Genomic DNA, 72089 nt, shown 5'->3' on the forward strand with positions numbered 1-72089 from the left:
AGAATTTAAGTGGGGCCTTCAGATGAGACCTGTTCTCTGTGATGTTGCCTGTGTACCTGCAATACTGTAAGCACTTTTTTAATGAGGGAAAAACAGCCTCTGAACACCAACTCTGTTGATTGCCAAGTTGACAGCGCTTACAGAGGGATCAAAGTACAGTACCTGCTGCTTCTTCTAGGCCTGATTCTGAACTGCCATCCAGAAATTAGTGCCAAAAAAAAGTAATACAGCAGCAGCCATAGCAAGAAACATCACATTGTGGGGAAAATAAACCCCAATAAACACATCCTTTACTTGTTGTTTCTCATGTTTCATGTGCTAATTTTCTAAACTATCACCTAACGACACTGGTAAGTATATTCCTTACAAATTGCTCTGATTTAATATGAACTTTTACTGTCATATTACCAGGTCACTCTTTTTGGAATTTTGTATTATTTCCTTTTAAGCAAAAGATCACTATTGCCTGATTTAGCAGATACAGCCTTATCTCTGACTCTCTTCCTAAGAGTCACCATGGTATTTCTAAGTAGGAGTGGAGTTCCTTTGCTAGCAAGCCTGAAGTTAACACACATTATGTCAAACAACATATTGTAACCTCAGCTTTGCACGCTTGCACTTCCATTTGATACTGCTGGCCCCAATTAGGTGATGTGTCTCAGGAAAGGGATGCCAACGTATTTCCTACCAGATCCTCTTTTCTGTTACTCCATAGACCCTTCTCTAACTTCTTTTAAAGAAAAGCAGAACTGCAACTGTCTGCACTGTCCAGGGAAGGAGAGTGTAACTCCTGAAAGGACTGACCTGCTCCCAGCCCTAATTATTTCTTTCTACCATCCTCTAGTAAAAACAGTCCTCCAATATGTGTTGAAACCAGCAAGAAGCATAGTTTTTCACAAGTGCTTTGTCTTATTGTCCTACTTTCAATTTTAAGGAGGTTCACAGGATTAGAAATGTGGAAGATGGCCCAGTTCTGAAAGACACAGCCAAGAAAGTGTTAGTGTTTCTCTGTTACTTGAGAAATAGTAAACCCTCTATCATAAAGAGGGGAAAAAAAAAAAGGCTCTGCTAGTACTTTTATGGTTAAATAGAAAACAAAGTATCAAGGTGGTTGCTGTACCTTCAAGACACACTTCTGTGTTAGAGGCAGCATTAGCAATGGATGGATTATTCAAATGGGGCTGATCTGTTTGCTTGGCAACAAGATGAGCTGCTTGGAACTTCTTTGCCCACATCATTCACTCTGCTCTGAGTCACCTGCCTTGAACTTTCAACCGCAGCTGTTTGTGGTGGTTTTCTATACACACTTTTCTCGTAGGAAAAAGACATTTAAAAAGCAGCAAGGCATTCAAAATGTAAATGCTATTGAGTTATCAGACAACTAAAAAAAAAGTTGAAAGGCCAAAGGACTTTTCTCCTTTCCCACTTGTGTTTATTTAGTGATCCCTGGACTGGTTTATGGTTTACTGGTTCTTTCTAGGGAAAGCCATTTAATCTTTTGGCCACTAGACCAAACTTTGGGGCTTACAGAGGACCTGGCTGTAACACCAAGGCAGATGCATTGTTTTGTTTATTGCTCTCTGGAACTGACTGGCTCTAGATGCTGCTTTCCACTGCAGCTACAAGTCTAAATAAGAACCACTTCCCCTTCCAACATCCGGACATCACAGGGCAGGGGAGAAAAGCACTAACAGAAAGCAAAAAAATCCTACCCCCAGTGTCACTGGCACTCAGATTACTTTGGCTACAAAAATACTGATGAAAACCAGCTGCTGAATTCACATTATCTTGTACATTTTTCTACCTGAAAAGTAATCTCTGTGAAGGAGGACAGTGTATTTACTTGGCTTATAAAGAGAGAACCTTTTGGATCATACTATAGCTAAAATTTTCCAATAAAGGACAAATTTTAAAAAAGCCCCACATATTCCAGAAGAGCTTAATGCAGCACAGTGAAATAGTGGCAAAGTATCCGTTGGTATCAAATTATACACTTTGTGGCCCTACACTCTTGCTTCCAAACTCACTGAACTTTATCAATTTTGAGCCTGGTGTCAGCTTAGCAGACACCTAACAATAATAACCTCATGTTCCTCAAAAATCCTTACCAGCTGTGTTCTCAAGCTGAAAAACAGCTTATGGTGCAGGAGCCCATGACTGTGAGCTGTGAGGTAAGACTGTGAGCTGTAGAAACAGTTTCTTCCTTTCAGAGAGTTACCCTCTTCTTTCTGCTTTACCATAACTTAGTCAATGGCAGAGGAGGAGAGGAATCCTCCTCCACCAACAGGGCTTGAGGTACTGGTGCTCATGGAATATGCAACTCAGTGACTTCCAGCACCTTGTAATGAGCAGACTGTAGTTAAGAGCAGTATCCCTGTTGATGAAGGCTACTTCAGTATGTTCTTACAGACTTAAAAAATTAAATACTTGCCTGAAAAGGGATGGACAGAACATAAACCCCACCTTACCTGAAAACTCAAGACATGCAGTGCAACAAATAGGTATCTTTATTCTTAATTCTTTTTTTTTTTTTTTTTTTTTTTAATAACAGTGGCAGGATAATGGCAAATGTTTTTTTTGTATGTGCTTTTGCTTAGTGATTTTGCATCCAGGGTGATCTACAGCTACAGTCTCTTCTTTTTTGTGGTTCTTAGGGTTTTTTGTTTTGTTTTTGTGTTTTTGTTTTTTTTTTCATCAGGCTCTTCCTATAATAAATAGAGTGACTAAGTATTCAGAGCTACCACAAACTTAATAGTTGTGTAACACAGTGAACTACTTCACAGTCATAAAGATAATCCATAAAGCAAACATATAGGGAGATTGTTTTGTTCACAGCAGTAGTTGAGAAGAAGCCTCATCTTTTTTCCTGTTTGGCATCTTACTATTTCAGTCAAAGTGGATTGTGTTCTTCCTTTCAAAAAAAAAAAGCAATTATAGAAATGACCTCATAAAAACATACTTTCAGATTTCAAAATAGTTTGTATGCCAGGTTTTCAAAGACTATTCTAGAAAAGTCAGTTCAACCTACTATAAGAAGAAGGTCAACTATGGAAAATTATAGTAACAAAACAGTAGCGTAAAAATGTCTGTAGCATGTAGTAGTTAGCTGTAAATAGAAAGAATAAAACCTCCCTAAAATTTATAAAATAGTCCAAGCTACATAGCTACTATATTTTTCTAGCAGGTGTGTCTTCTTCCACAGCCTTGATCTTTATTACTTTATATTTTTTAAATAACTTAGAATAATAATGAGTTTGCCTGCCAGCAGAAAACTCAAAAACATAATAATAATAATAATAAAAAAAAAACCAACAAAACAAAACCAACAAAGAAACATAGCCACCATTACAGTGGCAGGGAGAAACTCTCCCCAGCAGCTCATTTGTTGTGTCCAGTCCTTTCCCTTCTTAGCAGTCTCAATCAGACGAAGTTCCTGGCTATATTCAGCTTATTAAGAACCCAAGTTCTTCAACGCAGACTTAGGTTTCACTGAAAGGATTGGTGATTTTTTTCCCCTCTGTAATATACTGCCAACTCTGCAGAATCCTTGTAGCAGCAAGCTGCAGCATAAGGAAGGGAAAAAATATTCCATCCAGGTGTGAAATGATTCATAGACGGCATCTGAGCTCTTCAAAGGATTCTGTCAGCGCTGTCATCAATCGATACTTAAGCCTAAATCACAGCCAAGTGGGCTGTGATTTAATCTCATCTGTCAGATGTGAGAAGCTGCCTGTTTGTTCTTGAGTTAATGTGTTTCATCTTTGCTGACACAGTATCTCGACTGTCTGCACAGTTTTCATCACTTTGAATGCCATCATCCGATGTACAGAAAAACAAGCCATGCCCCTTGGTAATCCACATAACATAACAACAGCAGAAACAGCCACTGTCTCATGTGCTAGACTCTGCCCAGAAGCGTTGACCTGAAAGGGAGAGGGAAATGTGAATAAGTAAAGACAATCACTAGAATGATGTAAATCTTCTCAGACAGGTTCAGAGTGCCTCAGATAAGGATCTGGTGAAACTGAGATTTGTGTCATCACAGATTTTGAAGCCCAGAGTATTTGTTTGTCTTGCCACCCTAACGTGTAGTGTCTGTGGGCTGATGTGAGCAACTCCTCACTTTCCCTCTGCAAATTAACTATGACTAATCAGCTGAAATTGTTACATCCCCTTGTGATATCCTAGGAAAAAACACCACAGCCTGAGGAGAATCATTTGGGTTGTGGTGTAGGGTTGTCTCTCTGTGGTGCTGCAGAGTGGCTCAGAAGAGTTGGGATGTTCTATCCATGGGTACACCTCTAAGTGTTAATGTACCAGCTGCCTGAAACAGTGACAAGAATGCTTGACTAACGGTCAGTTCCTTAGGATACTGGTAGTTTTAAGGCTAAAGCAGAAGTGTGGCTTAGGGGTGAAAACGCAGACTTTTCATATACCTATTTAATTCTGCGTCTCTACCTTTGCACCCGATTAGTTTTCACTGCCATAATGGTTCATGTATTCTTTCACAATTAGTAAAATGAAAGAGTTGACAAGTCTATGTTCAGCCAGCAGCAGAAAAGTCAAAAATAGGATTTTGCTTAAAGTTGGTTTACCCAGCCTGGACTGTTTTCATGAATAAATTTGCCTCAGAATGATGTTTGTGCAAACCTCATCCCTGTCTGAAAGGGATGCAATAGCTCCAGAAATGTGAGGAAGTACAGATTTCTTTGAAGTTTAACGAGTATTTTTTCCTACACTGAATAACACAAGAAATTAAGATACGAAATTACTTATTCTAATTCCATGCCCTAATGTAGAGAAGGCTTGAGAGGGTTTAAGATAAAGGCTGTTTTCATTTTTTCCAAGAGTCCCAGACTGGAGGGGAGGTATTTACACCAATGCTGTGCCCCATCTGTTGTAACATGTAGCATGCCATTTGGTTTTTAACTATTTGATGCTTGCTCTGTATCCCATTCTCTTTATTTACTGATGCGGGTAACCTCTGACACAAACCTCAGTGTCTTCCATCTGTCCTTTTCAATGTGATTCTCGGGACTTTCGCTCTCATAGGAAGCCAAGTAAAGTGCTGCAATCAGAAGCAAATACAATGTGTTAAGGCCTACTGGCATTTTACAATTTGCTCTCCCTGGAAAGTGGACTGAAGCTAAATGAAGCAGACTTGTATTATCCATCCCTCAGATTAGGGGTCCAGAATCCCATTAGGAAGTACAGCATTGCTTATAATTACATCCAGACAATACTAACAAACAGTGCATGGGAACAAAGACTGCCCTGAGGGATAAAAATAAAACTAGTGAAAACTCAAAAGCACAAGAGCAGAAGAAAACACTCAAAAGAAGAAACTGAGCCCAGGGGCATAGTGCTTTGTAAGTAACCAGGGAAGTCCCCATTTTCTTTCTCAGATGGCACCCTATAGTGTAAAGCATCCTGAAAGCCCATCTGAATACACTTCAGATATTTATGGGGACCACATATTCAATCTTTTTTTTTTTTTTAAATTCAATTTCAGAGAAAAGGATAACATCAATTCTCACAGAACATCTGTGCATCAGAAGATAAATCCTATTTTCTCTCTCATTTGTAAGGGAGAAGCATTTTTCCCTTGCCAGACAGAGATGTCTCAGGACAAATTCTTTTTTTACTGTGAGGACGCAATGACTTAATATGGAGAGACTAAGCCATATCCAGTGACACACCTAACCCAGAGGAAGCCCAGAACTACTTACCATCATCACTGAAGACCGGGACAGTGAGCAAGTACTGCAAAATCTTCCGATCCCTTTCAAACGGACACTCCACTTGCTTCCACGTCATAAATTCACTGACTTGTTTTGCCAATTCCCAAAATTTCTGTCAGAACAGAAAAGAGGTGCTGTAATAGTACTATCTATTTTGCATTTTTTTTAAAAAAAGAGAGAGGGGGATATCTCAGTTTCAAGTCCAAGGCTTGGATTCTCCTTGTTTTTTAAGCTAGAATTGAATGTGACCTGACTCAACAAATCAGCTTCTCACTTATGCATTTCTGTTTCAAACTGGGATAACTTCCTGCTCCTCCACCCCGGTAAAACTGATGTTATTTAAGAATATAAATAATAGATCATAATCCACACTCAGTTTCTTTTCAAGGAGTTCATAATGCTCCTTATGGCCATCTTTTCACTTTTATGATGCTCATGCTTGCTTGTTTCACAGTGAAATATTTAGTAATTTTCACACAAAAAAATCTCTAGATGCTTACCACTGACAGTTCAAAATCCGCATGTTCCATTTTAGTTAGCTTATTGGAAATGCTCAGTGTTCTTGCTGGAAATTTATGCCAAAAATAAACATTTCCCGTGTAATGTGTTTATGTCATTCATTGATAAACTCTTTTAACTAAAGTTTAACATGCCTCAAGTGCACATGTATTCCTTGAGTAAAATGATATTCCAGATCATCACGTAGTCTAGCTTTAGAACCAGGCTAATTCAAGACAATGACTACAAGCGAAATTTACTGTAATTTTGCACAAGTGACCCCAGCTTCTTGAAAACTGAAAGCATCAGAAAACAAATCATTGGGTAATCCACACTGTCAGATAACAAGTGTGAAATTGGAGGCAGAAGAACTACCAAAAGACAAGGGTTCAAAACTCCTTAGTTGCTGCTGTATCACATGCTTCTTCAGAGACACTGTGTGACTTTCAGGCATGAAAATACTGTATATATACCTTGTCAAAGGATGAACTCAACTTTTACCTTCAGAATTCAAAGAGAATGTCTAAAAATATTAATTTCAAGGGTTTTGTAGTTAACTATAATAAACCTGTGAGCTGAAATGTCTAGATGAATTTGAGCACTGGGAAAAAGTCAAAACTTTTCCCCCACTAAAAAATTGTGAATATTGAAAGGATTTCTATAAAAACTCCATCTCCAGCAAAACTGCATTTTTCTGACTGCTTCCCAGCTCCTCTGAGAAGTAACAGATACACTCAAATTCCAGTCTGATTTTGGTCTCCCAGAATCCAGCAGAAACTGAACCATGATCTGCCTTCAGTTTTCTGTCTCAATGCCACACTCAGTGTTCTACTTACTTCAAAATTCACATGACCATTTGGAAGACGACTGGCACAACCCTCATTGAGGAAGTAAATATCTTTGATCAGGAGGCTGAAGAAAGGTATCACAATCTAAGGAAAGAACAACATTATTCTCAGTCTAGTCCTGAATCAAAATATAATGCTCTACAGAGAAAAATAAAATGAAGAAAGGTGGTACAAAAGGTAAGGAATATACCAAAGGACTAAGATCTCTGTGATATCTCTCTCTCTCCTTACACAAAGATTTTGTATTCATTGTATTTTAAAATACATGATGTTTCTCTGTAAAGAAAGTCCTCCCTTGGATGGGAAGGTATTCCCTACAGCTTTGTTTTCAGCTTTGTGCCAAGCTGTTTCCAATTCTTTGAACTCTTCTTGGCATGTAACTTCTTCAAGGTCCCAATTAAAATACCTGTTGGCACTCCACTGCTTGTCAATTGTGGCTATGAGGTGTGTTTAGAACAACAACATGCTGAACTAATTTCATGTATGTCATGTCCCTCTTGTTTAGACTTTCTCATTTTCCCTTGCAGATTTCACAATAGAAGAACTCAGAGGTGCCTAGTTCTTACATGGAATTCCTGCAGCATATCTCTTAGTACAGCTCTACCTCTTGACAGGGCCTTGCTTGGTAAATGAGGAGAGATGCATGTTAAAGCACAGCATGGAAAATTTGGGGCCAGCACCACAAATGGCTTTTGAACTACAACTCTCTGAGCTCATGCAAGAAATTGAACCTTGGCACTGACTGTATCAAAATGAAGCATTTCCTGCCAGCTAAACAAATCAAAGTGTTTTTCTTTGGAGAATGATGGAACATTCTTATATTCTTAGAATGGCTGCATTTTAATTTGCATCCTACAAAAATTTTCACAACTGCAGATCCTTGTTGCAACCGGGGATAAAACACTTATCACTATTTCCATGGGAGACTTTGCTTCATCATTTTAATATCTGCAAGTTCTTTCTTTGATGTCTCAAACCTCACTTTTCTCTGAAGAGAAGCAAGCATCTTCCATTTAAACTTCTGGTGCTTTGAACCATCTGTGGACAGACCTTTAGGGTGCAGAAAAAATCCCTGCTTTTATTTACACGTGCATAACAACAATATAGACAAGCAGACTGCACATGCTTCATCCTGCCTGGGAGTTTAAATTGTTCTATGAGCACCAAGATGAGGTTTATTAAACACAGCACGAAGCCCTAATATTATAAGCAATTGATGAGCAACTGCTAAGTGGTAGCAGCTAGGAAGCTATTTGGCTCCTTTCCACAAGAACTACAACCAAGATTATGCATTAATGTGTGATCAAATTAATTTTATTTCTCAAAAGCTAATTTATTTTAAAGAATAAAGAAAGATGCCATCTCTATTAGTGCATAGTTCACAGCCACTCTTGAATCTGGTAGGGGATTTTAACACACTGTGTTACCCAAACACCTGATTCACCTCACCATTTCCACTAAAAACCTCCAGAGTATATTTAAAGCACATGTAAAGACCGTATACAGGAAGGGGGCTCCAATCAATCTAGATAGAAGCTGTGTCTAGGTTTGAGTTTTAGAATACTTTTTCTGAGTTGACTTTAAAGCATTTCCACTGAAAACCATAAACCACTTAAAATGGAGCACAAGTAGCAGGTGTAAGAACAAACTACCAGCAACCTCTTTCCAGTTCTTAGACCTTTCCATCTGTATTACTGGTTTGTGAGATAAAGTTCTCTGTCAAATAAGAAATTAGATGAGGCAATGTACTTATTTTATATAAATAATCAAAGCAATCACTTAATGTTTGCCGCTTTCAGTCAGTACCAAACTGGCAGCCTAAGATGAACGGTCATTTTCATTGAGCCACGTGGCTTCCGCAAATATTCAATTTACTTTCTTGGTAGCGTATATGTAACATTCAGACATCCCGAGTAAAGAGGGATTCAGTTTTGAGCCTTTTTATTCTTTTTAAAAGGCCAGCAGGGGCAAAGCTGCTGAGAAACAGAATCCCAAGACAAAAGCTTCCTATGCAACTTAAGAAGTACATTTCATTTCTGCCCACTGGCAAGTCATTTGTACACATACCTTCTCTCTGCTACTATGAGCTGTCAAGGACCTTTGAGCAGCACCACGCAGAGCAGTTCGGTAATTATAAAAATTGCTAGAAGGATCCATCTGATGCTACAAGGTATAAAAAAATGTAAATAATGAGCTTTGGAGAGCAAGTGTTATAACCACACGCAATTGTTTTTCACTTGAGCAACTATTTAAAAAGCAAGAGGTCTGCTGAATAGCACCACAAACACAGCCTTTTAGAGGACTGCAGCATGTCTTTATCTGTTCTTTCAATCAGACAGAAATGTTCACTCAGCACAAAGGATTCAATACAAGTCAATGGCAGGAAAGCAAAGGCAGTTTTCTCTTCACAAAGAAGGTAGTTCAGTTTTAATTCAAAAGCCAAAATAATGAAACTAAGACAATAGTGGGTCTTGGCACTAATATTCTGTTCTTCCTAGGTATCCAGGTTTCTCAGAGCTGGTTCAGCTGCAATGGCAAAGATCAGACACCTAAATCTGTTAGTGCTCCCACCTCAGTGCTCCAAGACTGACTGCAGCATCTCAACAACTAGGATTGACTGCATGGCTCACAAAGCTCATCCTTAACCAGCCAACTCCAGCCTGCATAATAAGGTCAAACAAAATAGGGCTGTAATGCTAAGAGCAGCTCTCTGAGCTCTGCAGCCACCCTTGGCACAAGGAAACCTACCTCCAGCTCAAGGGAGTGTGAGGTGGCGACAGCCATCCAGTTTTAATCCGTTGTCGTAACACAAGTCAAATCTCCCAATGAACACTAATAAATATTTTGTCCTTGCATCAGGCCCAAAATAATGAAATTTTATTTATCCTACTAATAAAGCAGCTGAATTAACTGACTGCCATTTACAGCAGGATAATTTACTTGATGGTAAATAATCTCTTGGGAAAATCACAAATTCATACACTTCTGCACCTACAGGATCTTTTACAAAGGTCTCTGCTACCTGAAGGTAACTGGCAATCAATTAATTCAAGATAAATTTCTCTGAAAGGTCAAGGCAGCCACCTTACAGCTCAAATTTTATTTTCAAAAGCAGAACTGCATTAGGTCAGTCCCTCTCACACACATCTCCCTTTCAAGAGTTTATCTACTTTTTCTTTTTCATTTTGTTTTTTGTTTTTTGGTGGGGGTTTTTGGTAATTCTTAGGAGATGGGGTTTGGAATTAAAACAAACTAACTAACTAACTAACAGCTTCTATGTCTTTCAAATTGAAAGAGCAAAAGTCAGCTGAAAGATATGACAACTTCTGGAATTTCATGATGAGCACAAACATACTAAATTAAACCTGCCATAATGAAGCCAAACTCTCATTTTAGAGAGGTTAAAAGTAAAACGCTAATAACAGCCCTGTGTCCAAATATTGGCCAAACTTACCTCAAGAATATCAAATTTGGCTGTTTTCACTTTTGCCCAAGTTTTCTTTAATCGAGACACAGAACTCATGTTCATTCCAGCTTGACATAAGAGAAAGAAATCATTTTAGCATTAAAACAAAAAATATTTCAAGTAGCTAAGGCTAGTAAGTATTTCTGAAGCAACGGAGCTATTAACAATAACAAATAATTTCAACAGAGCTACTCAGAAGTCAGACTTGTCGTTTTATTGAAATTCCAATGTTAAAAAATCTTTTGGAAACAAAAATCAACATCTCTTACAGAATGAAAGCCGTAAAAAAACCACTAAGGCATTATTTAATGTGGTTTTGATAAAACATTAATATACAGTAGAAAAGCACAAATCAGTGTTCTGAACACTGTCTCTTAAATATTTCATTGCATAGTACACACACATCCATGAAGTTTTCATATTTCAAATTTTAAAAATATCCCCAATATTTTCCTATCAGATATAAAAAGGTGTGGAATTTTTAAACCACTATAATACTTAGGATGCAACAGAAACAATGGAAGACATCAATCCTCCATATGACATGAAGAATTTCTATTTCAATTTAGCACTGAGGTTGGTTTCAAAAAGCTGGGATTTAGATCTCTGAGCAGTTGCAATGAAAACTTATTCTGTAATTTACACTATGGCAATAAATCACTTCTTACATACATAACACTACAATAAAGTTGAGCAATTCTCCACCACTTCCCCTCTGAACATCGCAGTGCAGAGCATGCCAAGCAGCAGACTTTTGTATAAAGTTTACCTAGATTCAAATGGTGACAAAACATCTTGGGACACATACTTACAAATAATAGCCATTAAGGAGTTAAAGTTGCCAATGTTAAAACATTCCCGAGCCACATCAATGAAATATTCTATCACTTTTGCTCGGTGCTTCTTCTTCACAGGCTGCAAGAGATGCCATTGGAGTGTTACTTAGGCTTAGCAGGAAACAGAGCAATCTGACCTACTCCCAAAAGAAACAACACCCCTGTTAAAAGTATTTTCCACATGTTTTCCACACTTCGCAGGTAGAGAGCAAGGGTGACAAGTACAGCAGCTCTGCCAAGAAGAGTACAAAGAGGAGCAGAGAAGGGGTCAGCACAGAGGAGAGAAAAGATGCCTTCTGTTGACAAGGGGCTGCAGGCGGGAAGGGCAGGCCAGATACGCTCTTGTGCCAAGGACAACAGCACAACATCCCCACCACATCACGTGAATGGGGCCAAGGCATGAGTACAATGCTGAAAACTTATTTCCTCTTCAGCCCTGAGCTGGCTTCATTCACACATGAAAAAGTGCAGAGCTGGGAGAATGCAAAGTGAAAGGGGAACCAAACCTGAAAAGGCTTCACAGTTTAAGACAACTAGACTAAACAAAACCTTTCAGCAGAAAAAGTCCTCACTCACCATACAGATTTCTGTTGCAACCAAGTAACTGAGCCTGTTAAACCATTCCACATAGGCCTCCAGATGACGGGTCTTCTTTCGATCTCCGTAGCAGCTCTGCAGACAGAAGAAAAATAGCAACTTTTAGTGTAATCTTCACCTTTTTCCTGAGAGACAACTTTTGGCTTTCTGCCTTGCCATCCCTAAACGCTGTAAAGTACACAGGAATAACTCAATTACCCAAAGTGACAAAAAGCTTAGAGCAAAAGCAGCAGTGACAGTATTTGAGCATACAGAACTTCCTCCCCAGCTGTTGGCTCAGTGAAGTACTCAAGCAGGCGTGCAGAACCCGTTGCCTGCTGTAAAGTCCTACTGGGATGCTTTGAATACTTAGGACACATTACATTTGGTTGTTTAGGCTACACTAACATACTGGATCTTAACTTTTGGAGATCAGCTCTACGATTGTGATTGGATTCTCCCTTTCCTAACCATTTCTATTTGTTCTGTAGTGCCTTGGAACGATTCCCACACTGCATCTCAGAGCTGCCTAAAAAGGAGTAGATACAAGTTTTAATTCTATCTACAAAATATTTTTCAGAAACTGTATAACTGAACATCAAAATGTAAACTTGAGTCACTCCATTCTGTTTGTTGGTTTTAGGGAGAACAGTAATTCAACTTTTAACTGCCTAACTTTGGCACACTTAAATTTACAGAGTGTAAGTCATCTTGAAAGCAGCACTCAAGGGGATGACGAGCTCTTGCATGGTTAGCTGAAAACACTATGTCTTTGCCCTTCACCTTACAGGGATCTAGAGCTTGCTACCCACTTGCTGTGATGCGTGCTCTGCCTGCAAATTGCCCCACTTGCCAGTTTGCTGCAAAGAGTTCAGTTTACTAAAAGGAAGAACAGATGTTGAAAATGAGTAATGTGAAAATCCAACTTAAAACTAGCTTCGTCCAGCTGTAGACCACATAGGTGGCTCAGAGAAAATATCCACAGGATGAAGTTCTCCCTTAGCTTAAATCAGAAAAAACAGCAAATGCATTAATTTAAGTCAATTTGTTGGCTGAGTTCTGGAGCTCCAGGAGTTAAGAGGAATACTAAAGCATTTTCAGTCTGAAGCTCATTTCTGCTTGTCCTTATTTGTTGCTAGAACTCACTTCTAGCTCATGGGGCCCCTGAGCTCCAGGATATTAAATATCACATTTCAGAGCTGCTCCAGATCTGCTCCAATTACCTTGTCATTATCCAAAGGATCCTTTTGCACAAATGCTTGGACAAACTCTTCTGGTCCAATATAATTGAGTCTCTCCTAAATAAAGCACACAAACAGCCAAGTCATATCCTATGTTAAGCTGCATTTCAAAAAGAGGGGAAGGATGAAATCATATTTGAAGTGTAACAACAACTCACAAGCTCTATGTGTGTCAGCTGCTGAGCCAACATGTAGGGATCATTGCAGACTGCGATTATGTCCCTCTGAATGGACTGGGGCTTGGTCTTGAGAACCGTGAAGCGATCCGTGGATGTGGCATTAATTTTTGCAAGTACTTCCTCATACTGGCTAACAGTGGCGAGCTTTCGAATCAGGTTCTGGAGGAGCTGCTGTACGTTCTTCCAATACATCTGTCATGACATGAAAAAAATTGGGAGACATTTTCAAAATGTGAGAAGTCTGCGTGACACCAAAACAGACTGATGCTGATACCTTGTCATGGTTTAAACCCCAGCTAGCCACTAAGACCATGATAGCAGCTCAACTCACTCCCCCCAACCTTAGTGTGATAGAGAACTGAAAAGGGAGAAACTCGTGGGCAGAGGCAAAAACAGTTTAATAAGACAACATACCTGAATTTGTTGCTGATTTAAGATATGCTCTTCTATGTGAGTTTCTAATGTTAGCATTTCATCAGACCAAAAAGAATCCAGATGAGCATTTGAACACTGATTGTCTCACGGATTAGGTAGTGACCTGGTGTCCTGGTTTTGTCCTGGTTTTAGCCCAGTAGCAGCAGAAAAGACATGCACAATCTACTTCATGAAAGTACCACCTATCACTGGCCAAAATACAAGAAATGAAAATGCTCCATCTTCTGCCTGAGACTACACAAAAAACAATGTGTGGTCACTCCCTGATGAAAAAAGTGCCTGCATCTCTGGAGTAAATCAAGATCAGTTTCACTGAAGTCAGAGTTAAAACTTGCAGTAAATCTGAGAAAAAGGAGAAGATAATAAAGCCATCTCTCTTTTCTTCCACCCTGCAGGCCTTTCTGTATGGCATTTTAAATTAGCGGTAGTGACAAATTTAAGTAGGAGCAGAACTTGACAAAGATCTGTGTAACAGCCCCTAAGGCAGTTTCTCTCGCGAATTCCAGACACCAATATCCTAAAGCCACTACAGCAAAACATAACTGGCTGAAAACAGGAGCATCAAAACCTACTGGCAGCACAGTACAGTGTGATAGTCCTAGGCAGGAATGTCTCCTGTATTCTAAGGAATTCATCATTCCCTCCAAAGCTGCCATTAATATGAATTTCCAAGTTTACTAAAATACAACAGCACTATCTAGGGTCAGGTGAAGTCAGCCGTGTTCAACCAAGGCTGAATTTGTCTTGTTACTTGGCAAACAATTGCTTTCTGCTTTGATGTATTTTTTTTTCCTAGTCAAATACACAAAGCATAATTTTTTACCAGGTTGGGTAGGGAGGTAATAGGGGGATCCCAAGCTTTTAAAGAAAATAAACTACATTTTCCTCAGGAAGACACTTCAAGTGCTGTGCTTCCATAAACATGTGTTAGGTGACAAACACAGACTTGCTTCACTGACTCATTGCTTTCCAAATTATCTGAAATTTCACGTAAGAGAACTTTATGAAGCATTTTCTTGCCTAGCTGATAATCAACTAAGAATAAAAAGTGTCTAAAATACTCACGCTGAATTCTGGCTATTGATGGAAATCACGTAATAATCAGTAGGTTAATCTTCAAAGCTAAAAAAGAAACCTTGCCTGAATTTGTGGTTCATGTTAACCCAGAACTGACAACAAAATCAGGGAGAAAATGGGTGAAGACACAAAGCTGAACCACCTAATTCTGGTCAATCTGCTTCTGTAGCTAGAAAACCCAGGAGAAAAGTCAAAGTGGCACAGATACTGTCCAAACCAGAACAAGAAATCAGGGTAATCAGCCCACATGTGATCTAATGGGAGTTCAACACAAAAAATATCCCTCTATCCAGTGATGAGGTAAAACCCTGATGGGACAAAGGCAGCAGGAAACACCAGTTTCCTCTCACACCTCACAGGTGTACCTGAGTCCACAAAAACAATGTCTCTCTGTTCTTCTGAGCCTCAGTCTCCTCTCTGGCAGAGGCAGTGACCTCAGAGCATTCTGTGCAAGGACAAGTACATACTGTGCACACATAACAGGTATTTGCTGCTGGACCATTACATGCATATTTTTTTGATATCACATATATATTTATTAAGACACCAACAAACTCAAAGAATATGTATTTTCTCAATTAGATATTGATTGTAATATGGCTACTGGTCAGTCTAGACATATTGGTCTTCCTCTAAATTTAGCTTTATCTTTTCCCACTTACTTGTCCTATAGTCTCATTTTTGAGCCTATATTCACACTGATATTTTCTCATAATGCACATATGGGTCTATCTAGTTTTATATAAACCAGCATGATCACATAGAAACAAGGCACCTTGGACTTCTAGGCTGAAGCACCCTGTTCCCAACTCTTATTCGAACTTCAAAAAATTACACACACCCCTTTCCTTGTAGATGATATTTAAACGGGTTTACATTTCAGTTTGTTAGAAAGCCTTACAACTTTTCTGTTAGCTCCTGTATGTATGCAGCAACATGAGCTGCAAAATCAAGATTGATATATCATCTTTACATATTCCTAAGCTCTGCTATTCTTTTTTTATTTCTCTAATTTTCAAGGGCCTTTTAAAAATATACTGCTTGATATTTATGCTATTTCTAGTTAGACTTGCAGATAGCCATGAATAAAGGGAACAATGCTGATATTTATTTATATTTTAAAACCTCTGAGGACTGGACAGCACCAGAAAAAGTGATGAGACACTTCATCTAAAGGTACCCGCCACTTTGTGTCTGTCCTGTACAGGTAGTGACTGGAAGTACCATTACCACCTGCTAGATATGGAATATCGCATATTAAATGAGTTTCTCCAGTCAATCTTACTATATGATATAATTGTGGAAAGAAAAGGGAAAAAAAAAAAAAAAAAAAGAGGTCAGTGCAATGTTAGGCTGCACATGAAAAGACATCAGGATACAGGATGTGGATTTGATGTGACTGCATACACTAATCAACTGTTTCACAGAAAAAAGCACTGATAAATGTTTATATAGAATTCATCAAGAAATGCAAGAAAATGGCTGTCTGGCAAGGTTTCAAAGGCTATTCCTTGAAATTATGGTAGTTAAGTGGTAAAAGGAACCAGAACAATCCAGAAATCTCATGAGCATGACGACCCCTCAGGACACAAAGAGGGAAAATGTGAAAGGAATGGAATCAAACTCAGGGAGAAGCAGGGGCGTGTGAGGAAACCATCAAGGTTTTTCCAAAGATGCTGTTTTGATGGAACAATATGTTAACATGGTGAATGGTTTTAGTTGGAATCTTACTGGTAGCTCTTTACAGTACTGGAGCACAATAATTTGGGAAATGGAATAAGAAGCTACAAGGAGAGGAGCTGTAGTGAACAGGAACAGGAAACACTGCTTCATTCATTATCCTTCAAGGTAATGACCCACACAAAACCAAGCAATCTGCAGAAAAGCTAGGTCAAGGAAGTTGCCATTCACTGTTCCAAGCAGTTCACAATAATGCAAGTCAATTTACTGCAGTGCTTGCTTTCCCGTTTTCTTTCTAAAGGAAACCTCAAAGTCAACAAAAGCTCAAAGCTAGAGCTAGAAAAGACCTGCAGGTCACTGCCAGAACATCATTCCCTGTTGCTCATTTTCTAGCAGTTTGTACATCTGCCGTTTCCTTCAATAGATTATTTCAATATTTTAATTGTCTGTACTGTCAGAAACTTCACTGTAGACAACCTTCCCTCTTGCCGCTTTACTCTTGCATCCACCCACTCAACTTTCCCCAGGCTTGCACACTCTTGTGCCAGCGGATATTTTTCAAGTGGGTGCGAGGCCTCAATCTTACCACTTTTCCTTGAACTGAACTTCAGTTCCCTATCTTCCTATTAAGAATATCCAGAAACAAAGCAACAGTGCAGGAGCACTGTCCAGGGAAACATGCCTCATGACACCCCTACAGTTAAGGCAAACCTATTCTTTTCTCATCACAGTCCAAAGCCCGCTGTGGCTATCTTGCAACAACTCTAAGCCTTCCCATCAAATCTGGCATCCTTTCCATTTATATTCTGTACTGCATATCACTCCCTTATCCCATCTTCTTTTATCCCTCCCCATTTTCACAACATCAAAATGTATTTCAGCTTCTAAATTCAGTTTAGGTTTGTTTTCTTCCAGCCTTGTTTTTAGTCTCTCAAGGTCTTTCCAGGACTTTGGCAGCACTCACAACTCCTTCCAGTAAAGCTTACCTACGGAAGCCTGTTAACATGCTGTTTGAGGCTTCATCCGTATGACTATTCAAAAGCTTATATATGGAACATCAGGCCCTGGGGAACACTAGAAACATGATGCCATTCAGCAATTGCTCTTTGCGTTTATAGCTCTTCCAAATGCCACTCCAGTGCCTTTTGTAATCTTATTATTACATTATGTAAGCTCACATGATCTGCTTATCAAAACCTTGTTAATTACCTTTCCACTAAGTGAATGTAAGTCGTGGCTTTTGGCTGAGTTTATTTCTGTACTTACAAAATAGGCATCAGTTAAGCATCAAAATATTTCCTAAGACCTCAGTGAAACTTAACTTCCATCTGACAACTGGGATTTAAAAAAAGGCCAAGTGATTTCCTCATGTGGTGCATATCTAGAGGAAGGAATACAAGAGACTTCCTCCACATCCTTATCCAATGCTTTAAGGTCAAGACAATTCTTTCTGGTCCAGTTTTCCTTTAGAAACTTTTCCCTAAACCTGTTATAACACTTCCATTGAGCTAAAGGTCAGAGGCCCAATTCCAACACACCTTACACAAATTGAAGAAATCACCAACATCGGTTGCAGTTTCTCAGATATGCAAGTCTTCCCAGTGCCTTATCTAGCTTCTTCTAAGCAGAATCACCAAAATGAAAAATATTAACAGCCACCAAAGTTGTGCCTGTTGGCACAAGATGCAATTATATTATGGGTTTAAGGATGGAGTGAACCCTGTCTGTGCTATGAAAAGGATCTGTTTATGCTGTGTGGTTTCTTCCTAGGCCTGGAAACCAGACAGAACTTTTTCCCTACAAGCACCTTCATAACAAGTTAACTTAGCCACCCAGAGCCGTGCCATGTTATTAACAGCAACAAACTGAAATATCAAAGTATTGAAGTAATTCCTTTTTATCCAATAATAATTGTGCACAGACAACTTACTTCATCACCACTGGCTATTCTTTGTGCCAGCTCCTTTAGGTTTCTCATCATTCTTTCATCTCGGAAATCATAAGGAAATGTCTCTGTCCATTCAGTCAACAACTGTAGAACTTTGGGTGCTATTTTTCGTATCCGGTTCTATTTGAAAATGGTAAGGAGGAACATTATATGTAACAGAAATACAGCACATAGCTAACCCCATAAAAAAAGAAATCCCCTCTGTAGCATACTGTGAAGCAGAAGGGTATGAAGGTCAGTTAAATTTTTAAGCTTAATTTAATTAAGCATTGGATTACAGGCCAGAGCCGATACCCAATGAAGCCAATGAAAAGACTCTCATTGTCTTAACTGACCTGTACATTAAGCCCCGGGTAGGTGGAAAATGTTAGAATAATATCTATGCTTTCCCCTCAGTATCAGGAGCATCTCAGTGCAAGACATTTGTTAGTGTTTCCATAACTTGTGGCTAACTATCAACAATGAAAGCGATAAGCTCCAGTTCTGCTAAGACTTAAGCACGCACTTTACCTTATAGGGAGAAAATTTGAATTATTCAAGTCTCTTAATCGAATTTGTGTTATGAGGCAGAGGTTCTATTCAAATATCCACATCCTGCTCCCTTTCAACTCCAGACCTGACACACAAACACTCATTCCCATGCAAAGGGGCCAGCAATCTAAGCCACTCCACAAAGACTGAAGCAAGACTGTAGCTTAAGCAAGCAAGACAGGTCAGTCTAATTCCCATTCATGAGTTTAATTCATTATTACATCTTTCCAACATTTTGGCATTATATAGCAAGATGTCTGGAACCCTGAAACAAAAGTAACCAGTGCAGGATACATACCAAATAGCAAGGACTTTTGTTTCTGGCCCATGTACTGGTAAAACAGTGCAGGAGCAGCACCTGTCTTCATGGAGGACAGGCTGAGCAGTGTGGAAATTTCCAATTGTTGTTGTTTGTATCAAGTTTTCATTCTGTTTAGTCCTATCGAGGGCTCTCTTGAACAGGAATATTTTGACGTGGGCAGGGTAGAGACATTTGACTGGAACTAGCAGGAGTCCCTGAGGGTGAGGGATCTTACCTTGTCCAGGCCAGGCTCAGTTAGTCTCTGCTGCTCGGTACAGAGATGGCAGACTTTGGCCATGACCTCATATGGATGCATAAACAGACGTGAACTGAGAAGGAAAGTGAAGATGTATGTCCTCTGCAAACAAGAGGAAGACAGAAAAAGGAATAAATCACCACCAGTTTTATATTTTCTCAAAACACACTACTGACAAATCATTTCCTTATACTTTACTATCTGCAGCAGAGAATTGTGCATGTGGCTGTGCCAAGAGCTATTAGTGCAGCAGCAAGCATTGGATTTAACACTTGTCATTGCTCCAGAACCAGCTTTATAAATACATGCTTAAGCCAAGTTATGCAAGATTAAACCAAAACAAGGCAGGGCTGGTTTAGGTCTCCTATTGTACACAGCATTATTACAAGATCAGACAAGGGTGCATTTAATCCATCAAACAGCAAGCCACACTAGGTATTTACTTTATAAATGAGTCACCAGGGTTGCACACCTCACAACAGGAATAATAAAGAACTAGACTTCTAAGGTCAGGTGAGTTACTGCAAGCTGCATTCATATGAAGCACATCTTTGTATTGTTGCTGAACAGGTATTTGAACCCCTTTCCTTAGCAATTTGATGTGACACACTCTGCTTTTGCTGCAGATGTGGAAGTTTCCATTTAGGAGATGCATCAGGCCTAGACATATAGCTAGCTGGGTGTATAGACTTACGTCAGGATAGTAATCTACGTTGGGTACCAAGTGCTGGATCAGAGCTTCCAGAGACCCCGACAGGAGGTTGTTGTCATGGTAATAGAGCCCTCCACAGTCATCCTCTTTTGTCTGATATAGGTTCCTGTTGTAGCCACTGCTGTCAAACATAGCTGCAAAGGGAGGTGTCTGGGGCATCCTTTCCTGAGGAGACACACAAAAGAGAGATGTCACAATTACAGAAGATGCAATGTAAAAGGCTTTAAGAAACCCCAAATACTGTTAGTTTCTCTTAGTATTGCTTGTGAAAGTGGAGGAAAGCACATAGGTTAATTTTACAGAATAAAAATGAATAACTCATTCTGAAGTTAAAAGAAGAGACTCCTTATTTTGCTTAAGTTTTCCATATATCATGATTTGAACTCATTGTGAGATGGATATTCAAAATATCCACTCCACTCCTCACATTACCAGTAGTTAAGTACCTATATTCTAGGGACTTGGAATAAATTAACATATTTGACCAATTGGTCAATCTCAAGAGACAGTCCTGCACTAGGAGAAAAAACAAGCATCACACCCTGGATGGCTTGCCTGTGCAGATTTTTTTGAAAAGGTCCAACATGGGCTCTCATCACTGCCTGTCCATCACAATTGCCAGGTGCTTCTTCCACATCTTGCTGTTTCTTCATTAAATGACAGGTAAGAGATCCAGGTTAAGAGTTAGGAGAAGTGTATGAGAATCCCAACAGGTTTGGGGAACTCAGAATTTCTGTAAAGCTGACATGGCCCCAGCCAGTGCAGAGGGAGAGAAGGTAAAGCCCTGAAGAAGTTATGTGTGAGAACAGTCTCCTTGTGTGACACGACAGCCATGTAACTGCAATCAAAAGCTCCCATTCCCAATTGCACTCTGGTAAATGAGCACTGTGTTTTTCCAATAACACTGTGACAGGTGTGACCCAGGCTAAAGCCTGACACTTGAGTGCATCTGTCTCCACCTACTCTCTCTGAGCGGCTCCACAGAATTTTGGAAAAACACTCCTGCATATAGTTGCTTAGTAATGAGCAGATTTGGAGAGCTGTTAAACTCTCTCTCTCCAAATTCGGTGACAATGAGAAAAATCCCAACCCTGTGTTTTCCAGCTTCAGATTTTCTTAATCCTTAAGGAAAAATAAAGCCTTTACTCATCAGTCAGCATCTCAGTGCCTGTGGAATAAAAGTGTCTTACTGAGGAAAAGATCAGTCAGTGCTGCAGGCTGTTCAATCATCCAGAGTAGTGGGTGGGCGGCAAAGAGGCTATGACCACCCAAGAGCCCTTTTGGTGATGCAGTATGTGAAACGGCCAAAAGATAAAATCTCTGATTACTTGAGACTTGCGTTTTATCCTCCTTCCCTCACCTCCCCACTCCCTTCCCTTCTGGGAGAAGCAGGTCTTGTCAGTTTAAGGAACCTGAGGTTTATAGCTTTGATTGCAAGCTATGTTTGTGTCCAGTTTTAACCACAAATATATGCTGGCTTTTACTCTACCACAGCAGCTACTGGGCAGTGAGTACTAATGGACCAGCTGCATCTAGGGAGCAGACAGATCAAATGCAAAAAGGTATGATGTGCTGCTTCCAATCCTTCCCATAACTGGGAGGTAAGGGAGATCAAATAGAGAATATCCACAGGCTGCCACGCTTGTGTGTTGACAGAGCATGTGTGTGTGCCTGGGAAAAGCATTAATGCCTCTGAGCCATCATTGTAAGTGCAGATGCTGCTGCTTTTCATTCCATTGTATCAAATCCTATTTGGGAAAAGGCTCTTTTAAAGCCACAGACCTCAGTGAACACCAGCCTGTGAAGGCACTCCATTTTGAGAGCAACCAGTGATGTGACAGCCTGGAGATAAGTAGCACGCTGCCATCTGTGTGCACCACTGCTCACAAGAAAGCACTTTTCAGAGTGAGCTCAGCAGAGATGAGAAGCTATTAGATTATTAACTAGATTCCTGGGGACCTGAGGCACCACACAGACAGACGCAGGCTCACTGCTGCTGGCAGCGTGTCTGGACAATGGACGCATTCAAACCAGCACAAGACCAAGGGATTCAGTAAGTACACAGTAAGAGAAAGCCAAACTCGGTTGCAAAGACAGAGAGGGATGGTGAAGAAAGCCTCCTGGCCTACATGACCTGTGCTAATCCCGCCTGTGCGACATGCCAAAAGATATCTGCATCAAAATGGGAAAGAGTGAGGAGTCTCCATGCCTGAAAAGTAACATTAGTCACTCTGTGCAGCTGTTCAGCTAGCAATTCAATTCCATCCAGCCCAATGAATTGGCAGAAGCATAAAGTAAATACACGTGCCACAGCATAAGAGCACAAAGTGCAGGACTGAACAAAACAAGGTTCCCATACAAGAGGGTTAAAATCACCAGGCAGGTGAGGCGCCGTTCAGCCCTGGTCTCACTCTGCAATGATACATTCTGATGCATAAAGACTCTTGGTCTTTCACACTCTTTGTGAGGCTAGCAAAGCTTAAGAAATAAAATATTACCAAGGAGCTGACAAGAACCTTCTGCAGTATTTCGTAGATTTTCATACTGTGTAAAGTTCACCATGTTTTAATCAGAAACCACAGAGCTGAACGAATCCTAAATATTCTGCAGTCCACTGGCATTGAAAGATGTCTTGTTTGCCCCAGAATTCAGAAGCCTTTTCAGCTACTGTAGCAAAGTTTATTCAACAAAATGCAAGTGGTAGTGGACAGTTTGTAAACACCAAATATTTGTAGCCCTGTGGCTCCAAGGCAATACTCTGCAGGGAAGCGAGAAACGTTAGTTTGTGTCTGCAAAACCTGACATAGATATTGGCAACATAAAAATCCACAGAAAGTAGCTGGTCACAGTCCAGATCTCTTATTAAGCAAAACAATGCAATTTAGGGTGAGACTGGAATCTGCAGAGGTTTCAGCCAGCCTAGCCAGCAATTACTTGTGATTTTATAAAACCCTCACCACCTAAAGCAGTCAGGCAGTATTCCATTTCATTGGTGATACAGTGTTTTGGAAAAGCCTCTGCTCCTACCATACCACTAACTTCTGGTATGACAGGAACAGAAACAGGGATGAATCACAGAAGGGTTTTTCTCCAACCTACCTTACACATCCACACTATATACTACTGCCCATTAAAAATACAAGGCTTTTTAGAAGGTCAGGAGGCAGTGCTTAAATTCTAATAACTAACTCCCAAAGGGAATGAGACCTTTTTGAAGCTTGCAGTCCCCAGAACAACAATTACTTCCAGGATTACGTGTATCTTTTGTCAGACAAAACTAAATTTGAGATGCACAGAGCCTCCTAGTGCCTTCTCAAGAGGAAGGAAAAAAGCCATCAGGATATTGAAACTGATTCAGAACAAGAAAAAAATAAAAAAAAAAATCAAAAACGCCTGGCCCTGAGAGGTGCACATTGGCTCACTTGTTTGCTGTCTGTTTCTGGAAGCTACTTGATAGAGACGGTTCTGTCCTGCTTCAATGACACATCAAGTTGTAGTAGGTAAGAGATGTTCTGTAGGTTCCATGTTTGGACACAGAGGATTTCATTTGTAAGTGAACAAGACACAGGACATGTTCTCCACATGATGAAAAGGGATGATATCAAAGTGTGACAGAGCACGGCCAAGAGGATGATTCATATAACACGTGTTTTTCCTGCAGGGCTCCTTTATTACCTTGACTCTTCTGTTGCATTTTTATACGGAGGTGGAGACACAAAGCAGCATGCTTAGTTCTAATTAGCTCAGGAATCAAATACATAACACCAAAGCCTGCCTTCAGAAGAACTTGAGTGGAATTGAAATCTGGTCACATGGCAGAATCTGGTCCACAAAGCCTTGGCATGTAGAGGAGAGGCATCTTGGAACATAAAAATATTGATAAACCACAGCACTACAACATCTCACAAGCACAAATTAGAAAAAAAGACAGGAAAGATGACTCCAGTGAGTAACATCCTGAGAGTTCAAACTGGAACTTTTTAACTGGACTTTGGAAACATTTGGCTATTGTTAACATTTTGAAAACATTATGAAAACATTTTTCTCTTTTCTCTCTTAAGAAGGAGAAGAGAGGTTTTTTTGTTTTGTTTTGTTTTTTTTTTTGGTTGGAGATTCAACTTGAAGGAAAGCGCAATTAAATAATTCCTGGCTCCACCAGTGATGTTCTCCTATGATGGAGAGAAGTCGGTAACTCTCTGCATTGTGGAAAGAGGAATAAAACTTTTTTTTTTTTTTTTCTGCATTTAGCATCGCTATGGAAAATGTAAGATCTTAGGCATTAGGGTCCAAATTCTGACTTTGAGTAGCCTCTGACAAGAAAGAAGTCTCAACTTTCCCTGTAACAGTTGTGTAAATAGAAAGACAGAGACAAAGATGATGTGCTCAAAATGCCACCTGCCACTCCTGCAGGAGCTCCAGTTTGGCAAAACTAAAGAAATCAGAAATAGCTGCCAGGCTGCAAAGTGCTTTTCCAAACCGCCATGTTCAGCAACAGAAAAAAAAATGTTTTTACTCACAACAGTGAAAGTTTGTGTTGGTTTGTTTTCATTTACATGAAAGAGCTCAGTCTGCAGGTCAGGTGTATAAAACAAAACCAACAATATGGATGGCTCATGTCATTTACAGACGCACCTGCTGAGGGGTTCAGTAGTAGCCATGGAAGTTGTCTTTAAAGCCACTGCGAAACATTTTCAGCTCCTCTGTTATGTATGTGCATTTCCCATATTACAACAGCGGAGCTCCCTCAATGGTGACTGATGAGTCCCAAGGCGCACCTCCTCATATAAGATGCAAACCTCAGCTGCACAATTACATCCCCTCAGAGCTGTATTACCATACAGTCAGGAAACTCACATCACATTTAGCAGGTGATTACCATTCCCCATCATTCTTAAGGAAGCTAATAAAAAAATCGAGGTATGGCAAAACAAAAAACTGCTGGAGTAAGGATTATGAATTGTAACAGCTTGCATCAAGCCAGGAAAGTCTGAGCAAGTCAGAATGAGCCTCGGCTTTAACGTACAGAAAGGAAGTAATCCAGCAACATCCAGATTTATCTTAAGTGTTTCTGAAAAGTATGGAGCATTTTAGACAATGATCCAGGCTACCCAGAACAAAAGCATACCAGACACAAAGGTCACCCATTGCATTCCATACAGCTGGATGTGTTTGCTTTGCTTACAAAGCATTTGTTTTTTTGCACTGAAAGGTGAAGTGCAATTCTACAGCTCAAACTATTGAGAAAGTAAGAAACCTGAAAAACTCCTAGATGGCTGTTTCATATGCTTTACTTGCAGAAACTAAGATTGCAGAACAGTCCTAGCTTAATTTGCCTTGCTTCCATTCTTCCACAATATGTCTTCAATCTGTCATATAATTCTGGCAGTGCGACTTCACCACCAACTTTAACTTACAGTTACTTCCTAAAAATAGTTACAACTGTATCTTGTAAGAGGCAGAGTACAGAATGGTATTTCATACTCACATAGGACTAAAACTATCCATAGGTGATACTGCTGAACAGTAACATAACAGCAGAAATACATCTTGCACACAGCAGACACCATTGAATTGCAGTCTCTAGTAGGGCAAGCAAAGACAGGTGTAACAAACCTGACTGAGCCTTGAGACACTTCTTAATTTTCACTGAAACAGCAGAGGATAAACAATTCTGTAAAGTTCTCAAAAAATTACCCAAGCAACAACAGGCTTCAAAGGAAAAAGGAAAAACCCAGCAGTAAGCAAAGAACAGACCAGGAACTGAATTTTAAAGAAAGGCTTTTTCCTTGTGATTGTGCAAAGGAGCTCTTTCTTGGATCTATTAATAGATTCAGCTGATGATGTGGGAAGGTCAGATGCAGCACTGCTGACTGATCACTCACATATGAGAACTTTGGCACAGTAATTAAGCAGATCCTGAATCACTCAAAACTAAAGTCCTTGGATACTGAACTGCAAAAGCATGATGGAAATGAACGCATATGCATGTATGCTTGGGAGCTTTTAGGAGAAGTGCAGGGGGCTTAAGAATGCCTTGAATTTCTCAAAATCTGCAAGGATGGAAAGAGGAAAGAAAACAAACAAGTTCCTTTTGATGCTGATGTGCTGTAAATCTGTGTCACCTGCCTAAGCCCCAAAAGCCAACCCCCCTGCTACCTTATCCCCATAGCAGGAAGAGCGACATGAACCTAGTGATGCTGAGGGTGGCCACGCCACAGCAGCGCTGCAGAGCCAGACAGGCACAGGCAGGCTGATTACAGAGCCGTAAAAACAGTAAGAAAATTACCCAGGCCAAGGGAGAGGACAGGACTGATATTATTCCTAACCAAAACACATGAAGCAAATTATCTGCATTGCTGGACACACAAAACCAGCAGCCTTGAAACATAAAACATGAAAAGAAGACCATGTGTACAACATATCAGCTTTCTTAACATACTTGCATCTTACCATGATCACAATGCAGTTGAGATTTCTATCTGTAGGCTAAAACTCAGGCGGCCACAGTTATTATAAAGGACACCATATGAAGTGTGCTCCCTCACTGACTGATTGGTCTTTTAAAGTTCATTTGCAAGTTATTTTTTAACTTATGGACAATTTATTCATCTCTATAATGTCCCTTGAATATTTTAATTAAATATTTTGCCCAAAATAAGACTGTTCTCCCATAAGTGTTTTTTACCTTTTAAATCTCATTAGTAATCCCACATTGGAGTTTAAAACATGAGCCATACAGTGCAAGTATTTATTATCAGTGAAATGAAGGATCAGCACAGCAGTAATTACATGTCACAAGCCAGAGATTCCAAAAAAGTTCAGCCCATTGCATGCTCCATAGTGACTACTGTAAAGCTCAAGCGATTTACAGAATGAATGAAATTGAAAAGGATGCTGTCATGGTTTAACCCAAGCTAGCAATACAACCATGATAGCCACTCGCTCACTCATCCCCACCCATCATCCCCCAATAGGGGAGAGAATCAAAAGGGAAGGGGGAAACTTGGATTGAGATAAACACAGTTTAATAAAATAACAAAATACTAATATACTAGTAGTAAATATATGTATAAAATAGAAATAAAAGATACTCAAGGCAATTCCTCGTGAACACACTGAGCAGCCAGTCCCAAGAAACAGCAGCCAGTCCCACAGCTGATCCAAGAGTGAGAAAAGGGAGGAAAAAAGGCAGAAAGGCTCAGAGGCCTCTGCAAAATGGCAAAACGCTGGACTAAACATCTCGCACCAAAAATACCCCCAGCTGCACCCCAGAGAGAGAGCAAGATAGCAAAAGAGCCAATCCTCCTTATATCTGGAGCATTATGCTAACGGAATGGAATACTCACATTGATCAGTCTGGATGTCAGTCAAGCTCTGCCCCATCCATGCCCCCTTCCTTGGTACCTCACACCTGTGGGCAGAGCACTCGAATGTCTTTGGCTCTCAGACCAGAGCAATTAAAAACATCAGCTCTGTGCTGGAGTGTTATCTCTTCTTCTCAAAATAAGTCCAAATAATGAGCGTGCTAGCTATGAAAAAGAACGGTTTTTAACTGCATGAAGAAAATTAACCCATTTTCAGTCAAGCCAGAACAGATGCACAAAGGCCTTGGACCAGCCAAAGCATGCAACGAAATACCACCTGCCTTAAGCAACAGAGAATGCACGAAGCTACTCTTTCCTGACAAAATTTATGAGCAGACAGCTGGACTGAGGGCAAAGAAGTGTTGATAAACAACCAATACGGGGATCATATTAAGGATCAACTTCTCCATCCCCCAGATTTATTTCCTTTAGAAAAATTCTTAAATGGACTGTTCTCCAAGCACTTTGTTTAACGCCAAACCAATGCACAAGCTGAGTAATGATCTCCTCAGTCCTAAGTGTTAAATTTCATTCAAAAATCAAATACCATCAGGAAAGACAGACAGCAGACTGGCTGGCCAGCATGAAGGGTGAAGAAATCAGCTGGAACTGCTGATGGCAAAATTCAGAGCTTTGAATTAAGATTACAAGTATATTAAATGCAAAGAAAACATGCATGCTACTAAAGCCTTCTGCTTTTTCCACTTACTGAAGCAGGGTGGGGTTTTTAGAAGCACACAGCATTCCCTTAATGGCAACCAGTGAAGTACAGAAGAATTTTGCCATTTTTCTCTGAAATATGACGGTCATAAAAGACTGAAATCCTACCTCTCTATGCAGTCACCCGCAGACTGGCTCTGTCAGGGCTCCCATCCACCAGCAAGGTGCAAAGCTCTACAGACCCAAGCAGGTTCCCATCCCAGCCTCCTGTGCTGCTGAGCAGAGAGCTGAGCTGCTGCTCATCAATCAGCTGATTAATTGGCGCAGTTTGCAGGCCGGAGTTTTAAGGCAAGTGAACAGTAGTGATGATTTACTTCCAAACATCACACTGTAAAGCAAGTGATTCAGCAGCTGACTCACAGTGGCTAAGCTGTCCAGGAACAGGGCGTGGGGTGGGGTGGACAGCAGGGACCTGCGATGTCACACATGCTATGCCATCCCCAGTAGTGAATCAGAGCCTTGACGCTCTATCATTACGTAGCACGCTTTGTGCCTCCTGCATGCTTCAAACTGAAAAAAACCAGAGAATTGATGTCGTCAACAGAGGCGGGTGCAGTTTCCCCTACACTATCATCGGAAAAGTATTACCGATTACAACGTGGTATTAGACTCCCACGAACCTTGGGGAATGTGATCCAATTTTTTGTACCAGGAATGTCAGCTCCTGTAAACCTACCCCACCTCAGGTGACTGGGGCTAAAAGATAAACTTTTTCTACCTGCACCATCAGTATCTAAGCATGGGTCCAAGCTAGTTCACAGTGATAACCAGCTTCATCAAGAACTGTTCACACATGCATCCAAAGCCAACAAAAAAAGCATCATTTCAGTGCTTAGACCTGGTGGCTGGGTGCTTCTTCTGACTCTGCTACAAGCTACTTATGTGGCTTTAGTCAAGTCACTCATTTTCTCATTACTGCATTCCTTTCCTTGAAAGTACAAAGAGGGACTAGTGTAGGGTTATTTCCTTTCATTAAGTTCCAAGATCTTTTTTCAAAAGGGGTACAGAAGGTGTATCACACTATATTAATACCAGAAGCACAGTACTAGCCTCAAGCATGAAGCTCTCTTGACATGGTTCCTTCTTCAACCTCATCAAAGCCAGACACCTTCCAAATCCAAAAGGTGTTGCTCTTTGCAGACATCCATGCTTGGTCTTTTGGTGAAAACTACAATATGCTGCAGAAGAAAGCAACATTTCCTTTTACAATCATAACAGACGGCTGAGTTATAATTTTCGACAGCAAGCTGTAATAGTGCTAAATAACAGTACTTAATTTCATTTAACTGGTTCTACCTAAAACCTCATCATCAAGGGTCTTTTTTCCATTTAGATGACAAAGAAAAAATGCTGGTTTAAGGCAAACAGTTTACATAATCTGTGTTTTTCCATTTACTAAGACCTTAAGTTTCCATGAGCAGTACAGAGAACTACTGGCACATATGTACAGCAGGTTGAAAACAGTATATTCAGAGTTTTTATAGCAGAAATACTTCCGTTAAAAACACATCAACAAAACAATACACCTTTCAGTGTTTAGGTTGGATAGGATAGTCCCACTTGGCAGTTAAGCACACAAATACAGCTCTGTATCTGGATCAGTACTTGCCTGTCACCCATTTATACCTGGGCTGAATATCAGCCAGTGTTTTCCAGACAAAAGCTGGATCTGAGGTATGGGGGTGTTTATAAAATGGTTGGCTCCCATCAGTCTGACTGGTTCCTTGGGAAATCAAGAAGAAGAACAGTCTAGCCAAACTGACTGAAAAAGAGTTTTTTCCCTAGTCTAGGCAGGGCCATAGCAGAAATCTCCTTCACCCACATGCTGCATTAGCTGGTTTGTGCCAGCCTTTAAGAGCCGGCAGCAGTTCCTGTGCTTGACTGAAAGTTGACCCTTGGGCTCTGCAATTGTTGGTCAAAGCCTCCTTGCCTTGGAACAATTACACCTATTAACTCAACACACAGCAGGTATAGTATCGAGCAAATTCACACCAGCTTGGGTTGTGAAAGGATCCTCATAAACATGGGCTAATACTGTCTGAAGCTCTGCAGGATGTTTAAGGGAGGATCAAGTTGCAGCCCTGATGGACAGGTACTGTCAGGTCAGTATGCTGCTTTCATGCAGAAAGCACCCAACCTTGTATCAATGAGAGCTATTATCTCCCAAAGTATCCCACTCCCCAGTCTGACTCAAGCATATTTAACCTCTTACTGCTGGTGTATCTGGACGTCTCTTTGTGCTGGCTGATGCAGACTCACAGCTTCTTCTGTCTAATGGCATGTGACTTGGTATTTCTGGCCCTATTTCCAGATGTGACAAAATGCTAGCAGAGTGCCTGACCCACGGGAGGGGCAGGTGACCTGGCGAACATTTTACTTTGGGGAGAAGATGCATTTTAACAAATTAAAACTAAAATAGTCAGAATACATGGATCTGAGTCACATTTTGCTATTCCAGAGCCACCTAGGAAGACTGAGCTGTATTGTTTCCATGAGCCTGCTCATTTTCTAATTAAAAATACAGGCATACTAAACACCATCTGTTCACAATCCTCACTGTAGTTAATTAGGTTTTTTAATACTACTTCTCACAGCAGCTATAACAGTTGAGAAATAAGAAATAGCTTTCAGCTAGAGGTAGAGTCTTTGCCTCCTGTTTGTAAATTATGTATTGTCCCTGCTCTGGCTGCAAAACGCACTCTGGAACTTTTGTTTGCAAGCTCATTATCTACCAAAGCATTTATTACATGATGCGGCTCCGTCCCACAAACCCACGCCAAGCAAAGGGCACTTGTCAGTGCTTGCAGAGTACATCTGTATACCTACTAATATTTGAGAAAAGATATTTGAGTAGAAGCAGTCACAAATTCTGCCCCCTTCATAGAAACACAGACATTCTATTCCAGCCGACAGCTTCTTCCTGCACAGCCCAACAGCAGAAGAGCTCTCAAATGACTGAAGGAAGACACATTGACACAAAGGCAAAATCAGCTTGTAGTTTAGAAACACTGCATGAAGACACAAGAAAATAAATAGTTTGCATCACCTCCATCTCTAGAAGTCGAGGGCTGTCTTCTGAAGACTATGCTTTAAATTAATTCTCCTATGACAGCTACCCTGCTCAGTGCTGGAGCTTTGACACTAATCTCTCAAAATGCATGAGAAGTATCACAGTTAATGGAAGGAGCTCTACAAACTGAGCACGGACACAGCTGCAAAGAATTACACATCCACACCAAGGATGTGCAAGAGCAAAGTGAGCACCACAAACTCACCTTTTCCAAGTCATTTGACTGAGCACCCATCATGTTTTCTAAATGTAATGACACTTCAGCTAAAATCAGTAATAGCTGACTGCAACCTTGCATAGAATGAAAAGTTTCAAAACCCTCTGATTTAGATAGGAAATCTCTGAAGTGTGAAACATCCAACGCTTTTTACATTTCCTCTTTTTCCAGAGAACACCTAGAGCTTAATATCAAGAAAAGCTTCCAGCCACAATGCATCCCTGTTGCCAGGAGTGTTCAGCATCTTTAGCAGCAAATATCACTTAACCTTTTTACAGATGATCACTTCCAAAGGCACTTCAGAATACTATTTCTGTGAAGTTTTAACCATTTAGCTTTGTAGCACTTTTCCATGGGTAACACCAATACCTAAGTAGTCACGTTGTTCAAGGCAGCCAAGAAAGATCACACTCACACAATTCTGTCAGCTATAGTAGGTGTCATAACACCAAACGCTGACAATGATGTATTCACCAAAAGGAAAAATCTCACTTCTTAACTAATCCAAGTTACAAATATAAATATCCATGTTTTCAGCTTTTTCAGTTCATGTTCCTCTACTGATGGGGCTCCAGTGTTGAAACTGTGCCTGTCACTTCCGACAGGCGTGACAGCAGCTCACTCTGCAGACCACAAACAGGGATGGTGACTCACTGCACTCCCCAACGATTGTTTAGGCAACTCATACAACTGAGGCACAGGTAACACCACCCTGTTGTGTCCCCAAAAACCTCAGCAGAAAGAAACTACGAAGAACATGGACCAAAGGGGATTCATTGTATCATACAAAAACAAGTATTTTAATCAGCGTGTAGTACCAGTGGGAGCTTAACCTCTAATAAAGCACTACTTTTGTATCTCTTTTACAAAGAAGTAACAGAGCCTACAGTGGCTTGTTTCAGTCCTGCCCATTCAAGAGTGATATCAATATTGCTAATCCAAAATTAGAGCTGAGGCTTACCTATCAGGTCTCTCCAGCACAGCTCACTCATTAGCTGCTTGTCTTTAGCACACTTAGCATTAATTTTCTGCTGATTACCAGCTTCTCTCCAAGACTTCTCACTTGGAAGCTGCAGGATAAGCCTGAGGGACCCATCCCTTAAATGCTGTTAGCTGCTTTCAAAATCAAGAGACAGACTAGATACCCAATCCTGCCTGCCCAGGTCCCCATTTCCCGCAGACATCGCATTATCTCAGCCCGCCATGACTGAAAGCAATTCCCCCAATACTTCTTGTTTAAACTGATAACTGTCTGTCTGGGATACGTTCTTCCCCTTTGAGAGGGATCATGCCTCCTCTGCTCTATTCAGGGGAACTCCATCAAAAGAGTTCTCCTCATCCCTCACTGCTATATTTAGTTTTACACACAGGAAGAGAGGGAGGCACTGCTTCTTGTTAAGGCTGCCTTAGTTTACAGCCTGACCTAAACACAACACAGTAGACATATCCGACGAGCAACACTTAGAATTTGGGTCATTTAACTGCAGTTACTCTCCTTCTGCCCCTGAACTGCTCCCACTTCACTCAGCACAGGGGCCCCAAGTTTTATCACTGTCACAGGCAGCAGATGCCCAGCAAAAGAGAAGCCCATAAAGACACCTGGATGACACCAACACACCTGTCCTGCCCACACACCCATTTTATACAGCCCTACAACCACAATCCAACTAATTAGTGCTTTTTCATCCCTCCCATCCAAAAAAGCGGCTATTAGTTAAAACGATGGGCTACAGGGAAAAACAGAGAAAGCTTCTCTGAGCATTGTAGCCACAGAAAGATCATGCTATGCAGTTTTAGGACCCTGTTGCATCTTAACACAAGGAAAGAGACAAGGTGAAGGACCAAACCACCGCACGACCAAGTGGTTTTTCTTCTGAGTTGAAGTCTCTCTCCCTTCCTCAGTATGCTGACTCCCCCGAAACAAGCAGCTCTGGCTGTGCGGAACTGAGTAGCTCGTAAGGAAATAAACACCAGGAGGAAAGAGACCCTTTTGCCGGGACTAGCAAGAAGATGGATGGACGGACAGACGCACACTCCACCCTGCAGAACCCCCCGGACCGTACCTGGAAGTGGTCGCAGGCGGTCCCGGTCCCAGCCGCTGCTTTACTGCCCACAAGCACACATTGTCCACAGCACGGCTCGGCTGCCCCGCACCGCCGTTCCCCGGCCAGCCCTCCCCGAGCAGCAGGCAGCCAGCGGGCGGCGCCGCTCCCCGGACCCGCCCCCAGCCCGCCCCCGAGCAGCGGGAGGGGCGGCGGGCACGGCGTGTCTTCGGTGCGGAGCTTATGGAGGGGGTGTTGGAGTGGCCTGGCTAAACCTGTTTCGGGTGGTACCAGCGGGCAGATGTCGCAGGCGCTGGAACCAAACCCGTGTCACCGGACCCGACTGAGGGGGCCCCAGAGCGGCCGCTGCCCAGCACCATGCCCCTGGCAGAGGGCATCAGCAAGTTCTTGGGGCAGGCAAGAACAGGCCCTGTATACACAATGCTTCCTCCAAGCAGTCTCCCAGCTGGTATTTTCAGTACAGGGGATTTCCTGAGCCTGGTGGCGTTTGTCTGTTCAGTGACCCACAGCAGATCTCTATTCCCAGTACTCATCCATTTCCCCTTGCAGGCCATCCATGTCCTTTGAAAAGGACTTGCATGGATCCATAATGACTCCTTAGACAGCCACCATCCTTCATTTCACTTGAACACAGCTCACTAGCTTTCATCTGATGTCCCCTTGCTCCTACACAGAATGCCAGAACAAACATTTTGTATTTACACACTCTCTCCATTTCTTGCACAGCATTCTCAGTCACTGCTTTTCCAAGCTGAAAAGCCCTGGTCTGCAGAGTCCTTCTAGGCACAGTGTCCAAATCTCTGAGGATCTGGTTGCCTTCCACAGACCTTTTGGCAGTACTTGGAAACCTTCTGAGATGACAGAAACAGAGCTGCACAGGCACAGTTTGAGGTGCAGCTGAACCTCATATTTAGGGAGCAGTACACCAACTTTTCCGGTTCTCCATCCCCTTGGAGCAGTTCCTGATATATGCTTGATTTTCTTTTTTTGACTGTGACTGTGCACGGAGCAGGAGCCACCCATCAAAACACCCATGATCTTCTAAGTGGCAGCAGTCAGGTCAGAATCCATACTTTACATGCGAAGCTAGCTACATGCATCAGGTCTTACACTACTTGAAGAAAAGCTGTCCCTGGATGTCAAATGTTTGCAGGACAGGTGCCTCTGTCTACTGTTTCTGCACACAAGCATAAAAAGAGCACATAAACCTGAGTTCCTTGAGGCAGGATGATTGTGGAGGCAGTCACAGAATCCTGCCTACCTTCATTTCCCTTTCTCTAAATATAGTCTCTAGGAAAAAAATACTTTAAAAATTATTTTTAAAATAATTGACCTGGCAAGGTAATGAATAGTAAAGGGACCCTAGCACAATTAACTCCCTTCCTGGAACTGAGACTTAAAGCTGCATGTGATCTCACTGTGGATGCCAGAAATTTCTAGCAAGTCTTCCACTTCTGGGTTCACAAAAAAGCCTACCCTCTCTGTTTGCATAGTGTCACATATAACATGAAGTATAACAAAATGACATTGCAATGTTATTTCTAAAGGAAGACGACACATGCCAAGTCAGAGGTCATAGCACTTATAGAATGCGTCCCAGTCCTTTTCCCACTTTGGTGACTAAGTCAGCGGATGGTGCTACGTATCTTCCTCCGGCTCTGCTCTGTGACAGGTTTCCCAATGCAACTAACTAGCTTTCTTGATTCCTGTTTACCCCCACAATTCTCTTCCTCAGACAACTCTTGTTGCCACACCTACAAGAAAACTATTAGAAAAGTATTTAAACTTCATCCATGTAAAGGGATGCCCCTCTCAGATTTGAGGACAAACATATGTTTTTCCTTCCTCTTCTGTATTTTTGATTAAAGCAGAAATATTTTACTGAAGTAATTCCAGGTATTGACACATTTATGCTGGTTGGTTTTGGTGCAAGTTGACTAGAGTGAAGGCAGCCTGTGGGCTCCCTGGCAGAGGGGACAAGCCCAGAGGAGCGATGAGTGGTGCAGCAAACGTGTGATTCAGCAGTGCTGTGCTGCTGCAAGACCGGCAAATGCTACAGCTCAGTGGGCTGCAGTCAAGTGCCGCGGTTAAGCAAGCGAGGTAATTTGTCTCCTGTGTTTGGCATTGCTCAGGCCTCATTTGCAGTAGTGCAAGCAGCTGTGAATAACTTGACGAGAACTGAGAGATGAAAAATTTTAAGGAGGTAAAAAGTACAGTTATGAGTCATTTCAAATGCAGAACATGCCCAGTCTGCATTGCTGAGATGCTTTATTTTTTCTTCCTGTTTTTGATATGGTAGTGCTCACAACAGCAACACAGATTAGGGAATTAAGCACAAACAAAAACTAGATGGGGGACAATTAAACCAATGAGACCAATGCTCACTAAATAAGTTCTGTGTAGGGATGTTCTCCTAAAATCCAGGCCTGGGTCCCAGAGCTGGATCTGATGGCATGAAACCCAACATCTATGCTGGGCTTTAACATGTGACTCTCCGTTATGACAGAAATACAGACTATAGAATGCAGCTGCAAACCAGGCCTCTGCTTTGCCTGGGTATTTGAGTTGTGGAAAATTTAATCAAAAGCCCCATCTTATCTCCATCATTATTGCTATAAAAACATATTTTTCACCTGAACATGAAAACTGAATTTGTTACTTCAAAACAAACTGGATTGTAGGAGAGATTTTTGTATCTAGTAGATATCGTAAATCTCCAGGCCCATAGATGCAAATAAATTACAGTTCCAGCTAATTGTAATCAGGCTTCTGGGCTTTCGAACCCACTCCAAGAAAGGCAGGTTAAACCAGCAATGCCAATACCAACTGCTAAAGCAGCAGAAGTTTAACTCCCAAAATTTCAACACTTACATGAAATGAAAAGTTATTTATAAAACAGATTTCTGATTAGTTTTTTTTGGTGACTACTATCTGTGCCAATAAGCTTCAAATCAACATATTCATACTATCCAATGTTTCTCCAATAAATAAGAATAATAAGCTAAAAAGAATGGTGAGGGAAAAAAGGGTATTTAATGGCAGCAGATGACTTGAGGAAATAAAGCTTAAAAAAAAAAAATCACCAAGCTTAGGAGTACTAAGTGTTGTTAACTCTGTGCAACTTCTGTTGTGGAGTAACTTTCATTATGTGATTGAAAAATCTATCTGCTGATAAAGCAATGTACTCTCTGCCTGTTTCAAATTTTCGACTGTTTTTGTCTTACCCATAAAGAAATTGTTTGACATTAAAGAGAAGTCTATAGATACAGTGGAAAATTCTTAATTTCAGTTCAAAAGAAAAATCACCTGCAACTCTACACAAGAAAACAACTTAGTTCTGATGTAGCTGCAAAACCAGAGTAAGCTTTAGACTCTAGCTTGGCAGGGCTGGTAATATCACTAGCCTTCTCCTCTCCTTCTACATCTAATAGCAAACCTCTTGGCTTTTGTCCTTCCAGTTCCCTAACCATTCATACTCCTGTTTGCCTCACTATGCTGTGGGCAGTTCTAGCACTAAGAATATACATCTAGCATGTAGGACCTCAGGACTTTTCACTCAATATAAGCCCATTTCACATGTTCACTACTGCTGGTCTTCTTTGTTTTAACATAGATCTTCCTACATTAGAAAATAATTACTGATCCTAAGCCATTCATGAAGAATAACCTAGTAATTTACATTTCAGGTGAGTATATGTAGAGAGCTGAAGCTTCATTTTCATTAATTACTATACATCTGTATTTTGGGTTTATCCTGATCCCACTCAGTGTTGCTTATGCTATGTTCTCCAGCCAAATACTCATTATTTTCAAGTGATAAAACAGAAACCACTTTCCTCAGTTCACACAATATTTTTTTTACTGGTTAGATCATGCAAGCACAGTGTGTAAAACAGTTAAATGATATTAAAGTTTAAGCATAAAGAGAGAACATTCTCTCTGGTTTCAGCAAGTAACTGGATAGTTCTCTGTCATAGCAATACAAAATAATCAGCTAAATTAGCTGCTCACCAACTTCTGTAGCTCTAAATGATCATCAAAGAAGAACAATTAAGAGAAAACATCTAAGACTCATTTTTTTTTTTCATTTTAATATTTGCTGCTGTGCAAATACATCAACTCTTACCCTGTAGTTTGTAGCACTTCCTCGCAGAAGGACATCAGGTTTCATTTAAGCCCTATATTTATTCATTTTGAACTTGAACTAGGATCATATTAAAAACAGATTACAAATCATGTAAGAGCTATTAGCGCTTGCCAAAACTAACCTGTGGTTTTAAATAAGAGGAAAGTCAAAGTAAATGAAAAGTAGCATTTAACTCACTGTGGAAGAGTCATATTACATGAAAAGTGCACAACATATTTGGCAATTCAAAAAGTACTCAGCACAATCCAATACACAGAGAATACTCTTGATAAAAATGGATAAAAGGGAAAGATTTAGAGTTTGAAGTCAATTGCCTGAATTTCAAAAGTAAGCACTAGTCTGCCAATATTAGCACACATTTAAACGTGCACAAAACTGCTGAAATCATTGAGACACCTGCATGGGTAGAAGTGTTTGCAGAACCAGATACCAAAACTCTTAATCACACTGAGTTTTCAAAAAATTGCTTGAAATTCATTTAACAACATAACATTCAGATTAGAGGCATCAGTCTAGCAGAGCATTTAAACCTTGTCTTGGCTTCAGGTTTGAAATTAAGCATATACACTTCAGTGATTTGACAAAAAAGTATGCAGGAACAGTCTTAATTGTTCACATGGAGTGGTGTGACAGTGGAATGGTTGTGTGTGAAGATCAAGAAATGTACAAGCACTCAGGGCACTTGACTGGTAAGCAGATAGTACTTCCTGTGACTTTTTTTTCTAACTAAACTTTGACTTTAGCTCTTTACAACTTTGTCAGAATTTAAGCAATTTGAGCTGGAAGTGTTGATGACAGGTGCCTACTTCAGGCTAGGGCAAATTTCAAATTATTTATGCTCTTACAAAAAGGTAGTGGACAAAAAAGAAAAACCTACTGTTTTGCTTATGTTCCTGTATTGACTGCAGCTTTTTTGTTACTGTTATCTACTGAAGGAAAACGTTCTGTGACAAAGCCTTGGACAGGAACTTGAAAACTGAAAGAATGTGCTGCTCCTTGTAATTTACCTTTAACATTTCTGTGCAAGAACTGCCCGAATTCAGACAAGTTCTTAATTTCTGAAAGCTCTCTGCCCTATAAGCACATATGAGAATTTATCAGCATAATTCTTACAAATCTTCTCACAACTGACATCATCAATTCCAGGCTTCAGGGGTTGAGCTGGGCTTGCAATGAAGTGACTACCCCCTTCAGCAGAGCTGAGATGGAGAGAGTCTTCTATATTCTCAGTACCCTCCATGTTAACACCAAGACAGCTTGAAAAGGAGGGGAAAAAATGGCAAAAATGTGGAAGGATCAAATACTACACACACTGGGGAGAAACAAGATGGGATACGGAAATTGAGTATTGGGATAATATAGTTAGGGAAGAATCTTACAGAAAAAAATAAATCTGCAGGAGGCATCTTTCAAATGGAGCTGTCTCTAATGGAGCTCAATGCCATTTGCAAAGGAGATAAGCACTGCCCAGATAAGCAAAGTAAAGTAGAAAAGTATCAAATCCTCTATCATCTGGCAAGCCAGCCAGAGGAACATGCAACTCCTGAATCCCCGTCCACAAATCAGTGCTTCGGAGAGTGTGCTCTGAGGGAAACACCAATCCATTCAGTCATTCAACAAGCCTGAGCTTCACACTTCTGTCCCTTAAGTAGGTGATAATCAACATATAAAAATGGAGATCAAATCTTTAAAGCCATTCACCTTTGAGAATGGCAAGGCTAAGTACTGACCTAGCTGGGGAACAGAATGGAAAGACAGACATCCTTGAAGAGTGTTATTTTCTCTCCTAAATGACATAGGAAGCCTATCTGAAGCATTGCTCCTGTGTCCTGAGGCTGTCCCTTTGTAAGGCACCACACAGTCCTGCTTTCATTCCTGAGAAGCTTCTATGTGAGGCAAGCAGTGAACATGAAAATACCACTGGCTTGTTACAATGTCAATCTGAGGAGGACGACCAGCTTCACTCTTTCTTCCCATCTAACTGTGGATTATCTCGACCTTTCCAGAAGTCTGGCCAGTGTGAGGTATCTGTAAGTTACTGAGCCAGATAAGCCTCAAATTATGCTAGAAAAGCATCTTCAAGCTCTCAAGGACAAGCAGTAACTCTTTTATTTAGGACAGTTTATATGCCACTTCATACCCAAGAGTCTTACTGAATCCTTCAATGTTAATGCAGTGTGGGAACCACTAGCCACAATAAAAAGTGTCAGGATTTGGCCTACCTTAAAAATTTATTTGTACAATGAGAAAACAGCTCCTCTCTGTCTCCTTTTGAGGGAGCACAATTTTGCCAGTACTATTGGGGTACATTACAAGTTCAAACCCATCAAAACATGTGCAGCTCAGTGCATGATGTTTCATGAGTTCCTGATGTCCCTTACAAGCTGAGCTGGAAGATACATAAAGTGGCTAAAGTTCATCCCAACTCAGCATGGTTTAATCCAAATTTCCTCTCTAGGAGAAGCTGTTGACTCATTGCAATCACTTGCATTATTAATGGCCTCTATTTAACTGTCCCCAAATGAATAAACTATCCAGAGTGAAATAATTAAGTTTCCTGTTTATTTACATAAAACTTCACTGAAGTATCTTAACTAATCAATCTTTCTACCTACCTGCAAATTTGAAAAATATTCCACCTTGTCTTGAAGACAAAGAAATTGAGGCATTTTCAAAGGCAGATGACGTAGCATATGAACATCTAATGCCAAGAACAGAACCGAATCCCGATCCCCACGTCCTTGGGGGCTTGGGAGGCCAGAACCCTGGGGACTGGGACAGACAACTAACCACAGACCAGACCACCCAGAGGAAGTAATATACCTTACAAAATTCCTATGTTTTTAAACTATGGGTAAAAGCTGTCATTTAGGACCTGTCTGATGGTATACATGTGATGTATGAATACAGGAGAACCAGGAGTACTGATGACTGTAAGCTGGCTTCTGCTTCTGGTGGATAACTGCAAATGCTACATGCTTTAGGCTTTTAGAGCCCCAAACCTCTCCTTTAGTAGCATTATTCCAAAGCCAGATGTTGGAATCTTTATTTCTGTTTAGTTATCGATTTACATTGTCTATTGCTGGAGGCTTCTCCCTTGCCCAAGACAAGGAAACCTTTACAACTTCTCCTCCCCACTCCTTTCTTCTTTCAGCCTGACATCCTCTCAAGTGCTACCTGACAGACTACAGCAATCACCCTCTGAATGGTAAGTAATTTCCTTATTGACAGCCTCCTATTTACTCTGACATCTGCCAGCACTCCCTGACACTTGAATAAGCATTAAGACATTAACAGTCTGGCACAGGTTTAAGGGTTTGAATAATAATGTTCTGTGGACTCACTACACTCCCACAGGCAGAAAAAAAACCCCCTTGTGCACTAAACTTTGCCATCCCTAGGGCTGGGAAAGGCTGCTGGAGAAGTGACTGCAGCGACAGATCACCTACACAGATCAACTCCCGCTTTTTGCTATTCCAGACAACGAGGCCTGCTCCAGGGCTAGTGAAGCTTTGAACGTCTTTCCATGTACCGCAATACAACTGGGATCTGGGCTATGAGAAACAGACTCACTGGTTTGGAAAATAACAGGAAAAAGCAAACAGAAACAAAGGAAATCTTTGAGGGGGAAAACAACAGCCTCAAATTACAACAAACAAACCAAACCTTCCCAAAGCCAAAACCAATCCTTCCTCTGAATTTTGTAATTTTTATAAACCCTCCCTGAACTGCTGAACTGGAGAGCTTTGAACTGCCTTTGGTCTTGTACTGCAAGTACCATGAGGACAACATAGTGTCCATTTTAATGGATTATCAAAATGAGAAAATGATCCTACCATGTTTGCTTGAACTTCATACAAGCACTTGGTTTATTTCTCTTGTGTGCGTGCTCAGCATGTAGCCAGTCTGGGACTCTGGTGCAGTGATCTATTAGCTTGAGAGACATTCTCTTCTGTCACTTCCAACCTTACCAACCATGTCAGGCTATGTCATAGAGGAAATTAATCCTTTTAATGTGCAGCAGTGATGGTTCTTAGACAAACCTCAAAGCACTGCTTGTAGTAAGAAGCTTCTGTACCAGATGACTTGCAGAAAACCTGGTCTGCCTCCCAGATGTTTAATAAACTTGACAGTGCCCTCTCAAAGTCTTTGGCTAGAGTTCAGTCATCTCAACCCACAATCAGCACACAAAAGATTCAAAGACTTTACAAACCGCAACTTTTGTTTTCAAGTATGGATAAAATATGAACACACATTTCTCTCTGCTTGCTATTTTGTGAAGGGAGCTGGTTTATTTTCCACCATTATGTGCTGCAAAATAGGCTTACAGAATAGTTCAACAGAAAAGACAAGAAAAATAAAAAGATGGCCTGAAAGCTAAGGAAATAATGTCTATAGTACTTAGTGTTAGTTCAGTTGCAGGTCATTGAGGAAAAAAATGAAGGTGTTATAGTTTGACAGCCTATGAGAAAGGAATTTGATGGATGACCTCTGTCAAGCTAAAGGGAATGGATCCACTTTTTCCAAACTGTCACCACAACATCCAGCAGCTGCATGGGGAATGGCTTTCCCATTCTGCAAGTACTTGTAAGATTTCAAAAATCCCTGCTCAAACAGAACACAGATTTGAAATCACACCTAAAAAAATGCATGTTCATTAACCAACAATCCCAGACATTTCAGACTGCAAATTTTACATAGTTTTAAAAGCCAAAATTTCAAATTCAAAATTTTATATTATTTAAAACCTTAATAAATTACCCAACATGGGAAAACAAAGGTTGGCTTAAAAAGAAAACTACAGTTCTTACATTCAGAAATAACTAAGTAGAATATCTGAAAAATTTCAAATCTTCTTCAATTCTTCTCCTTGGAAGAAGGTTATCAGATTGTTTTTGCAAAAAATACCCTTTTCCCTAACAGTTTTGGGGTTTACAAACTTATCTGGTCAAGAGGGGGGAAAAATGTGTCACTGGAAAATTTCCTACTCTCTCCACTTAATTGAAAGGTTGCCTGCTGTGTCCCCAGCTGTCCCCTTCCAGCTTGTAGTGGAGATAAAAACCACAAAATAAAACCTTCCTGGGGCCCTCCCCCCTGCACACACACATATATAACAGAGCACAACTACTGCACATAAAACAAGAAAAATACCTGGCGCTCAGCCTTCAACCCCTATTTTAGCATCTCTCCAGGCTGCTTGGAACAGCAGCTCGTGAGCTCATAGACTGCAGGAGGTACTGGCCACCAGGCAGGATACACAAGGCAGAAAACACAACTAAGCAAAACAAAACCTTCCCCAGCTACAGGTAGAAGCCCTGGCTATATATCTGTCTCTTTTGATAGGTACCTCGCCCTGCAAAAACCTGCTAAGACTTTTCCTTCCTAAAAAAAAAATGGTTGGGTAGACGGTAGAAACTGTTACGATTGATGGTTTTTCTACTGTTACTCTGTGTAACTGCAAAGACTTGCCATTGCGTCAATAGTTTTGATGGACAGAAAATCAACACATATGTGTCTCAAAATAAACAAGGCAGGCTCAGTAGCTTATATGGGCACCATTTGACTCTTCAGTGTTTCATTCTATTAAGCAACTAAACTGAAAATTGTTTAAATGATACTTCATGCAACAGAAATGGCTTCAAAACAGCCATTCTTGAAATAGAATAAATAGTGCAAGCTTCAATTCTTGTCTAAATATGGGTTAAGCGCGCATGTTGTTATACCCATGATAGGCTACAACTCTCGTCTGCTGTGTCAGTGCACTGGCCTTCAATGGCAGTTTGATTTTTCCCCTTCTTATAGTATAATAGAAAAGAAAGGCACCCTGCCAGAAACCAAGATTCAGATTCTGCAAACTGTTGTGCACACACTCAGCATTAACAGGAGCTGATCTGAGAGAGAGTCTCATTAAACATTTACACAGTCCTTCAGACAAACCACATGAAGAGCACAGGTATATAGGAGGCAGGCTGAAAGAGAGGACATTTACACTAAAGAGTGCAATTTCTTCCTCAGATTTACAATAGCATTTAAGTATTATTACTTTATTGTTGTCATCCACTTATCATAGCTGTACTAGTTTATCAGAGCATAGTCTCAGACAAGATGTTTCTCATTACCTCCAGGCAATCAGGAGGAATTTATCAAAAGACCAATTTTTTAAATTTTTTTTTTTTTTTTTTAAAAAGAGGCTTTCAATCTAATTTAAAAAAAACCAACCAAACAAACAACAACCCTGCCTCTTTCTATACGTACAGCATCAGAATTTAGAAATACCACAGTAGCTAAATGCAGAAGTTATTATCACAAGATCTGAAACCAGGTCTCTGGAAATCAGCTGTGTCACAATTTGCAGTCTTCTGGGTTATTTGGGATAATACTGTACTAAGGCTTCACATTTCAAGGAAAGCCAGAATTATCCTGTCATTTTTCAGCAATTCAGTTCAATTTGCCAGCTCTAAAGATTCTATCAGAAATGTTAGAGCATGAAAATATTTGTTTCCCTACAATGAAAGAAATTTTATAAAGCAAAAAACTCTAAGGTTTCCTTCATTTGGTTTTACCTAAGTTTCATGGCTATAGGAAGAAGCATGTTTAGATGACTCAAATGTATTTTTAAGGCTCAAAAAGGCACGTAAAAATAACCTTATTTTTACATCAAGTTATTTCAGCTCATCTGTCAATTGTTTGGGAAAAAGAAGAGGCAGAGGGGGAGGTTGTAGGTGTTATCCACAATAGCTTTGTACCCCTCACCATCTATGTAGGCCTTGTTTTAGGAACAGGAAAGTGCAGCTAGCAGAACACATCTACTGTTTTTTTTTTTGTGGACCATATGGGGAAAAGATTTTGTGATTTATTTTTTTAAAGTGATTTCTATTTCACATTTCAAAGTAAATTAAATATTTTCATGAAATAATTTCCATTTACTTCCAGCTAGAGAATTTCAATACAACATTGATTTTCACCCATTAGTCAAACAGTCAATTATATATCAGCATAGCTCTCTCTGTTGCTGAAGAATGAACGTGAATTACTGCATCAAGAGCCTGGCCTGTACCTTCCTTTTTGCAAAGGGGAGAATTTCCCTAAATTCAGATTAAGAGAGAAGGAATTAAGAAATAAGTACAGATTACTGAGAATAATCTATGTAAGAGAGTCCTCCATCCTGCAAAATTAATAACCATTCCTTGAGGAGAGGATTAATTTAACAGTAGGCTTAGATGCAATTCACAATGCCAAACGAGCAGGTGGCATTCTACATAGTCATGCAGAAGTTTCTGCCTGTCTTGGCAAACACAAATGGTTGATGTGATCAAAGCCAAAAGGGGTTTTGCTTTTGCTCTACAGTCAACACTGGCTCCCATTTCCAAGGTCTCCTCTGTCTGCATACAGGCAAGGACATACAGCCATTGTTTTGTGTTACCTGCTTACACAGAGTAGAGGATATCCTTAAAAGTATTTTAAGGCAGCACAAAGCTCTAAGAAGGTTCCCACTTCTTAAGAAATGCCCTCAAATATTATGCTTTGGAAAAGGGAAGGAGGGAAAGCATTTGGAAATACAAGGGTAGACTGGGTAAAAAATAAGTCCAACCACAAAAGCAACAACGAAACTCCAGGCTGCAGAAGAAAATTAAGGGGGATTGCAGTTCCTATGAGGAAATAATTATGTAGAGTTTTCACTAAACCATTTTATTACAGTTTAAGCTCTGTATAGGTGTTCTGTAATCAAACAGGAAGAACGCCAGCAAGGAACTGTGTGAAAACCATGTGCATGGAAGTCTGCTAAAAGTATCTGGTTTGCTCACATTGAAAAGCCCCAAGCCTATACTGAGCAACTTCAAAAGCAAAGGCAGGTAGGTGATTACACACTGTTTTCCTAGAGTATATGACAGATTAGCACACTCCAGTTTTAAAAACTTCACGGGCCTCCTCTACCTTGCAGAGGATGTAAATCAGAACTGCAGAAAAACACAACCAAATGGTATGTCCATGTTTCCTGACAGACACAAAGAAAAGATGTTTCATGAAACCTTGGAGATAATGTTGCCAATGGGTATTGATAGCTCTATCAAACTAGAAAGCAAGGAACAATGTTCTTTTCTTGGTTCTGTCACTAATGCTTTCTGTGGCTGTACATGCATTATTTCCCTTCTATGCTCCGATTTCCCTTTTTCCATTTCCTACAGGGTAAGCTCTTCAGGGCAAACCCAGTGTATTTCTATGTAGCTGACAGCTACTCACAGCTCCAAAGCAAGAGCATCATCATGCACGCTGAGAGTTTGGTGTGCTTTCAAAAAATAGAACCAGAAATTAAAAACACTTCCCAAGGCAGTTTCCAACAGTTAGGAGACCATTTATGAGCATCCTTTACAACTGCAACCACCAACCTTCACAGCATCACAGTGAGCTGCAGATTACTGGTAGGACATAGCCTCTGGAAATAAAAACAATGCTAGCAAAGCAGGGAGGTGGTTATACCATCAGTTAATGGTCACCCCAATAGCTTTAATTATTTAACTTGATTAGAAGAGGAACTCGCTCTGGATTCTGGTGTTCTGTAATGCCATGGAGTTGGAGGTGAAAAGCACAGAACTTGTATTTTAAGAAACATCATGGAGAAGAATACAGCATGACTGTAAGATGAACCCATTGGCTTGAGCCCTATGGGATTTCTTTCCAGAAGTGTTTACGAACAGACCTCCTAACCATTCTGCAGAATAGATTCTGCTTTCATCTACCTGCCCGCAACCTCTGAGCTACAAAATTTACAGCCTTCCCATTGCGAGTCTTGAAGGCACATAGGTGATACACATAAATGAGAACTCAATTTGTCCTTCTGTAGTGCTGAATAGCATCATATGGGCCCATTTGGACTGAAATTTCAGTCATTGAAGAGTGACCTCTTGGCAACACTCATTTTTAGAGGCCATTTCACAGAAGCCACAGGTGTGAAAAATTCCACAAACCTGAAAGCTAGAACCACTACTAAGATGTAAAGAAACTCAACAGGTGTTAAAACTGATATTATAACTGAGTCCTGGGGCTTCAAAGAAGCCTCCTCCTTTGCCTTGCATAATTCTTCTATGCACAAGCATTACCCTGCCTGAGCAGAAAAGATCCTGCAAATGTGAAAACACTGACAAGTAGAAGAGCCATTGTAGGAGCCCATAACTTTATATTTCAGTCAGTGCTTCAGCAAATCGCCCATCTGCAGTGTTGACAATACAAAAATTACTGCAGAGCACCAATATTCAGGCTAAAAATACTAATGTGGCTGCCAGAAAGCCCTTCTTAAAAATTCATTAGTCCAGCAGCTGGTCCTAGTTACCATGAGACTTCTTGTGCTTTCTTCTGTGGAAAGCAGAAAAACCAAAACCATACTCCATGTCTCATCAAAAGAGCTGTGTCTGATTTTAACTAAATTGAACAAGATACGGCTCCCATCACCACCTGTTACAGAGGTGACTTTTCCATCACCTGTGGCTCAGGTGCATCACTCCAATCTGCTCTACTCACAACAGGACCAGGCAGCAATGGGCTTTACACATTATGATCAGACCCAGCAGAAGCAACCCAGAAAGCTTTGGGGGTTTTGTTTCATTCATCCAAAGGAACAAAATCCTTAGCGGGGCACTGCTACTAGTACTGATGTCTTTAAAAAATCATTAAAAGTTTTTACTCAACAGTAAGCACTATCTTTTCTGGAGAATATAAAAATCATGTCATATGGTGGTATGAAAATAGTTAATTTCTGGTCAAGGCCTTACAAACATTTATTTTTACACTCCTCTGAAGCTGTCAAATTGATCTGGTTTAAAGGGGAGATAAAAATACCCAGGTGAAGCAGGGGGACATAATTTCCCATATTGCTCCACCCAAACAAAGAGAAATAGATGATAAAGTTGAATTCAAGTTTAGGCCAGCATATTAACCAGCCCAGCTGTCCAAACATTCTTTAGAGGTTACAAGTCACTATTAACACAGTGAGAAACTAACAGTCCATAAGGGGAGTTAAGCCTATAGCTTCCACACCCTTCTCCTTTAGGTCCTGGCAGTAGCAGTCACCAAAGGTGCCCAGTTACTTCCTCAGAAACACACTGCTCAAGAGATCAGTGCTCAATTAAGATGCTCTCTTAGCTGGAGCTCTCAGAACTAGGTATCTGTATCAGGAAAACACCTGTGAATCATTTAAGCATTTTTTAAGCTCTGGTCTTCTAACACTGAGACTGACTTGCTAATGACAAGATCACCTTCCCTTCCAGAGACAACAGAGGGTCACAGACCACAAAAACTGCTGAACACAATAGCTTAGCTCAAGACACGGACCATGAGTTTCTACAACACAACTCATTACTCGCAGAAGGCAGGCAAAATTTGCAGTTATCCTTCTGCCTCGTGTGTATTTCCAAATCCAGCTTGCATCCAGTGTGTGAGTTTACCACACTGCCTTGGATAGCATGATTCTCTTCACACACCTCCCTGTCCCTCATTTCCTCACCACCACATGTTACTATTGCACATCTGTACAACAGTTAATGGTGCATTTCTGGGGAAAAAAAAAAAAGAAAAAAAAAGCAAAACCAAAAAACCCACTTTCCTGGCATTTTATTGGAAAGTGAAGCTGAAGCAGAAAAAAAAGTGAGGCAAGACAACAGGAAGGCTCTTAATTTTCAATTCAGTAGCTGGCAGGTCAAAAAAGTTGCTTAGATCAGTAGGGGTATCCTGGCTGAGAACTGGTTTCTGCCTGGAAGTGTTGCCAGAGTACAGCAGGGCTGGAAGACTAGGATGGTTTTGTTTTGCCCTCCCAAACCACCCTTTTCACTCTGCAGATCTCATGTGCCTTTTTAATAGGAAAGATTTGTAATCTGTCGAGAACAATTTACTCCTGTTTACACCAGCAGTAAAATTCAAGTAGACAGACACTTTCAGAGAAGGCTTGCTATAATTACAAGATTGCTTTCTCCCACTCCAGTTTGTGGCATTGCTGCAACAATGGCTATTACTGTTAATACCGAGCTATTGAACAATAAACAGAGATTTCCTGTCTCTAGAAGTGCTTTCAGCTGACATAATGCAGTCGTGTAAAGAACTTACTATGCTGGGATTTAGAAAAGAACATGGGAAAATAAAACGTCCTTTTAATTGACATTTTACCATTTATTAAGTAGCTATACTGATGAGAGATTCAGCATAATATTTTTGGTTATTATTTTCCTGATGTCAGTGGTACTGATTTTTAGGACTTTGGTGGTCATCCACCTACTATTTCAGAAACAAGAAAATCTTGTTATTCTGTAAAAAATACATAAAACTACATGTGGTGGACTTCCTATGAAATTATTTTCATTGAAATATGACAGCTAATTCAAATGCATTTAAAAAAAAACAATAACACACCTAATCTGCTGGCTGGAATTTTTCAAAGCTTTCTTTAATTGACTGTACTTAAAAACATTTTCATTTGTAGTAATTTTTTTGTGTGAAAATGGTATTAAGGACAATGAGATTTCAAGTTACACAGACATTTCTGATTTTAAAATTCATGCAGCACATGAAAAAATGAGACTTTTCAAATTGTGCAAGAATAATAGAAGCAACTTCAAAATCTGCAATCTTCTTATGTAGTTCTTCTCAGTAGCTCTAAATGGAACTAATTGGTTTTCTGTGGCATATGCAACTAAGCAAAGAGAGGTGCGGGGGCTCATAAAATGCAGTATTTGTTGGGATATATTTTTCATTGATATACACCAATATAAAATTTGTTCTCTACTCCACTGTGAATCAGCAAAGTGAGGTAGGTAGCATTTCTCTTGAGAAGGCTCCACAGTGAAACCCAAGTCTCAACCCTCCTCTGCCTCATGTCTTGCAAAGTCATTACTGTCTTTGCAAAGCAGACAGACAAACCATTCCTTAAGCACAAAAAATTGCAGATGGGAGTTCTGAAGCTACCACAAGTTACATTGCCTTGTATAACTATAGTGCACACTGCAACAGAATGCCAGGTCCTCCACGTACAGCTGCCTCCCACGTGCAGGAAAGGAACTCAGGAATTCCTGGCTAAAATTGTACCACAGAATAGAAAAGGTCATTGCTTCGCTTTTAATGGGATCACTGTCTCTAGCTATTTCCTGAGACCATGTGTAGCCATGCAGAAGTAATGAGAGAGAAAAAACAAGAAAAGACAACAACAAGAAAGCACTGAATCCTGACTGTGAGGTGTTTATATTTGGTGGTCTGTAGTCTGCAGAACACACTGGGGAAGGTTTCTGGCTAAGGGATTACATGAAGGCTTCCAAGCAGTCAGAGGGAGCTCCTTGAGAGATGGAGCTGAATTCCTGCTTCTGAGGGATGAGAGTCTGTGTGAAAGTCACACTGGGTCTCCCTAATGCCACAGCTCAGTCTGCCCATACTTGAGCAGATTTCTTTCTCTTACTCTTTGTTGTGACATGTGAATCCAATCAGTGTCCTGATCTCTTCTGGATATCACATTCTTGCTTTGCTCGAGTTTTACCACCCAACCACACACTTCCTTTGAAAGCCTGCCTCCTCCATCACTTACTTCCTTTCGTGTAATAGTTCCCAAACTCTGACTGTGTTCTGGGCATACAGGCAAAGTTTTATTCCTGCAACCCAGATCCAGGCTGAACGGCACACTGTGATGCTACAGCACCAGTTGGCTCCCGGGATGCAAGATGTGGTGGGGTTTAATGCCTCTAAGCCTCGTCATTAATGCTTTATAGACTTCGTACTCAATCTTGGGCATGACTACTGTCCTTTAGCTAATGCCAGAGGGAGATGAACCTGCATCTATAGTAGTAATGCCCAGAATTGTGGGCTCTGACAGGTTCTGTTTTGCTCAGCCTCAACACCTTCCAGTCCTGCTTAGGGGTAGGACATGGCAAGCTGCTCCACCAGTGACAGTGTGCATATGTCAGCACCAAGGTGAACTGTGCTTTCCCTCAAGGTACTGGCTCAGTTTCTCTCCAGTCTTCAATCAGCAATTGCCTCCCAATAACCCTGAGAAGTCCTGTGCCAGCTGCCACTGCTATTCATAGCAAAAAGAGGAACTGATGAAAGAACACGTGGTTAGCAAATACACTTACACCATAGAAAGCAATGGAAAAATTTGCTAGACAGCATGAAGGCAACTTTCAAAATTTTACTGGGCACTTTCCCCCCTCCCATGCAACAATTACATTTCCCCCTGCGAGCTTAGATCTACATCTGCCAACATATGGGCTGGATACAGATTATCACATGTAGGCTTAAGGTGCTTTAGCTCTCCAGCTCATACCAGGTGCTTCTTTCTAATGCCCCTTCAAGTAACATATGGGCTTCCAAGGAAATCCAGCAGGGTTTGCAGACCTTACTCTTGAAGTTATGTCAAGTCAGACCCTGTAACAAAACCCATCTGTACCAGCTCCCAAGTTCCCTTTGTTTTGTATTGCAACTACTGCCATGACAGTAAGTACCACAGTGCAGACTACAGCTCCCATTTTGAAGTCAACATAGGCTCCATCTACCCCTAGGACTCCCAGGATGTAATAAGGTTTCCAGAAATTTTAAGAGTAAATTCAGGAGTTAACTGCTTTGCAGATGTCTAAGACTGCCCAATGCTGCTTAGAATTGAAGGACAACAATTTCTTGTCACACTCGTTACTCCTCACCTTATTTTCCAGAGTTCAACCACAACAGCTAACTGGATTTAGCAAAAGCACACATAAGTGCCTGAGAAGGCTTCAGAAATCTTGTCATGATGTGTAAGTTGATGGCAGTTGGATTGTGGATCCCCACCATGCAGACTAGGAAAGCACAAACCAGAAAATTAAATTCAGACCTACAGACTATCTGATCATGTCAGATCCATCTGGCTTACAGGCATGAAAATTCAGTGATAAAATCAAAATACCCAGCCTAGAAGAACTACTCTTTAGTTCTCATTCCTACTATACTTACTGGTTCCCAGGCTCCCCATCTTCACACATGTGCTGGGCAGGCATTCTTTTTCATCTAGTTATTATTCCAAAGGCAGGTGCCCCTTTTCCCAGAGATAAGGAGTTTGTTTTAGTTGCCTCCAAGCAGAAACCACTAAACAGAAAGTAAATAATGCCAGGTTTATCAGAAAATAAAATTTAATCAAAACTGAGTGGTCTAAACTCCAAAATAAACTAAGCTATATCACTCAAAAAGATTACATTCTGCATCCTTACCACACTGATATTTTTGTCTCCTATCATTAGAGAGCTTCTCTACCTATACAGTCCCTTGCTGTCCATATTTTCTTTCTTGAGTAGACTTGTGTAAGTCTGGCAATCAGCAAGTTCCCTGGAGTGAGTTCACTAATTTCAGAGGCAAAAGTCCTAGATGAGTTTCCTCGTCAGGAATATATATTGAGTTTCCTAGATGAGTTTCCTCATCAATATATATTGAACAACCAGATAAAAGACAGTACTGAAAGACTTTTATACCTGTAGTTCATATCACCAAAGTGCGATGAAAACATCTCGCTCAGGAGGGTAAATGAACTGTAAGTCACACAGAACTTCCTGCAAACAGAGTCACTGTGGGAGTGTGCTCGCATATTAAGGAGATGTCATGCAGTCTCCTCTGCTGAGATTTAACTGAAGTGGCTTGAACAACTGCTAAAAAAACCAGTAGGCAACAGGAGATCAATGCAACTTATGAAATGGGATCTTCAAGAGCACACACCACCGGCCCATCTGGATGCTAACAGAGTCAATGAAAGCATCACTACAGTAAGGCTATCTACCTATCCCCAGAAGTCCTAAGCACAACACGTACCTTCCTAACCATGCTAATTCAAATACAATACAAGGTGTTGGGAAGCTCAGGTGGCTTGTAATGAGTTGAGTGCATTTCAGCCCATCACTGAGATGCTGTGGTGAAAAGGTTGTGTGTGACATGAGGGGTTTTCAGGATTCATCTAAGAAGTCTCAGAGGCAAAAAAATAAAGGTATCAGTTAACAATATGCTTCAAAGGTTTGCATGTGAGGGGCTACTCACAAACACCACTATAAACACTTTTCAAAGTCATCTATTTGTCCTTAAAGGTATTTTTAACAACACAGCATTAGCCGAAGTTATCCACAGACAGTAAATTTTTGAGAGTTGACCCTGGTGGCAGCGTTCTTATTTTGCACAACACCACCGAGCTGCACAGAGTGGTCATATTCCCACTGCACAGGTATCCCAGGGGACAGCAGTGACCAGCCTTCAAACTTTTTTCTATCAGTAGGCCTGTTAGGATCCTCTGGATCAAGCAAAGCTTTTTTTTTGTCTCCCTGCATGGCAGAGTGGAGCCAGAGCCCATGCAGCACTGCAATAAGGACAAATTGTAGATCTGCTAATAATTCAGTTCCACAAGATCATTCAGTGAGAGTGCCTTGGAAATGTCAGGTTTTCAAGTAATTCCACAGCATCCATCCCTTCTTCCAATGTTTGCCCCTCTTAGCTGCTGAACTATGATTCAGAACAACTTGAACACCAGAGAAGACAAAAGGTTACTCTTAATTTCACTGCAAATAGATACAGTGACAAAATAAACAAACTATCATTCAAGCTCTGCTTTCAGTTCTGCCACTGAAAATTAGTAAAGATAAAACAAATTTAGAATGGTATCAATTGAAAGCCATTTTTTTCCATTTTGATCCTTTTGCATAAACATAGAGTTGATCCATCAGATAGTCTGGTGGTAGCCAAGAGACTCAATAATTCCATTTTGAGGAAGTCCCAGAGAAAGGCTGTTGCATGAACAGGGGTAATGTTCTCTTTCACTTCAAATCAAGTCTGGTGCTCAGATTTTGGGTTAGGTTTTCTATGTCTTGTAAGCTACCTTACTTCACAACCACTGGACCTGATGCTGATGGCAGGGCAATCTCAGAGTTGGACATTTTAGAATCAAACCACTGGAAATGTTTTGTCAGTTGTTCACATTTCTGACACTTAAATGCAGAGAGAAGTCAAGGAGCTGGTTTAACTTGATAGCTTTCACCTTTCAGAGCAGCACCTTATTACTAATTTTCTTTGATTAGCTTTTATTGATTGACCTCTTCAAGCATAGAATTTGGCAGGCACTTCTGCAGCGGCCAAAATGAAGGAGAGTATTCCAAATGGATCAGTGTTTCCACATGAATTTTCACCCAAGCCTCTAAAGACACTGTTGCTAGCTTTCATGGAACAGGGCTATGATATATCCTTTTGCATTTCAAAGAGAAGCTAAATGTTTACCAGAAAATTCTAGTAAGTTTTGAATTTAATAACATCTAGAACTGTATTGCAACAAATAAAGAAAGACTATCAAGCAATCTTCACATTGCTCAGAGCATTGTCCTTGCAGTAGACATACCCATGCGTGTATGAGGAAAACATACCGTCAAGTAAGACAGCCTACAGCGTTCTCCACTTGTTATTTTACAAGAATACCTGTGGACATAAGGAGCTTTACATCAGCCTCCATGCTCAGGAGATTTTGGAGATCAGAACTTTGAGATAACTGGCAAGCCTAGCTGTATGCAATGCTTGTGGAAAAACAGATTTGGAAACTCTTTGAGTATCAAACACTAAACTGAACACACAAATACTAATCATGAGCAGGTCTTGATGCTCAAATCCTGAATCTGGGAGGCCTTCCTTGTTTATTTACACTTGCTTCAGAGAGCTCAGGATTAAGTTTCTGAGGGGAATCCATTTGCATAGGTATGCTCTGAATATATCTTCAGAGCCTGAAAAACAGATAACATTTCATACAAGGAGAATAATACACCCTTTGCTATGAGGCATCTGGCAAATAAGGCAGAGTTTCTCAAGGACAATGAGGCCTTTTCTCAAAGGAAGCACAGCTACATGGAGCACTGGAGAGCTGCAGTAATGCCTGTACCAAAGACTTCCTGTATAGGCTTGTTAGAAGGAAGAAAAGACTTGATATAGGGGCTATAAGCCAATTTATCTGAACACATTCTTGAAACATTGCAACCTCAGTTAGGTGGGATGCAACTCATCATGGACCTGAAAGCCATGTGAGATTGCAGTGTGGGTGCAAATACCAAACCTCAAATAGCTAATGAGACAGAGGCAAGTACAAGAGCTCCTTTCAGCAGTTGGTCTCCTAGCTAAATAAACTGAGTTTTGCTCTCCGGCTGTTGAGTTGTCTTCAGCTAATACAAATTCACATAGCTTTGTGGAAGTCAACAGAAAGGCTTCAATTACAATCTTGTGCATAAGAATTACCAAATTTCAAAGTATTCAGCAAGATTATTCATAAATCAAAACATAACTGCATGTACCCCTGCCCTGCATCTCAACTTCCCAGCCACCTCCCCCTCCCATCGTCCCCCGGCCACACACACACATGCTTCACCTTCGGAATACCCTCCTATCTAAGAACTAATAATCCTGCATGCATCAAAAAGTTTTGGAGAGGGATGTCTTGAGGATTATTTCCTAATTATTTCTGCAAGCAAGTAAGACTCGGTTCTGAGGAATCTTTGAAGAGTTGAAAGAAAGCTTGGAGGAAGAGGAACTGAAAAGAAAAGGAAATTCTGAGAAATACAAAAGCATCACAGGCTGAAAGTTATGACAAGCTGTCACTGAAACAACAATGCCAAATGCCTTAGAGAAAGAGAGCTAAAACCAGCCAAACTGTTCCTTGGTACAAGAAAGCTAGAACTAGAACATTTCTACCTTTAACCAGTCAAAAAGAATAAGCAATATTGCCAGGAAACAGAAGCTGGAGCCCAATTAAAAAAAAAAAAAAAAAAAAAAAATCTAGTCACCTTAATGTTTTTGAGACTTGCTAGCCAGTAGTTTGGAGACTTTAAATGCCTTTGCTGCTTCAGAAAAACAAAGCAAAAATGTAAACTGAGATTCTCATGTAAGTTTATAATTTCAGAAGCTAAGATTTCCAGAAAAATACCAGTTACCAGGAAATATGAATTGAAGTCAATAGAGCATGCATTGCCTCAACATCAAGGCAAAGAATTGAGGCCAGAGGAGAACCCCAGAGGACCAGAATCTGGTTTTCTTCTTGTCCCCTCAACTATTTGACAAAGAAATTCTTGCCTTCAGATGAACTGAATGAAAATGTACAGGCTGCTTTGCTAAGCCTCCCACATTACAGCTTGTGAGCCGTATAAACAAATTACCTTCTACAGTTAAAGGTACAAGGGGAGAACTAAGCTCTGCAGAGCTCTTCTCCAAAAACAACTCTACCTGACATGGTCTCAAATTGCCCAGTCCTCATTCCTGCAGCGGCAGCAGCTCTTCTCCCCTAATAACACCACCAGGATTTGGTCAGGAGAGTGTCAGTTAGGCAGCAGTTCGCACAGAATCAGTGTCCCTTAAACTCTGCGGACTTAGTCTGAATCAGTCCAGACCCTATTAATTAGCCAATTTTCACTAAGTGTCCATGGGTGTTGGGGAAAAGTACTAAAGTTTTTCTGCTTTTGTCCAGAAAAAAACCATATAAACACATGCTTAATACTAGAGTGGGAAAAAAAACCCCACATATTTCTGCTCAGTATCCTTCTTTGGTTATTTTCACAAATAATAACGATCTTTCTTCTTGGCAGGCATGCTATTTTTATGTTTGGAAGTCTGTTTCTCTTTCAAAAGGAAGGATTTTCTTTAACAACATATAAAGAAGCAAAAAGACTGAAGTGAAAACACATGGCTCACTGGGATCAATACTGACATAAGCCTTCAAATGAACTTTGTCTTAGGATTGTTTAATCCTTTATACAGGAAATTTAGTTCTATTTTTCCAAAAGTGTCTTTGGGCAACTACACAAATCCCATTCCTTTAGTGCAATTGTACTAATTTTAATCACAAGCAGCTTGAAATCACTGAAATACCTTCTGACTAAAACTATTAAAGCATTTGACAGTGATGCATGCAAAACAGCATCCTGTGTTTAGGTTGTATCATTAGTGGGAGATGTTTTACCTCATATGATGATTAAATCTTGACAGTTGGTATCACATTTACCACGGCTGTTTGATCATCATCACTCACATAGATGACAGCAAATCTGCACTTATTCAGCTGAGGTCAATGGCAGTCAGCACAGAAATACTGTAAATAATAGAACAAGCAGCCTTTTATTTGTGCAGTTGGAGCAGGTACAGAGGAAACAAACCCATCTTGAAACTCATGAAAAGAGCCAAGAGCCTTGTTGCCACAGCCACTTTTCTGAATGTAAATACCAGCTCACAGCATTCCCAGCTCATCCCCAGCCCGCAGCTGCCAGTACAGCTTGTCTGGGAAGCGGTGGCAGGAACACTGCTTGGGCATGTAAAGAACTGACAAGAAAACTTCTGGGTCAGCCTCCCAATCCATTTCACCCTTTCGTCTCACCAATAGTCATACTGTTTGCCACAACTGAAGATGAACACCTAGCCTGAAGTCACTTAGGTGGCAGATCCCCTGAGAGGTCCAGAACTATGAGCCTTTTGGCAGCAGCATATCATCTAGACTAATATAAGGCAGCCACAAAATCACATCCTTAAAGTGATGGCAGGGATGTGAGGACAAGTTGTTCTGAGCATGTACTCTGATGTTCAGTAAGCTGCTAACTGCCATTTACATCTCCATAATGTCTGGCCAGCATCCTGGTATAGCTGGCTATTCTAAATATCTCTGCCACTACAGCCAAATCACGAAGGCTGTGTGGTGGCGACATCCACACTAAGCCAAAAAGAAGCCTTTATTTAGGCACAGTTATACTGGCATAAGATGAGTTTTAGAAGCACAGACTGCACTGGTAGAGGACGGAGTAAAACAAATTTGTTCGAAGCACAGATTTGCTTTCCTCTGAGTGTACCAGTCTTGTCAAAGCACTTCTTTAAATTCCTATTATGTACATGGCATGCAACCACAGCAGGAGCAGGATTTTTCCCTCAAAACCATAAGCTGTGGCACAAGGAACTGCTAAGTCCCTTCCCACTGTGAAGCAACTGTGATTTGAGAAAATTTTTGTATCATCAGCTTATTTTGAGGAAGTAACATACAGCCAAAAAGTCTCTACAGCCAACTCCACTGCATGTGCTGTGCCAAGATTTTGGTCTTAGGGGTTTGATGTGAAGAGTAATGTAACACAACCACAACCAGCATCCCTGAATTAAAGGTATATCAAGATCCTGAGAAGATCACTATAGGCAGGTCAGACTCCTCAAACCCCCTGTCATGTTAAAGCAATTAGTTCCATTTGGTTTCAGCCATGAGACAACATTGAGCTAAAAACACTTATTCAATTCAGACATTTACACTGAGTATGTTAAAGTGCAGGCTGACAATATTTACTCACCCAGAAAGTCCTCACTTCCTCCTTTTCACTCAGTCTCCAGCAGCCCTGTGTCCATTACTGAGATCACCAGCAGTTTATCGGAAAAAAATGCATTACAAAAAAAAAATTTAAAAAAAAAAAAAAAAAAATCTTTATTCCATCCTGATTCAACTTGCAGTTGTGATTCTGCCTTTTCTCTATGCACATAAATAAAACGAGCCAACACTTTATCCTCCAAGTCATTCAGCATTCAAGCTTCACTCCAGCCAAGGTTATCCTTCTAACCTAGGAGTACAGTTTCTGTCTGTAATGAAGTTTCTTGGGTATTTTGTGTGTTCCTGGACTATTTTGATGGATGGAGGCCAGAATGTCCAGCACCTGGCAAGACTAATCCTGACTCAACCATTCCAGGGCAATGGCTCCTTTTGCCTGGTCAGATGTCTGCACCTCAGTGAAGATCACCAAGCTGCCTCAAGTATACTCACAGAAAAGATGGCCTATCCCATTCATTTCAGCCCAACAACAGCATCCAAGACTCAAAGCGGATTTGTCTTGAACACCAAATATTCGAAATAAACAACCAAAGTGCATTTTGTGTTGCAGAAACTTTCCAAATAGTCAGAAAACAGCACAGCACCAGAAAAGAGAGGGAAAGAAAAAAAATCCAGCAACTGCTTCATGTTCTTGTGAAACAAGGTTTTGGGTTGCTCTTTGCTTTTCTTTGCTCAAGGGGTGGTATCATAAGGATATTTTACTACCACTTCCAAGCACAGAAATGCTAGTTAAATCATCAAGTTAAATATCCAGGAGGTAGAGAGGGAACTTAACCAAACAGGTGTTTTCCACTACATGCTGTGGTTCAGTTATAACCCTGAAATTCAGTCCCGTTTCCGTGAAATTGCCTCAAAATCTGAGCCCTATTTCCCATGAATGTTTACGGAGTTTCAGAAGAACCTTAATGCTTTTGGCTCAAAACCATGGGAAATTTGTTAACTTCATATGATCAAACCACATAAAGGATGAAAATGAGTAGTGTAATCTGAGCTTTGTTTTGAAAGGTTTGGTTTCATTCAAATACAAAGCAAAACCCAGCTACTGGGAGTTCACACGATGCAGAAACAGAAATATAAAATACACAGAGCCCCTGAGAAATGAAAACTAGTATTTTACACAGTGCTCCCACTTCCCTTCAAGTGTTCCTAAGCAGAAATTACAGTATTGTGCACTGTTTTCTGTGCTTCTTTTTCCACGTTTATACATGAAAACTCAGGTCTACCTCAAACACTACACCTCTGCTGAGAGATCATGGTGAAAAAGCATTGGTTTGAGTTTATATATTTTTTGCTTGTGTGTTTTGTTAGGGTTTTTCAATTTGAAAAAGTTAACACTACAAGTGTTTGCTTTGCAATTGGAATGACTGTTTTTGGCAAATTTAAGTTGAACATTGAATACAGGGACTCTCCATGCCAATCTTACCACAACCAATATTCCTGATCATAAGACAGAAAAGAGTTATCTGGTTCCCACTGCTTGTACACACAATCTGCAACACAAGCAAAACAATGTGGATGCTCATGTTATACACAGTGCTACAAATCCTACACCCATGATATAACAAAGTGCCACATTTAGAGGAAGAACAGACTTCTGGATTTAAAAATACAGCCCCCAAAGGCAGACTGTGAGAGGCTCCCTTTGCCCAAGCTGTAAGTCAAGTAGAAATTTGATCGTTATCACGTTTGACCATATCAAAGTCTCAGAAATAAGCACCATTAACTCATTTTTACTTCCGGCTGTTTGCATTTAGTCTTACAGCTGATATAAATATTGATAGAAACATATGACACACTGTATTCTCCAGGAGAGAAGGTGTATGGAGTGAAACAGAAGAGAGAAAGTTTGATCCCTTGTTAAGTCAGAAACTTCTTAATATATACAGGAAAAGACAGATGATGTTCCAGTGAAATAGTTATATTTCCCAGGTGGTGTCATAGCCCTCAGCAGCCAGAAAAGTACAAGGTCTACAGAAAAAGGATGGAATATGAATGGAGCCTCTGGAAAATTTTCAAAAGATAGGAGGACTACAAAGCAAATATGCTGCACCAGTAAACAGTCTTCTCTGAGAAATCTAATTAGACTACAGCTAGGTCATCAGCTTCCAGGGATGCAGGGCCAGAAAGCACTTGCAACACAACAACCAAACACAGAAGGGACATTTTTTTAGGTGTTATTCTAGTATAAGCAGATAGAACTCATCTTCCCCCTCCCCCCCCCCCCCCCCCGCCCCCATCCCGGTGGGATTTGTATTTTCTACACTTGAAATAAATACTTTTATTTGTATTTAATCTAGTTTGAATTAAGACTCATTGCAAGGTCAATAGTAACATCAAAATATTACACAAAGGTAACACCTTGAACTACATCTGTGAGTAGGGCTGGCTGAAAGCTCCTGAAATGCTGCAGTTTAAAACAGCCAAGGAGTAACAGGACATGGCATCACACCAACTGCACAAGACTGGCAGGGAGCTAGTGCTGCTGGAGTTGGGCTAAGAAGAAATGTTTCCACAGAGGCCAGTAATTAGCAGCAGAGATCTCTGGCACATAACCAAGTCTTCAGGACATGCTGAAATCCCAAGGCCCAAAGGAATTTTTGACAGTATACAATCTGCTGTGTGGAGAGTACCTCTGGAGCTAAACATCTCTTCGGCTGCAATTCCAGTACAAGCTGCTCTGTCCCTGCCTGTTTGCAGCATTTCAAACATTTCCTTGACATCATGTGATGCCCCTATCTATGTAAGAGATCATCTTAAAATTTAGATGCCAAGCATGCCTCAGCACTCTTACAAGTTCTTACAGAGATCCAGGCTGAGACCCAGAAGTCCCCTTGGACCCATGTCTGTAACACTCAAAATCTTGTCAATCTTCAAACATAACTGCTCCACTTCATGCATCTTCTCAGTCGTTTCCAGGTGCTGAGTGCAGTGTTACAACAGGGTTCAGTGAAAAAGCACATTTCAAATGCATACCCATTAGGAGTTATGCCTGATGTCTCCTTTTGCTATGTATTTACTTGACTTTGTAAATATCTAGTGCCCAAGAGTAACCCTCAGCTAATAATAAAACTGACTGACACAGTCAGTACACTCAGGTTTACTGACCCGAGGCTGGAACAGCTCAATGTTGTGGAAAAACAGAAACCAGGCACCAGCTAAGGCAGTACTTCCCCCTTCAGAGTCACTTGCTGCCATGCAGTACCTTTCACTCAGCAGCCACCAGGGGTTTTATAAATAAATTTGCCAAAAAGAACCCCCACTCCTAGAGACTCATTATGCTTCACATCTCCAAGTCAAAATTTGCAGAGACCTTTCACACAGAATGCTATATACTAGAAGTCAATTTACAACAAATGGTGTTACCAAAATCTGTGAAGTTAAAAGCCCATCCTGACACTGAATCATTTTTAAAGCACTCAGGAGACTTTGCAGCTCATTTTGACTGATTTTGTGGCAAAGAGCGACAGTGCTCTTTTGTTTCAGCCTCTAGGGTAACACAATTTCCCCCCATTATTTCTTCATTTTCATATGGATGGAGGCAAATTTATTTTCACTCTGTTTAGTTGTCTGAGTGACCTTCTGCTTCATGCAGATGGCCTTTTTATGGAGAAACAAAGGAAAAATAGCTCCTCGTGTGCTTTTTTTTTTTTTTTCTGCCAAAGGACCTTTCTGTTCACCAGTTCATCTTAGCAATCATATGAGGCACACATGAGCTTCTGTCCGATCACCTTCCTTTTTTACACATGCTTGGTCAAAGCTTACAGCTTCACTTCTAGCCTGTGAGAACTTCCCCATAATACTCTTTAAACTAGCAGTTCTTTCTGGCTGCAGCTCTCAAGTGGGCTAGTACATCTGCATCAGCGACAGATGACTGCTGCTCCCGGGCCACTTCAGTCACATTTCTTTTGTGTCACAGTTGACACTCAAGGTCAAATGACATGGCAGCTTTAACACTGTGGTGATATTTCACTTCATCTGTCTCTGGGGGTTAGGCTGTTCTTGACTGAGTAGCATGGAGAGAAGAGCCTGCCACACTTTGTGCCTTTCTGACTTAGGCAGGATCGAACACCTACCACTCTTGTCCAGTTTATCATTATGCTGGTGTCCCGCTATGTTACAGATTACTGCTTCCTCCTTTGAGGATCTGTGCTGTTAAATTCTTAGGACAGAATTCTCTTGTGCTCTTGGAATCAAAAGCTGTGTTATTTTCTCTAATGGTCACATACAAACTAGACAGATACATTCCTTTAATTTCAGCCATGGGTAATTTCTCATAAACTATTATATTGTAATTCTGTCTGACAATCTATTTACTTGCTTGATTTAAACATCCTGTTTTCAGGTTTGATTCAAGACCTTTTGCTTCCTGAAAATCTCTAGTCTGTAGAGAGCAGGTTGTTAGATGTCCCTGGCTTTTCAGGTCAGCTCTCTACGTAACAGCAGCAACAGCATCATTACAAATCTGATGGATAAAATACAGCCTGTCAAGAGGAACAAAATCCATCTTGCTTGTTGGTTTCCACTTAGAGTCCCCTCTAAGCCCACCATTCAGCATTCCTGACATGAACAGCTGAAGTTCATTTGTATTCCATAAATGGTGTCCTCTTTTACCACGTCTTTCCCTATCACAATAAGCTGTGACAAATTTGTTATCATGCAAGCTCCTTTACACTCTCTAACCCCACAGTTTGTCCCATTCTTCAGGCTGAAGAGCAAACCAGTTGAGAGACTTGCCTCCCAGCAATGCACTTTTGTGGCAAGCAATCACAGAATGATAGGGATTGGAAGGGACCTCAAAAGATCATCTAGTCCAATTCCCCTGCTGGAGCAGGAACACCTAGATGAGGTTACACAGGAATGTGTCCAGGCGGGTTTTGAATGTCTCCAGAGTAGGAGACTCCACAACCCCCCTGGGCAGCCTGTTCCAGTGCTCTGGCACCCTCACTGAGAAGAAGTTTCTTCTCAAATTTTGAGTGGAACCTCCTGTGTTCCAGTTTGTACCCATTACCCCTTGTCCTATGATTGTTTGTCACTGAGAAGAGCCTGGCTCCATCCTCATGACACTCACCCTTTGTATATTTGTAAACATTAATGAGGTCACCCCTAAGTCTCCTCTTCTCCTAGCTAAAGAGACCCAGCTCCCTCAGCCTTTCCTCATAAAGGAGATGCTCCACTCCCTTAATCATCTTTGTTGCCGTGCGCTGGACTCTCTCCAGCAGTTCCCTGTCCTTCTGGAACTGAGGGGCCCAGAACTGGACACAATATTCCAGTTGTGGTCTCACCATGGCAGAGTAGAGGGGAAGGAGAACCTCTCTTGACCTACTAACCATCCCTCATCTAATACACCCCAGGATGCCATTGGCCTTCCTGGCCACAAGGGCACAGTGCTGGCTCATGGTCATCCTGCTGTCCACCAGGACTCCCAGGTCCCTTTCCCTTACACTGCTCTGTAACAGGTAACTCCCCAACTTATAATGGAATCTGAGGTTGTTCCTATCCAGATGCAATACTCTACATTTGCCCTTGTTATATTTCATTAAATTTTTCCCTGCACAACTCTCCAGCCTGTCCAGGTCTCGCTGGATGGCAGCACAGCCTTCTGGCGTGTCAGCCACTCCTCCCAGCTTGGTGTCATCAGCAAACTTGCTGATAGTGCACTCTAGTCCCTCATCCAAGTCACTGATGAAAATATTGAATAATACTGATCCCAGTACTGACTCTTGAGGCCCTCCACTAGATACAGGCGTCCAACTGTACTCTGCCCCACTGACCAAAACTTTCTGGCTTCTTTCTTTCAGCCAGTTCACAGTCCACCTCACTACCCGATCATCCAGACCACATTCCCTCAGTTTAGCTGTGAGGATGCTGTGGGAGACTGTGTCAGATGCTTTACCAAAGTCAAGGTAGACCACATCCACCACTCTGCCATCATCCATCCACCTCGTTATGTCCTCATAAAAGGTGATGAGGTTGGTCAAACACTACTTCCCCTTGGTGAAGCCATGTTGACTGCCCCTAATGACCCTCTTATCCCTGATATGCTTTGGGATGGCACCAAGAATAAGTTGTTCCGTCACTTTCCCAGGGATGGAGGTGAGGCTGACCGGTCTATAGTTACCCAGGTCCTCCTTTTTGCCCTTTTTGAAGACTGGAGTGACATTTGCTTTCCTCCAGTGCTCAGGCACCTGTCCCATTTCCCATGACTTAGCAAAGATGATGGAGAGTGGCCTAGCAATGAGTCCAGCCAGCTCCCTCAGCACCCATGGGTGCATCCCATCTGGACCCATGGATCTACAGATGTCCTGATTGCTTAATTGCTCCCTAACCCAGTCATCATCAACCAAGGCAAACTCCTCCATTGTCCTGACTTCCTCTGGGGCCTCAGGGGCACAGGGCTCCCCAGGACAGCCTCCAGCAGAGTAGACAGAGACAAAGAAGGCATTCAGTAACTCTGCCTTCTCTGTATCTTCTGTCACCAGGGCACCCACCTCGTCCATCAGTGGGCCTGTATTGCCCCTGGTGTTAGTTTTATCTGCCATGTATTTCAAGAAGCTCTTTCTGTTGTTCTTGACCCCTCTCACCAGGTTTAATTCTAAGGAGGCCTTAGCTTTCCTAGTTGCCTCCCTACCTCCTCTGACAACAGCCTTATATCCTTCCCAAGTGGCCAGCCGCGCCTTCCATGATCTATAAACTCTCCTCTTCCACTTCAGTTCACCCAGCAGTTCCCTGTTTAGCCACACAGGTCTCCTGGCTCCCTTCCTTGACTTCCTACGTGTCGGGATGCTGTGATCTTGAGCCTGGTAGAAGCAGTCCCTGACTGCTAACCAGCTATCTTGGGCCCTTTTACCTTCAAGCAGCCTTGCCCATGGGATTTCCCTCAGCAATTGTTTGAAAAGGCCAAAGTTTGCCCTGCTGAAGTCCAGGGTTGCGTTTCTGCTTGCTTGAGTACTCCTTCCGGCAAACATCAGGGAAGCTAAAATCCCCCACCACAACCAGGGCTGCTACGAGGCCGCTCTCAGCTGCCTGTAGAAGGCCTCATCAACTTCCTCACCCTGATCTGGTGGCCTGTAACAGACACCCACAACAGTATCACCCCTGCCAGCCTGCCCCTTAATTCTCACCCACAGACTCTCAACTCACGCCTCATCTGTGCCTAGACAGTACTCAGTACACATAAGAGCACATAAGTCCCACATAAAGAGCAACTCCACCACCACGCCTGGCTGCTCTGTCTTTCCTGAGAAGGACATAGCCATCCATGACCACATTCCAGTCATGTGAGCTGTCCAACCATGTCTCCGTAATTGCCACTAGGTCATAATCTCCTGCCCTAACACAGGTTTCTAACTCCTCCTGCTTATTCCCCATGCTGCATGCATTGGTGTACAGGCATTTCAGAGAGCGAGCTGCGCACACTGATTTCACTCCAGGGGTATGGGAGGCTTCCCAGCCTTCATCCACTCTGCTGCCCCACTGATGCAAGCCCAGCTACAACCCCATCCCCCTTCAAGTCTAGTTTAAAGCTCTCCAAATGAGCCCTGCTAATTCCTGTCCCAGCATCCTTTTTCCTCTGTGAGATAAACCTTTCCCACATGTCACTGTGTCGACTGGCGTCTTGTAAAACCAGCCATTATCAAAGAACCCAAAGCCCTGCCTGTAGCACCAGTCCCATAGCCAATTGTTTATGGACTGAATTTTTCTATTCCATCCCATGTCATCCTCCAAAACTGGAAGGACTCTCATCATGATGACACAGATGGTTACATTATGCTGTGTAGCAGAGAATAAATTCCCCCCTGCTCATCAAAATTTTTGAGGCTGTTCACTAAAACAAATAAGGTGAAAGGGACCACACTAACACATGTAAGAACTAATATCTATAGGTAAAAGTTTTTGCCCAGATTTTTGTTTTAGGAACAACAGATGAAACACAGCATGGCATCCCTTTCTCTCACTGTGGGCCTGCAACTTGAGTAAGGATTCACTTCAAAGTCTTAATTCACTCTCTTCCCACACCTGGCAGCACAACCTTCCATAAAACCATCACCTCTACTAAAGCTGTCCACAACCCAGAGGGATGCTTGGGGTATGCTATTTTGTAAAACTAAGTTATTTCATATCCTAAATGACAGACAATACACACCCTTTGTACAGATCTAACAGTACAAGCATAACCATATATAAACCCAAAGATAAAGCAGCACTGCCTGACAGCACAAAACCCATTAAACCACAGAGTTTTTTCACTTGGATTTTAGGAAAAGAAACTTATGCCAATATAATATATATTTGTATCTTTGCGCCTAAAGCCTTTCTCAAAAAGCTAATGGAAGCTGCAGCAGGGATGGGGAAATCAGACATAATTATACTCCTGGAGAAGTTATGGGGAAAGTAGATCTGCTTACCATTTCACAAGTAGGCATCCTACTGTCTGTCTTAGAAAGATTGCTGTCTATCTACTAAGAGGCATTAACAAAGATTTCTGTGTTATATCTGATGGAAACAGCTAGATTAATAAACAATAGCATTTTATCTTTTAGTTAAGGCATCACAAGCTTCAGGAAAGATCCCATAGGATGAAGAACGAACTATTTCCTCTCCATTATACTTGGTGGGAGAATCTGGTCTCCTGCTCACTCCACCTTAGCACAAGATGCTATCACAGCATCTTTCAAATCTGTTACTCTGCCCTGCAGCCATTCTCAAATGCCACGGACACAACCACATACAAATAGTGCTGAGCTAATGGGACTGTGGCCTTTATAACTTGTGTTACACAAGCTCACTCTTACCAGCCCTCCAGGCAGTGAGACAAACTAAAAGGAAAAACGGGTTTTCAGCTTGACCATTTATTTTCATTTAACACCAATGACTCAAATCTTTGAGTTCTCTCTTTCCAACAGGACATGCATCCCTATTAGGAAGGGAACTTAAGTGATGTTCTGAAGGAGAGGAAACAGCTACCATTAAACATATTTTCCTTTCTATTGCCATGGGATTAACAGCCACATGCCCAGCTGCGTGTGTGCCTAGTGCCCCCTTTCTACTTTCTCCCTGGTGGTTTCTCGCTAGATTTTTCTATTCACATTTCAAGACCTTTCTTCTGTATCAGGAGGAGAAGTTTTCTTGCCAAAACTTAGGGAGACAGAAAGAGAGAAGAAAGCAAAACACGTGTCTGTAGTAAGAAAAGAATAGGCCAATGTCTTCTCTGAACCATCACACTGGATTATTCTATACAGATAAAAACTTGAAAGTTGGTTGTTTACAGCTTGCTTAATTTTTTTTTTCATATGCAACATGTGAAGCTGCTACCCAAACTAATCTGTTCTGTAAACCGATGCACTTGACTAAGTTAAAATAGCAGAGAGCTATACTGACTAGAGCTAAATACACACGCTGCCTTCAGTTAATATTTATCTTCCGTATGTAATTAAGAAAAGCAATGTACGGAGAATGAAAAACCCATTCAGAAGAACAAAATGCTCCCAAAAAAGCTTCTTCAGCTTCCTCTGAAAGGAAACAACAGCTTTCCAAATAAGAGGTTTTTTCAACCCAAAGTGATACTCAAGCACAATCTCATGAAACACAATACCTTACAAGTATGTTAAAAGGTTTATCTGGAAAATAGGGACTAAATATGGGCTGAATTCAGACCACTTCATCCAGAATAGCAGTGTGCCAAGTGCAAGTTCAACAGCAGCAAATGCATGTGCAGTGCCAGGAGTTCACAGCAAGGGCTGCCGCACCTCACGCCAGCAAGGAAGCTACTTTGCAACCACCTTGTTGACACAGACAGTTACCTGCTTTCTGCTGCAGAAAACTGGGAAAGGAAGAATATTCACCTTATGCCTGGCACCATGATTTGGACAAAGTGACATCTCTCTCGCTCCACAGAACTACTGCAAGGATTAGCTAGCACTTGGATAATTATGTTTAAGAATAGTCCTAGAAACAAGTTGCACTGCATACAGAATGAAAAAGAGACAAAGCAACACATTTCGTTTACATAACACCATAAAAAAAAAGTTGATACAATTCAAAACTGAAGAAAACCAAACCAAAACAAACATGACAAGGACATAAATGGCTTCTGGCTACTCCACAACAGTCACCTCAGCATCTTCTGCAGCTTTAATTGTATTTTGGTTCAAAACCTTCAGCAAAACTCAGTAACAAATAAATAAATAACAGATGACCGCATCTGTGCCTTGGTAAATACAAGAGAAAACCATCTATACAGCACTTCACCTATCATTTCAATAAAATGTTTTGAAGCACAATACATGAAGAAAGGCCATTTAAAAAAACAAAGTCAAACCATGGTATTTGAAAACAGAATACACTTCTATTTGGCTGAAGGTTTGGTTTTTTTTTTTCCAATGCCTGAAACATTTGTTCTGCAATTTGAAAACGTCTCCACTTAAATCTGCTGTACAACTCCGTGTGTGTATGCACTGTGTGGGCACATGCATACACCCACTTCCTACACCGGGCACATACTTGCCCACGTGGCAGCGCACTGTCATGCAGCATGATGGCACATACACGCTCACACAGCATCAGCTCTGCTCTCTCAGCCTCTCTTGCAGGCAAATAAAGTAAATGTCAATTGTTCTCTCTCTTAGGAGTCCATCTTATCAGTTAGCACAGAATCTTCCTTTAGAAGGCTTCTCTTGAAAACTTATTTCATTCAATACCATTCTAGTTGCTGCTTTTTCAGCTGGGTCTCCTTTAATTTGATCCATTATACACCAAAATAAATTTATGTAAGCCAAAAATTATCTGTTTCAATAGCACTAGTTTGTTTCTTTCTGTCTCTTTCTGTATTCAAACATCTGAAATGCCCACTAGCAAAATACAGCTTCTTCTAGGGTTTAACACTGAGTCTTTTTGTACTAAGATGACATAATACCTCTTTTCTTCCACTCCAAATGGCAGAACAGAGAAGTAGTAAATGACAAAAACCAGATTATTAAAATCACTTTGAAGTAGTACAAAATAACTTCTCAAATTCCACTACTACATGCAATGACTCCTCCTACTCTCTTTTCTACTCGTAACGATCTGGTTCATTAAAGGGACCCAGAGTATGGAATCACATCTGTTCGATCCATTCACAGCAATCCTGGCAAAGATTTTCTCAAGCAACTGATATTCTCATGTTCTTTAGCTTTTGATACTCACTATGTGGTATCTTCCAAAAGACAGTCAGAAAGCATTGCACGGTAATCTCCTTAAATTGAATCCTCTTTGTGGCTTTTCAAGGTGAGCACTCAACACCTGAGCTAGTGAAAAGAGCATGACATTTCTAACCACCTTGGCCATTTTGTTCAAGGTCTGCCCTTTTGGTGTCATGAAGGTCTCTGAGGTTTAAAACCAGAGTACTGAAGAAAGGACCTTCCAAGAGAGAAGCCTCAGTAAGCTGTTTGCACATGAGCATAGAGACTATGAAATGCTGTACAAATAACCAAACCATCACCCCAGGAAAAGCAAGAGAATCAGGTATGTCAATCACATAAAGCACTCTGAAGAACTAACTGCCAGCACCACTTCTATTAGACTTCAGTTCCTTTTGAACTGACCTGCACACAGACAGTGTTTGTTTCTGACAACACACACGGTTGTCTCAAGCCTTTAAGCTGCCATCTTAAGCTTGCATTTGGCCCCAAAATGGCATGTTGAATTCACAAAAAAGGCACTATATAACACTATATAACTTGACCAATGTATTGTCAGCATCCTAAAGTAAAAACTCTTTGAGAAAACTGTTACTTAACTAGTCACTACAAATGTTTATTTCTTATGGGAATTAAAGGGTTTCCTGAGTTGTATGCCCTGTACATATTATTTAAACTTGGTTAAAATCAACAAGAGCATAAAATGGGTTTTTAAAAATTAAAAGAGGGCTCTACTCAGAAATCTGTGTTTCACATCAACTTTGATTCTCAGCCGTTAGGTTTGAGGTCTACAGAGCAATCTCAGAGGGGTAAACCACAAATGCCATAGAAAGCTTTTAAATACACAGCTTCCACACTGATAGTCATGCTTGCTGAGGATTATACCTTGTAAGCCAGGGTTTCAAAACTGAAGAAAAAAAAAATAAGAAAGTGCTTCTGAAATGAGACAAGAACAACTCAGTCCAAGAGGCAGGACTGGAGATTCCTAAGACTGCATCTCATTGCTGAAACAAAGTAGGATTCCTCTCACATAACATAAACACTCTCAGTATGAACTCTGGAGCTCATCTTTGAGACTCCCCTGGTCATCCATGGGCAGACATGCACTCCTCAGGTGTGAGTCACTGCCTTTGAAAACAGACTCCTAAAACAGATCACACAGGTGGCACCTTAAATGTGCCTCTGCACCTAACACAGGGGCAGTCCAGACACTTGCTGCATTGTAGCCACAGAGTATAGGTAAAAGGAACCAAGTCTGACTTCCTGCTAAGTTACACCAGCATACATCAAGAATAATTTCTGTGAAGTGGCTCATTAACAGAAGAGCACATTCAAATATCTAACACTGCTTTGAGAAGTTAATCTCTGACAATCACGCCATTTAGATCAAGAAGGGGAAAAATGGTTTCCTATCCAGTTCCACAAAGCTGTTTTTCAGAAATTGATCCCTTTTATTAAGGAAAAGTTCAATTACTTATTTTAGTTGTAAATTAAAATTGGAGTCTTTCAAACCGGCTTGCCTTTTCATTTCCAAATTCTGTCTTTTCCATTCAAAAGCACAAGTACAACCCTGACAGCAAAAATCAAGGGCCTGGGAAGTATTTGCTTTATCTCTTCCTGGTGGGGAGATACGTGTTTTTTGTTGACCCTGCCTCCAAATTTCCAAAAATCAATTTTAATGTAATCTAATAAGAAGACATATTAAAAAAATAAATAATTTCTCTCAGAGTCCTCTTGTCTTAATGCTGCTGACCCTGTGGCAGAAAAAACACAGAGGTTTCAGGATAACTCTGATCCATAAAAATTGCATCTCATGTTCCTTCCCAGCAGCCAGATGTATATCCTGCCACAGAAGGGAATTACTATAACAGGGAGCACTAGATATACAACTCTTCTTCATATGATTTCAGTGATACCATCCCTCATTTTTAAATGAGTAAATGAAGTCAGGCAGTAACACTGCACTCAGAGTGCTTTAAGAAAAACGGGTTTCAAGAGTCCATTGACTTCTAACCCTATAATGCAGGAATAGGCTTATTCCTAATCATCATCAGGAGATGAGAGATATATTTAGAATCCTCTGGTAAACAAAACCACAGATGAGAAGAATTAAATTCTTGCAGAAGAGGCTGCCAGCACATTTTGTGCCCTTGCAAGGGCTCTGTTTATGACTTCTATCAACTCCAGATGATCTATCTGCTTTTTGACACTGCTCTAAGTAAATACTGCAAAGTGCAGACACTCACTGCACAGAGTACAAAAAACACCACCAAGGCAGCTTTGCCATTGTGCATGCAAAATGTCAACAGCCCTGACAGGAGAGGGCAAGGGCCTGAGATTTCTCTCTCCCATGGACACATGCATGCACCCACACACACTCCTCCTCTGAAATCCTGGCTCATGCTGTGGCATCTGACAGCAACTCAAAAAAACCAAGAGACTCTTCAAAGCAGCCAAGAAGCCCTCATTAGCTTTAACTTATAACGAGGTGTACTGTAAGCAGCAATTCCTGCTGCTGCAACAAACATCATCCATGAAGAAAACAAATGCTTATTTTTTATTTTTTTTTTTTAGTTTTGATAACTTTAGTGAACATATAAATAAAACCCCAACTATGATTAACAAATATCTCTTCATGTGTTGATCATACAAG

At 40.9% G+C, this 72089-nt stretch overlaps 1 protein-coding gene across 1 annotated transcript; it reads right to left on the reverse strand.

Moving 5' to 3' along the window:
- Positions 1-3806: 3806 nt before the first annotated feature.
- Positions 3807-33859, reverse strand: RASGEF1B (RasGEF domain family member 1B). The gene is made up of 14 exons (XM_080344361.1): positions 33760-33859; positions 20308-20490; positions 19593-19715; positions 18508-18645; positions 13365-13577; positions 13189-13263; positions 11966-12061; positions 11366-11468; positions 10542-10621; positions 9155-9250; positions 7076-7171; positions 5730-5853; positions 4996-5068; positions 3807-3923 (listed from the first exon to the last, which is right to left on the reverse strand). The coding sequence occupies exons 2-14, from the start codon at positions 20482-20484 to the stop codon at positions 3899-3901; spliced, it is 1419 nt and encodes a 472-aa protein (XP_080200487.1). The 5' UTR covers positions 20485-20490; positions 33760-33859; the 3' UTR covers positions 3807-3898.
- Positions 33860-72089: the final 38230 nt, after the last annotated feature.

The sequence above is a fragment of the Nesoenas mayeri genome, assembly GCF_963082525.1.
Source record: "Nesoenas mayeri genome assembly, chromosome: 4".
Lineage (NCBI taxonomy): Eukaryota > Metazoa > Chordata > Aves > Columbiformes > Columbidae > Nesoenas > Nesoenas mayeri.

What these genes read in the sequence shown, in the direction of transcription:
- RASGEF1B (XM_080344361.1), bottom strand. Translation starts at nt 20,484, where the DNA reads ATGCCCCAGACACCTCCCTTTGCAGCTATGTTTGACAGCAGTGGCTAC. An exon ending in ACGTAGATTACTATCCTGAC is followed by an intron (nt 19,716 to 20,307) that starts GTAAGTCTATAC and finishes TCTTGTTTGCAG; the next exon opens with AGGACATACATCTTCACTTT. An exon ending in TTGCAACAGAAATCTGTATG is followed by an intron (nt 11,469 to 11,965) that starts GTGAGTGAGGAC and finishes CATCTCTTGCAG; the next exon opens with CCTGTGAAGAAGAAGCACCG.